Genomic DNA, 72,089 nt, shown 5'->3' with positions numbered 1-72,089 from the left:
GAACCCCGACAACCGGCCGGTCATCGCAGCAGCCCCATCAGTGCATACCCCGACACAAAACGCCCAATCCAGTCTGCTTGCAATGTATTCATTCACCACTCTGAATATTTCGGAGGCGGTGGTAGAGCTTGGAAGTGAAAGACAACAGAGCAAATCTTCCTGCACCTCGTCTTGATGCACATAGCACACATAAACTTATCTAAAGCCAGTTGAGTAGCACTTGAAATGTTTTAGCTCTATGAAACCTGATGTACTTATGTGATTCTGTTTTCTTCAAGTTTGTATTTTGTTGGTCGAACGCACTTATTGTAAGTCGCTTTGGATAAAAGCGTCAGCTAAATGCAATGTATAATGATCTCTTTTATTGGAATAGCCCGCAAAGAAGCGGTTCATGGAAGTTTGCTAAGGTCCACTCATCTCTCTCACCTCTACACTCTCTGACACCAGCACCCTGACAGCGCTGTCCAGTCCGGTCGGGTGCTGGTGTCCGGCATAGTTCGCTTGATGGATCATTAGTTCCAAAAACAGGGGGATGTCTGGTCGTGTGTGTGTGTGTGTGTGTGTGTGTGTGTGTGTGTGTGTGTGTGTGTGTGTCTGTGTGTCTGTGTGTGTGTGTGTGTGTGTGTGTGTGTGTGTGTGTGTGTGTGTGTGTGTGTGTGTGTGTGTGTGTGTGTGTGTGTGTGTGTGTGTGTGTTTGAAACGTAGCAGCCTGCAGGGGTGAACACAGTGAAGGTGGTGCGTATACGCGCTGGTGCTGCACTTCTCAGAGGCAGCCTCCTGATGCTGCAGCCATTTCATGAAGTGAAGGAGGTTTTACAAATAAAAATATATATCTACACCCCTGGCCACAATGTTCTTAAAATAAAATACTGGTTCGAAATATATCTCAAATAATGTATGCACTGCCAATTCCCCACATAAACATAACAGTCTGCGATTTTTTTGTCTCCTGTGTGCTCCAGTTCCTATGGGCGCACCGGTAACTTTCTTGTGCGCACGAGAGGCTGAGACCTTATGCCAACCAATTTTGATTTATTTTGTATGTTTTGGATGAAATAATATGACTGGTATAGGTGCGAAAAATGTGATATACATAATAGTAGGATTATATCTTACTATTCTTTGAGTTTAATCGAGGCACCGCCAATTATATTTACCCATTTAAAAAATAAAAGATTAAAACAGTATATACAGGTAACGCGCCAAAAACCAATGCAAAACAAAAAGTGTTACTGTAAAGTAAAAGTGATGCGTGCACTTACCACTAGTCATCATAGGCTTCATCATGGGATTCATTTGAACACAAACCCCCCTGTTGGTCAAAGTGTGTAAAACAGGCAGATTTGACATCTCAACAGTGTGCTCTCTCATACCGAGTTCCCAATGAGTAAAGCCTTAGAATAACTCTAAACAACGAACATAAAATCATTTTTTCATGTTAAAAATATTGTTTTTACTCCAGTTCAATGATTGCGATTGAAAAGCCTAAGGAGACTGGTAAACATTGCAAAGAAGGATTTGTATTCCTTAATAATATTCGTAAACGTAACCATGTTGTAGCCTGAGAAAGGCTAAACCATATCAAAGAATACATTTATTAACTACTGTTAGTGATTAATTCTGTCTTTTCTAAATATTTAACCTTATTGCCTGTTGACGTTTATCACTAACCCTGATCTGTGACGCCAGCTTTAAGGAATGTGCTCCAGCACTTAGTCTCAGTTTTATGATCATGGTCAACGGTCAATGGTTTATGATATGGTCAACTCTCGGTCACAGAGCCAAAGAGTCAGATAAGTGATTCAGTGTCTCCAGGTGTTAACGTCCCATCCCCCAATATGTGGTTTAACTCTCTGTCAACTAGTTAAATGGTCTATCGAGAGAGATACTGGGCAGAATTGACATGGCAACCCACCCGTGCAGTCAGAACCTTTTGCTGCTGTGACTTGTGATATGAATTCTCCGGCCGTTATACTTGTAATAAACTATCATTGTTTGAGATCAAAGCTCCAACTCTACTCGTGTCTCTCTGAGTCCTGACTCTCCATTGCTGCAGAAGTTTCTCTTACAACTACATTATCTCATTTAGCTGTAGCTTTTATAAACAAAAAAGAAAATACTTATTGACCAGTCGTTGAACCAGGAACCCTGCGGTTGTGAGTCAACTGTTTTCCAGCTGAGCCACGCCCACACGCTGCATTTATCTGAAAACACTGCACCCTATTTATTCCTGTATTTATTTATTCATGTTTTTATTCCTACATCTATTTATGCTTTTATTTATTTATACTTATGACATGTTCCGACCTCTATATAAGTGAGGGTCTGAGCTCTCTTAATTCCATCGTGTCACCGGGCCCGGGTACAGGAGGTGTAATATTGTTCTTATTATACATCCATGGGTATTATGAGCGTTGTGGTTCAACCGATCTAAAGCACTTTCTGAAGCAGTCACGTGGTATCGACAGGCAGCGAGGCTTCGTTTGTCATTGGTGACGTCACTGGCCCAAAATGATACAAGCCTCGATACAAGCTTCACAAAAAGCTTTGGGGATTACTCGACACACGCTCCGAAGCCTCGGCGCAATACGTAACATCACTACTTACCACCATGACTACAGGGGTTAATGTGTGTTTGAGTGACTAAGTTTTGTACTGAGTGTCTTTTTCCCTGCGTGCTATCCGCAAATAGTGACAGTGTCTTCGTCACAAACCACACAACTTTAAATCATTTGGTTGAAGATTTCACAAGACAAACCTTGTTCAGGTGCTGGGTGAAGCTTTTAGACTGAATGTTGATCTAAAATCCAGGTATAATTCAAAGGCTTATGAAACCTGAAACGTCTCATGTATTAATAAACTCATGTTTTTCTAAATGTTTTTTTCTATACACAACAGCAAATATAACAACTTGAATGCATTTGATTTACTCAAATTTTAAGAAGGGACTATACATTTAATTACCGGTTCATCCAGTGCATGCTGGTTGCTGAATATCTATGTTCCCCTCTGCAGTGTGCGAAATACGGGGGGGTCCGGGGGAGCTCGACCCCCCCGTTTAACACCTGAGCCCCCCTGAAAGCCTCAACAGCAACATTTAGGGGGGGTCTGAAATTACAATATGTATTTGTCACTTGCAATGGTCCCTAAAATGTTTTTAAGCCTACTATGTCCAGTATTCATAATTCAAAACATTTATTCACAAATAACTTCTATTTTGGCTGTCAAAAGCAGAGCCAGCCGCGTGACACGGGTACGCTGCGTGACGCGGACACAAATTATGCAAATTAGCCATGCGCGGCAAAGAGGAGAGAAAGACGTTACATTAGAGGACTCAAATGTCTAAGAGAAAGCTTAACCAAAGTGTTTCACTCGCGCACTTTGGGTTCACATCCAAAAAAGTGACACCACGAGAGGACCAAGAGACACCCAGAGATGATGCTGATGACGCAGCAGCTAGCACAGCACTCGCTACCAGAACCGTTTGCGAGTCGGGGGCTCCTGTCCCGCCCAGTCACTCCCCAGAAGGAGGTGAAGTTGAGGCAGAGCGCTCAGAAGACGCAGCAGTTGCGGAGGTAGCTGCTACTGCTGCTAGTGACTTTCCGCCGGGTGGTTGGACAACGAAGCAGGTGGGCGAATGGAAAGACCGCAACCCTTGGCTTGACATTAAGGCTGGAAAGTTAGGATGCTTAGTGTGTAGGAAAGCAAAAACGTTGCTACTCTCAGAAAAGGGACCGGGTTTACACCTCTCGGAAGAATGGATCAATGGTGATGTTACTAGCCCTGATGCAAAACAGCTACGAAAGAAGATATACAAACACAGGGACAGCCAGGCCCACACAAGGTCAGTGGAAATAGTACAGATGAAAGACAAAGAAACCCTCCCAAACTGTTTCATTGATGTACAGTCCGATTTACTCAAGAAAACAACAGTCTCGTTTAGAACAGCTTACACCGTAGCAAAGGAAAGGCTATCTTATAAAAAGCTCAACCCCCTCATGACAATGCAGGAGCTGAATGGAGCCGAAGTTGGGAATATCCATAAATCTGACCATGCATGCGCAGAAATAATAAGTCACATTGCAAAGGAAATGCGCCGCAAGTTCGTCTCTAATGTGAAAGAAATGGATTCAAAGGTATCAATCACAATTGATGAAAGTACCGTTCACGGTCGTCCCTATCTAATCATTTACGTAAGATGTGATGTCAGTGGTAAGGGGGATGTAGATAATGTTTTCCTGGATATAGTGGAACTCACAGATGGGGTCGATGCTGAATCAATTTATAACTCGATGATGGCGAGTCTATATAAAGCTGGAATGGATGATGACTGTTTGAAGACGCACCTAATAAGCATAGCCACCGATGGGGCTGCAGTGCTCACGGGAAAAGCCAGTGGGCTTGTCGTCAGACTCAAAAACAATTTTCCGAACGTGCAGTCTGTACACTGCCTGGCGCACAGACTAGAACTGTCAGTCAAAGATGCTCTTAAAGATGTGGGTGGCACTAATCACTTTGAGATATTTATTTCACATTTATACTCACTCTACAATCAGTCAACCAGGAATTCCAGATTGCTGAAAGAAGCAGCGGCCGAGCTCAACATGGAAATACTGAAAATAGGTCAAATTTTCACCATCAGATGGGTTGCCAGCAGCTTTAAAACAGTAAAAGCTGTATGGAAAGATTTCCCCGCACTAGCACTCCATTTTAAAACATCCAGTGAGAACGCATCACGTAATGATCTTGAGAGGCAAAAATACAAGGGACTTCTCAAGCACCTAACCAACTCAGGATTCGTGGAAGATTTGGCTGTCATGAAAGACATCCTGCGTGAACTCCAGAGCCTGTCTCTCAAGCTGCAGAGAAGAGAAATGACACTTGTGGACTCAAGTGTCCACATCAAACAAACCATCAATGTTTTGACCGCCATGAAGACGACCGGGGGGAGATCAACGAAGAAGGCTGAACAGGGCGTCTCATCGGGCTTTTTTAAGGACGTAGAGCTGACAGAAGGCAGGGGGAAAATAAACAAGCCTCGTTTTTATGAATCGGTGGTTGCTACTCTAACCAAGCGCTTACCGGAGTCAAGCTTGGTCCAGACGCTCAAAGCTCTTGATAAGCGCTTTTGGCCAGGAGAGCGGGAAAACTTGACTTTGTATGGCGAACAAGAAGTACACCGTCTGGCTAAATCGCTCGGAGAACCAGCCGGGGACGCCGTGGGGCAGTTTAGAGACTGGAAATTGCAGGGCACTCCACCGGGCAAAACACTGGAACGGCTATGCATAGCAAGTCGCACTGACCTCCCCACGTCTGCTGAGTGCGAGAGAGGCTTTTCCGCCGTGAATAACACCGACAACCAGAGCCGCAACAGGTTGCGCGAGGAGAGCCTGTCTTCGCTTCTGTTTGTGGACCTAAACGGACCCCCTTTGGACAAATTCGCCCCAGTGCCGTTCGTGAAAAGCTGGATTAAAGCAGGACATCGTCTCTCTTCTTCTTGGAAACCAGGACGGCAACGAGAAGAAGTCGAGCCAAGGCATCTTTGGTCTATTCTCACTTAAGGTAAAAGACTATTTTTTCGATCTTTGCTGTGCATAAAATGAGCGTGTGCGTATGTCCTGTGTGGATTCCGGGGTTAAGAAGAAAAGCATAATTAGCCTTGGCGTTCAAGTTGGTGTGTGTGTGTGTGTGTGTGTGTGTGTGGGTGTGGGTGTGTGCAGGCCTGCCCCTCCCTACACGCAGATCACGCAGACTGTGTGTGTGTGTGTGTGTGTGTGTGTGTGTGTGTGTGTGTGTGTGTGTGTGTGTGTGTGTGTGTGCGCGTCTGAGACCAGCTCTGCTCCCATTTCCTCGCATAGAATCGAAAACAGATGGTTCTTTAACGGTCGCGTATTCATTCATATGAACGTTAGAATATATAATTATTTGACAGCGCCCCGGTTGAGAAACGCTGCTACTACTGATTGTCTTGGATTGCATCCATGAAATATTGTATAGGCCTACTGCATATTGAGAAATCTTCGACCGGTATATTGCGCAATAAACGGGAGATGGGGACCCCCCGATTATTGACGGGTATTTCGCACACTGCCCCTCTGCCTCCATCACCACTAAACTCAGAAAAGATTCACCAATAATCTCGGCCAGTTTCTCATCTAGGGAGGTGAGCTCCTGTACCCCATTTCCCCCTCCCGTGTAGGATTACAGTACAGTAGGTGTTTTAAAGGACGCTATTTCTGTGGCCATGGTATCAGTGATTCTTTTCCAGTAACCAGTTATTAACAAAAAATACGTCAAATCTTATGGTCACAGGGCGCCTACGTCAGCGCCCGGTGCAGTCTGTGAGTTGTTTGGAACCGTATCCAAGGAGACAAAACAGGAAGCTATCCTTAACAGCTAATATGAGAACTCCGTTTTTGACATAAAAATTGAATTATGGATTATCAATAATTTTTTCAAAGTGACAGACACATTGGATTAACCTATGGATTAACCTTCAGCTGCGTTTCTCGTTTTTGATCAGAATAACAGCAAAAGGTGAGCATATCTCCGTGTCGTGTGATGTCTGTATTTGCTTTCCCTGTCGCGAGTTCTGATCGCTCAGTCATGATACTTATATTTCTAGAATTTGTGGAATCTCAGCTTGTTAGTGCATATTGATTGATTTATACCTAGAGTGTGTTAGCTTTTTGTCGCTCAGGGCTCATTTAGCAAAAGGCTAGCTTCTTGTGAGACTTGTGTTTTTTTTTTCGGTAAACATGGTTCATATCATCAGTTAGCTGAGTTTCTTCCCGTTAAATGAGTAGGACACATGAATAGTTCTACATTTTAAGAAGCCCTGAGACACAGTTTTGTGAGAAAAAAAACGGGGGGGAAAAAGCCCCTTAACAGGTTGAATGGGAATTAAATCATGTTAAGTAATTTTGAGTGTTCTCAAAGCCCCGGTGTTCTGCAGTTTCTGTGGGCCTACTGTACTGTTGCTTTAGAAACTATGTCCAGAGGACAAGGTGTTTGGAAGTTTTGGAAGATTCATAGCTAACCACACTGAAGATTACGGAGGTATTGATCAGTCTTCTCATATTTTTAAGCCTCAATTTGTCCCCCCCCCCCCCTCTAACATCACCAGAAGTCATAATTTAAGGGGTCTTTTCTAAAAAAAATGTAGCGGGGGAGCATCCCTCCGCCCCCCCCTAGTATTGTTTGGTCACCATTTCCATAGCCCCACCTAAAATATTTTCCACCAGCCGCCACTGATTGATTGATTGATTGATTGACTGCTGATGGAACAAAATAATTTACTAATTTGGGATAAAAAAAAGTATCTATCTAGCTATCTACCATGTTTGTAACCTCTGACTCCAAGTGCTCAACGTTGCTCTGGGGAGTTTCTGCAGAATCGAATGTTGTTCATCAATGATGTAACTTTTGTAGTTTAAACCTCTATGCTCTGCCTTGAAGTTCCTGTTGTGTTAATATGGAGAGAGTGAAATTAAAGTACTTTACATCGCTTACAGGTGACATTTTGACGCGCAACCAATCAAATGACAGCTGCAGTGTCATTAGCCAGTAGGGGAGGTAACTGTCACAGTCTGCTCCCTCACTCAACTATTTTCTGCATTAGCATTTCTCAGTCACCTTAGCCACCTGGTAGGCATACCCTGTTTCTCTGTTACACACATTATCTCCACTAGTATATAGGCCCCCTTCACTCTCACCTCAGTGCCAGATCGTAATTCGCAGCATGCAGTTCTTTCTAGCATTACCTTCCAGATTGCTCTCCCGGTTTCGACCTTGTCTGCCCCTGGCCAGCATGCCTCACCTGCTCCCTGACCCTGCCTGTACCTGTGTCTCCCTTCTTGCCTACTCCTGGACCTTTCGCCTGTCCCCGACCAGCCCTTTGCCTACTGTATGCCGGTTTGTCTTACAACAGAACTTTTCTGTTGAAACAAGTAATAATAATGCTGGTTACCGACTTTCCCTGGTCTCCCGTGTGTTGCATTTTGGTTCTCAGCTCGTTCGTGACAGTAACCATAGTGTTACGATCAAAATCCGCAACACAATGAGGAGCAAAACACAGGGTGAGAGTGGATAAACTAGATATCTTATTGTTCTTCATCAAAGGAAACTTGGGCACACAAAAACAGGGCCATATGTCATGGTGTGGAGGGGAAGTGGAGGTGGGAGAGGGAGACTGCAGCCTTCAGGCCTTTAAAGCAGGCCTTGATTAGGGGATGGGAATCACCTGCACCTGCAGGGAGACAGTCAGGGGAAGGGGGGAGAGGCACACCAAAGCACACATACTGACACGTAACAATAGAAACAGACCTTAACTAGCCATTTTAAATCATAAGGCTCTGCGTCCAACCTCACGGTGAGCAAAGAGCAAATAGTGTATCACTTGAATGCCAGTGTGAGGAAAGACTCATGAGAAACAGGAAGTGCTACAGGACGCTCTGCACGCGGACATGTGGTTAAACATCGGTTATCCAAAATATGATAAACCAGAGCCCACACCATGTTAGGTTCTACTTTGTCCTTTGTGCTTCTGATGAATGTTCACGCTCAGAGTGATTTCCACTGTAAACACTTTCTCGTCTCATGTCAGGACGGATTTACACATTTTCCTCCAACCTGCATTTATTTCTCTCTAATCGTCTTACCTCACCTACTTTGTATTACCTGTTCCCTGCCCCTCTCTCCTCCCTCCCTCACCTCCCCTGCTCCTCTCGGCTGAGTGACTAGTTCAGATGGACGTAATGAGACAGGTCCATGCAGGGAGGGAGAGGGAGGCAGTGCTATGAAGGAGTGCCGCTGTAAACAAGGTGAAACATAATCAGGTGATGGCGGGCCCTCTGAGGGCCGCAGCACCGTGTAATCAGCTTCTCCTTAGAAACCACTTGTTTTACCTTCAGTCAGCTCTCATTAGCTCTCTCACAGTTCAGCCGTTTTTGTCTCTTCTGATTTAGCACTGCCTCACCTTGTTTCATGTTTGCTCTTAGGCGATTTGATTATTCCTATAAATCATTTCTTACATCTCAGTCTGCGACCTTTGCAAGTGTGAATGTTAGGGATAGCGTTTAAGACAGCAAGGTATGTTTCTGCACTAATTCCTTTTGCATCTTTATGGTACAACATTTAATAGTTAAAGAGGGATTTTGTCTTTTCTGATAATTAGATTCATCTCTCGTTGTTTGAAAATATATATTTAATTTATAATTTTTGGTGCCCGGGTTCCATTCGACCATGGTAGCACTTCAACCTGACGGGCTATCTGTGTTTCATGACTAAATCAAAACCATGGATTGAAATCTCTATCAAGTCTTTTTTCCATCCAATGAAAATAAGAATTATGCCCTATTGTTACAACCCGGCTCCTGGGCTGCAACAAAAAGCAGGGAGTCGAGACAAAGGGTAAGAATAGAAGTGTTTATTCTTAATAAACAATGAATCGAAAAAGAACCAGCCACAGGTCCCCGAGGCTGGCACGTAGAGAGTGCCCAGAGGAGTGCGAGAGTGAGACGTATCCGGCTTGGCTCCTCTTGTTTCTTCCAGCAGGTGCGGCTCATCAGACAGGTGCAGCTTCATCCGGCAGGTGCAGCTCATCAGGCACTGGGACCTGCAATCACCCACAAACACACACACGAACAGACGGCACCCCACGTGGTGTGGAGGGGTCGTCACACTATTAACAACAAATACAAAAACAACAGTACCGACTTTAGAGGTTTCTCAATACTCAAATTTCCCCTCCTCGACTCCTCGGTCCTCCGGTAGTGACCCAGAAATGAATTTCAGCGCGCCATTTTGAAGGACATCTCATTTCTCTAAATGCACTTCGAGGACCGAGCATCGAGCATCGAGGAGGCTCTCTGGAGGAGCTATAACCGAGGATACACTGATGGGTACTCCACGGTCCTCCACGGCTCCTTCGTGGGTGCATTTCCGGGAACGGTGGAGGCGTGACACACGGCCGGACTTATCTCAGCCAATGACGGCTCTGAATGCATCCCCTGGATATTATTTTAGTAACTGCTTTCATCGCGATGCGATGTTTACAGTGAGAACAGCTATGAGGTCCGTGCAGAAAGCAAAGCAGTGTGTAAAATATATATCACTCAGTATAACAGGCCTACATTACTTTCTGTATTTGTATGCTGTAGTTTAGTAGATATCTACAAACAAAGAGTCAATATTTTTCTAAGACCATTTAGTGCTTCACATAATAAAATACACAACGGCTGTAGCCTGATTATGCTTTAGGAGCAGTAGGTGTGTGTGGTACAGTGTGTAGGCGTGTGTGTGGTACAGTGTGTAGGTGTGTGTTGTACAGTGCGTAGATGCGGCGGACAGACGGGTCTCAGTTGGTTTGGTGTCCTATGCTTACTTTTAATACTTGTACAACTTTTGGCCCGTAATTTCAATTCCCCATTTCAGCGACCAGAGAGAGGGGGGGGGGGGGGATATATCCAGTCTCTGATTGTGTTACGTTATCATGAGAGTGCTCTCATACTCAGGGCCGTGGGAAGTAGGGGTGCTGAGGGTGCTGCACTTCCACAATACAAAAAAAACGAATTTTCAGCCTTGATGTAACAACATTCATAATTAAGTAAAGATAACACCCTTTTCACCCCGGTTACATTTTCCATTTGCCCTGTACGATGGGCGCTGTAAGTGATGAAAGTGGGGGATGTTGGCTTAGCAGGCGCCCGCAAGCAAAGTGAGAGAGATAGAGAGAGGGGATACCGCGGTACCGGCGGGGATTGTTGTTAGCTTCTTATGCGCTAACGGATATAAGAAGCTGTTTCTACAATAATGTGGAGGGAGAGTCCTCTCCTGTCAGAATGAGAGGCTCAGTGAGGTAAAGGACTCTGAGTGTTTAGATAGTTCACTTTAGTCTAAGTTATCTCAGTGGGTCTCAAACGTTTTGATCACAATTTATTTAAGCAAATACTTCAAAGGGACACCTTTATAATTATTCGGATAAATAAAAACAGGTTTGAAATCATTCCAATGTATACTATAGGACAGTAAACCAAAAATATCGTTTAAAACTGGAGAGATTTAAAAATATACATAAATAAATAAATGTTAACTGGTAAAATAAGATATGAATGAACAACACAAATAAAATAAGTTACATGTATTTGTTATTGGCTATGGTAGGTTATTGGAAATGTTCACATACAAACCGATCTTTTTCACATGGGTGTTTAGAGTTGTATCCCCTAGATCAGTCTCTAATTGGGCGCTCAAAGTGCACCAAATTGAAGCATTTTACTTTAAAATGTTAAAAAAATCTTCCCGGGGGTGTACCCCCGGACCCCCCTAGAGGATGTGAAGTCCACCCCCCAATTAAAACATGTTATAATACTAAATAAATGTGAAGCCTTGTTATATAAGCTGTCCACCATGTCAATATGTTTCTCTTTTTGTAGTGTATTGGTCTTTTGTAGAGGTTTTTCATTGCCAGCTAAAATCTTGCCTAGGGCAGCAAATTGGTCAGAACCAGCCCTGGTGTCATCCCCACAGCATCCCCCATTTGAAACATGTTCCCACGGCTATGCTCATACTTGTTTGATTCTGAAATTGTAGCCTATATATTTATATAAATATATGTGTGTGTGTATATGTCCGCATCTGTAGCCTGTTATTGTCTCATTATACCGCACTGTCAATGAATTAAAAGTAAATATATATAAGTCATCATGAACACATCTGTCCATCAGAGGGCTGCTGTGCCTCCTGTCATCATTAATGGACGTCTCTTTAAAATGACCGCTCAGAGGAGAGGAGTTCTCATTTCTCTAACCGCCTGCTGCTTCCACTCCTCTCTCCTCGGTTCCCCTCCTCAGTCCTCCCAAGCCCCCAGGAAGTCCGCCGGAGTCTGATGAGAATATTCGTTGTGGCCAAACGGCGGAACTACACTTCCATTTGGTTGCTGGTCGCGGAAACACTTTTTCCCATTGACTTACATTGGGAAAGAGTGGTCTGTAACTCGTTGGATAATTTTTTAAAAACTAAATAAACTACCCAGTATGAACGTTTTTATAGCCCTTATTAAAAACATTCGTTCCTCAAGTTGTAAAAATGTGCTAATAACCAGTGGCGTTTTCTCCTGGAGGCCAAGGGAAGCCAGGCTTCCCCTGTTTTTTCGGATTGTAGTTATAATTTTAATAAATAAATAAAAACACTTCGTTTAGTTTCGAAAATTATTTGTTCTGTGTTGCTGCCGGCCCGTCTCTCCCCCATTCTCATTGAGTATTTTACAAAGAGTGAAACAGCGCCCCTCTAGATGCTATGGTGAAACAGTAGATTGCACTCTCTGTTGCGAGAGGAGGTCAGCCGATGGAGGGCTGTGCCAAGGGAAGCCAGAGGCGGCTGGCTTCCCTTGCCTCACAATCCAATCAAATCGCATCAACTTAGTGGTGCAGTGACGCGTCCCAAAAAGCGGAAGTAAGCTGCGCTCGGTTTCCCTGGACAAAATAGCAATGGGATTTCTCCATAGGATTTTGGAAAATAGCTCGAAAAAAGGTCAGTGGAAAACGAACCTGTTAGGTAAATGCACGTTTTGTTCAGTCGGATAATATCCACATGTCTACCCTACTTTTATGATTTTCAAATCAAAAATCGAATCGATAGAAGATAGATAGCGTCACTGCACCACTCTCACCGCCGTTAGAAAGTAGCAAGCAACTGAAGCAAGTGTAATTATGGAGGGTGGAGATTTGGAGTATTTAATCAAAAATAATTGTACTAAACTTCCGCTGCAGCAGCAACAACAAATACAATCTGATGACAGGCCAATGCCCAAACTGGAGCTGTGTACAGCGAGGAACAAAGGAGCGAACCGGACGTAAAACGTTAAAGGTCTCCTGATTTAGTTTTTGAATGAATGCTTATTAGAGTTTCGGCTGGAGAGTGCGTGCGGACCTGTCGGTCAGATAACAGGCGTGTGTAAGTCCTGCATCTGTATGATACAAATGTGTGTAAAATGATACCGGGCGCTGTAATCACTCATCTGGTTACGTTATTACATTGACCACCACACCCCCTACTTCTCAGGCATGCCGGGTAATCGGTGACGTTTCGCTCTCTCAAAAGTTGGGCCATTTTATCATCATGCGCCAATGAGCAACTCTCATAGGAATGAATGAGGCCCCGCCTCCCACGCTGTATCCAGTTCTTATAGCGAACCGCAGTGACGCGTCGTAAAACCCGGAAGTAAACTTCTTTCGGTTCCTTCTTGAAAAACCAATGCCAATTCTCCATAGGATTTTGGAAAATAGCTCGAAATAAGGTCTGTGGTTGACACACATTTAAGAGAGGGATCACGTTTTGTTCAGCCGGATAATCTCCACATGTCAACCCTACTTTTATAATTTTTGAATCATAAATCTAGTCGCCAAAAGCGAAATGCTAACGTTATGCTATAAACGAACTACAAGCCAGTGCAGCAGCAGGGTCGCACGACTTCAACGTCACGCCAACTTAAGATCGTTTCAACTGACTTGCACTGAAACTGCACTTTGAACACTTTAAATATATTAACATTTTAAACTGCATACCCCGGTTATCTAGGCCCTTTTTGTTTTGTTTAATGTATACCACGTTTATCTTGGCCCTTTTTGTTGTTTTATGTATACATGTCACTGTGGGAAACGATATTTCTGGATGTATAACACATGTAGAATTGTTGACAATAAAGCTGAATTTGACTTTCACGTGCTTGCATATTTTAACAAAGCTTTTCATTTTAGCCACACTGAATTTAACTAGAAGTCATGGCTGTGTCAATTACCAGTCTGATATCGTTTTACGAAGATGACAAGAAGAGTGTAGACAGAGGATATAACCACTACAAGTCAGGACACGTTAAGTGCAGCCTAGATGAAGGTGTGCTTACCGGTGTTGTCAGGGCTAGCATGAGGGACAAGGTTTATAGTGTCGGTGAGTAGTGATAGCAAGAGTACCGTTAACCTAGAGTTAATTTATTCACATTAATTCCCATCAACAAATCAATTGTATGTGTCACATGAAATCTTTATTAGGCAAGGCATGGCAAGTTTATTTATATAGCACTTTTCAACACAAGGCAATTCAAAGTGCTTTACAAAAAATGAAAGACATTAAAACAATGGCATTTAAAATCAGTCATTAAAAAGAAAAGCTAATAAAATAAACATTAAAAGAAAAAATACATGGATAAAAGTTACAGTGCAGTCTAAGATATGAATAGTTCAATTAAGAGCAGCGACAAAAAGAAAAGTCTTCAGCCTGGATTTAAAAGTAGTAAGAGTTGCAGCGGACCTGCAGGTTTCTGGGAGTTTGTTCCAGATATTTGGAGCATAATAACTGAATGCTGCTTCTCCATGTTTAGTTCTGACAGAAAGCTGACCAGTCCCTGAAGACCTGAGAGATCTGGATGGTTCATAATTTAGCAGGAGGTCAGAAATGTATTTTGGGCCTAAACCATTCAGTGCTTTATAAACAGCAGCAGTATTTTGAAATCTATTCTTTGACACACAGTAAGCCAGTGTAAAGACTTCAGAACAGGAGTGATGTGATCCACTTTCTTAGTGTTGGTAAGGACTCGAGCAGCGGTGTTCAGCTGCAGCTTTCTAATAGATTTTTTAGTGAGACCTGTGAAGACACCATTGCAGTCGTCCAGTCTACTGAACATAAAAGCATGGACACGTTTTTCCAAATCCTGCTGTGACATTATTCTTTTAATCCTAGATATGTTCTTTAGGTGATAGCAAGCTGATTTAGTAACTGTTTTAATGTGACTGTTGAAACCAATAACTAATTTAACCCGCTGACAAGAGAGCCCACCTCCGAAGATCGTGACTGGCTGAGGGACAGACTCGGGGGCAGGTTTTCAGGAATTTCTTGGCTTCTCTCCCTCGAGCCAGAAGAGGAACACTACAGCTTGGAAACACTTACTGTTCCTGAAATTATCAAATCTGTTGGGCATCAGGGACCTGAGGAAATTGTGGCAAGCATTGCATTGTCTGAAGAGCAACAGAGGGCAATTCAGGTGGCTACCACTGGTCAGCGAACCAACCCAAACTGGCATTTGTTCAGGAAAGGAAGGTTGACTGCCAGCAACTTTGGAGCTGTCCTGAGGTCAAAGCGTGTGACTGCTTCCCTTATTGCCAGGGTGCTAGGGCAACAACAGGCCCTTGATGGTGTTTTGTCTGTACAGTGGGGGACTATGAAGGAATGTGAGGGCGTCAGGGCATTCACCACTGCAACCCAGATGCAGGTCCATGAGTCAGATTTGTGGCTCTCCCTATCAGGATTGTTGGGGGCATCTCCAGATGGTCTGGTAGGGTCTTCCGCTGTGCTTGAGGTAAAGTGTCCCAACGGAGTCAGGGAAATGACAATTAGTGAAGCATTGCAAATCAAGGGCTTCTGTGTCAGTAAGGAAGGAGAAACATTCAGCCTGCGTGAGGAACATCCTTACTGGCTCCCAGTGCAAGGTCAGCTTCACCTCACTGCAAGGAAGAAGAAATAAAAAAATTGTGAATCGTTTTTAATTTACATTTACTCGCCTTTGCAATTTTGTGGTTGTTAGAGTGTTAAGTTTCCTGTCAGCTCGTCTGTTGGGAAGATATAAAATATTAGTTTCATGGAAGTCACACTGTCACATATACTGTAAGAGCATTAAGACATACAGTACATAGGCTAAAACAAAACATCTAAAGATATAACCTTGCACTTTGATAAGTCTCGTGAACATTTTCACTATTTTGACATTTTTATAGATGAAAATTGAACTAAAGAAAAGAGATTAATCCATATTGAAAATAGGTGTCAGCTGCTACACTAATTATAATAGTTATAAAATATTACTGTATTGATCCCAATTTGGGAAATGTTTGTGTTGCAGCAGCATAACAAGAAAAACAAAATATAAGTTATTATATATACAAAAGTATGTGAGGGATGGAATATTAAATTGAATATAAATATAAAATGTACATGTGATTTTACGTCCAAGAGAAGCTATGGAGCAGAGAGTTCTCTGCCAGCCAGATGTGATTTGTTATTAGTTCAATATGTCAAACTGATTTCCCTGACTACAATCTTTAGTTACATGGTGAAACGTTATGCTGCTTGCACTAATTAGACTTATCATATAAGCCACACAGGTTTTAATAGGATGTATTCATTATCTTTACTTATGTTGCGGTCTTTTCAGCAGCGCCATCTCTTAAAGAGCGATACAGTCACTACCCATCATTTACATTTCACCGTGACATGGACAAAAATGTAACGTCAGCTTACCTCATGGCACAAATCCAGACTCTCCTTTGGAAAACATTGGCCGGGAAACGATAGAACAAGCACGTTTCATGCGAAGACCTGTGGCTGCAACCCGGAGCAAAGCAACAAACCATTGCGTAGCTAACTAGTAGCGCTAGCTTTAGCTAACGTTAGCTAACGAAACGAACTGCCGAGTAAAATTGGAAAACACTGGTAATGAATTATTCTATAATTTGTAAAACTACTGTGTTAAAAACGACAATTTCAAAAATACAGATTCTAATGGTCAGATATAGATATACAGATACTAAAGATATGCAGGTACTTGCTTTCAAGCAGAACACAGGGGAAAACAAACTTAGAGGGAGTGTTTACGTGTTCTGCGTAATGACGTACAACGGCCTCGACAATTTCTGTAGTCCTATTCAGCCACTCGGTAACAACCATCGTTTTTCAGACACGTAAACTCTTCAAAAATCCCCAGTGGGGTCACTGCTGACGTATTTAATGTCCTAGAACAAAACGTGACTTATCTCTTAAATTTGTGTCAACCACAGACCTTATTTCGAGCTATTTTCCAAAACCCTATGGAAAAAATGCATTGCTTTTTGAGGAAGGAACCGGAAGTGCTAAAAATGCTAACTTACTTCCTGGTTTTACGACGCGTCACTGCGGTTCTCTGTTATACATCCATGAGTCCTCCGCTTGCATCTCCTGTGGGCGGCACCAAGTCTCGAGGAGAGGAGTCGAGGGTAGGAGTCGAGGAGGGGAAATTTGAGTATTGAGAAACCTCTATGCTGTTGGTCCCACTGTGAAAACTGAGGGGAACGAGATTAAATGTGGATATTCTAAACTAATTTTGTAATTTGTTCTTAACTGATATGAGCAAAAGAGGAACAAACATGTATCATGTTATAAAAACTCCTTGAAGGTTTCTCAATGCTCTAATTCCCCTCCTCGACTCCCCTCCTCGTGTCTTAGTCCCGCCCTCAGGAGATGCGAGCGGAGGAGTTGAGGAGGGGAACCGAGGAGAGAGGAGGGGAAGCAGCAGGTGTTTACAGAAATGAGAACTCCTCTCCTCTGAGAGGTCATATTAAAGTGACGTCCGTTAATTATTACGTGGCAACAGCTGCATCAGCTGTCGAGTGTTTTGTTATAGCGCTGTATTTTACAATCTGTTAGATCAGATGAACATTGTTACCCCACATATTTACTTTTAATTACATTTGCAACAAGGCATAGTATGTCAAGAATGTACGAATATTTTCAACACATCTAGCATCTCTTTTCTATTGTGCAGCACTAAAACATTAGTATGAAAAGTACCCTACAAATAAAGGGAGACATATACTAGGGATGTCCCGATCACCTTTTTTTGCTCCCGATCCGATTCCGATCATTTGATTTTGACAATTTGCCGATACCGATTTTTCCCGATCCGATCTTTATGCAATGCACTAAGAGAAAAAAAAGCATTCAAGTTGTCCCTTAAGGTTATTTTTTTATTTAAATTGGATATTCTATCCAACATGGATATAGCTTCTTTCTTTCACAGCAGCATTGGATCAGTTCAGTTGTGCAGCATTGGATCAAAACAAAATAAAGCTTATCAGTTCTCGTTAGCTTACTGCTACAATTAGACAAGCGTGTACTGGCTGGCGCACGGTTTGCCATACAGTGTGGTGTCTCGGGCCTTTCAGGTACCCCTCTCTACGGTCCACAGATTGGTCCACCAGGGAGTGGAGGACATCGCTGCTCTGAGGCAATCTGTAATCAGGCTGCCTGCTGGTCCAGAGCTGGAGGAGGTCGGGCAGGGCTTCCAGCAGTTGGCCAACAGCCCGGCATTCCGTGCATCTGTGGGTGCAATTGACGGTTGCCACATAAGGACCAGGGCCCCATCCGGACCCAGTGGCCAGGATTATGTTAATAGTAAGTTTTCTACAAACATTCGTAGGATTTCCGGGCTCTTTAGCCTCCTCCAGGGTGCTTCATTGTGGGCGATGGAGGTGCCTCCTGTCGAAGGCCTTGGAGGTGAACCTTGGCTGCAGTGGAATAGTCCATTTAGCTTAGGAACCTTCCTAACCGAGTGAAATGACCCGGACGTCCCTCAGTGGCAGCCATGATAACTGCCGTTTGAATTCTCTAGATCAGGTGTCTCAGACTCCGCCCGCGAGACAGTTTTCTCATGGCCCCCCCCATGGAAAAGAAAAATCGATGATGACCACAGAACATTTCAGGAGAAGTGGGAGACTGAATATTTTTTTGTTGAGTACAGGGGAAACGCAACGTGCCTTATATGCACAGAGAAAATTGCTGTATACAAGGAGTATAACGTCAAACGTCACTACTCAACTAAACATGCAGAGTATGCAAAATACCTGGGAGATGAGAGAGATAAAAAAGTCACAGAGCTAAAAAAAATTCAATGGAAGCAACAAAATCTCTTCAAGAAAGGAAGCAATGAGGATGATTTAGCAGTCGAAGCTAGCTATGTGGTGAGTGAGATGATTGCTAGGGCGGGAAAGCCGTTTACGGAAGGCGAGTTTGTAAACAAATGCACGTTGCAGGCTGCAAGTATAGTCTGTCCGGAAAAGAAGGGTCAGTTCAACAACATCAGCCTGTCAGCTAACACAGTGGCAGAGCGCATTTCTGACTTATCAAGTGACATATATGATCAGCTGTGCGACAAAGCCAAACTTTTCCGTGCATACTCTGTGGCTCTTGATGAGAGCACAGACATCACTGACACCGCTCAGCTCGCAATGTATGTCCGTGGTGTTGATGACAATTTTGAAGTTACAGAGGAGTTGCTTACAGTGAAACCAATGCATGGCCAGACCACCGCTCAGGAGATATTTCAGCAACTGTGTGATGCCATTGCGGATATCGGTCTGCCATGGAAGAGGTTTGTTGGAATTACGACGGACGGAGCGCCATCAATGACAAGGAGAAAAAACGGGCTGGTGGCACTTGTTCAAAGAAAACTGGAGGAGGAGGGTGTGGAGGAGGCTATTGCTCTGCATTGCATTATCCATCAGCAGGCCCTTTGCAGCAAATGCTTGAAGTTTGACAATGTGATGTCTGTCGTTGTGAAATGCATCAACCATATCAGATCCAGGGGCTTAAAGCACCGCCAGTTCTGTGCTTTTTTGGAGGAAATTGAGTCAGAATATGAGGATGCGCTCTACTTCACAGAGGTACGTTGGCTCAGCAGGGGAAACGTCCTGAAGAGGTTTTTTGAGTTGAGAACAGAACTGAAAGTATTCATGCTGGAGAAGGGTGGGATGGCTGTTCCCGAGCTGAGTGATCCCAAATGGCTCATGGACTTAGCTTTTCTTGTTGACATCACACAGGAGCTGAATGCTCTGAATAAGAAGTTGCAGGGCCAGGGCCAGCTTGTTAGTGCAGCATATGACAATGTCAGAGCATTCTCTACAAAACTGATGTTATGGAAAGCCCAGCTCCCTCAGAAAAACCTCTGCCATTTCCCAGTATGCAAGGCTCTCATGGACAGGGGCACAGCATTCAGTGGTGAGAAGTATATTGATGCCATAGTGAAGCTACAGGAGGAATTCGATCAGCGGTTTGCAGACTTCAAGACACACAGAGCCACTTTCCAAATGTTTGCAGACCCCTTCTCCTTTGATGTGGAAAATGCCCCTGGTGTGCTTCAAATGGAGCTCATCGACCTGCAGTGCAATTCTGAGCTCAAAGCCAAGTTCAGGGAAGTGAATGGGAAAGCAGACAAGCTTGGACAGTTCATGAGAGAATTGCCCCCCTCCTTCCCTGAGATTTCCAGGATGTTCAAGTGGACCATGTGCCTTTTTGGGAGCACATATATGTGTGAACAGCTCTTCTCCACCATGAACTTCAATAAGTCAAAGTACAGGTCCAGACTTACTGATGCACATCTTCAAGCCATACTGAAGGTTTCAACTGCTTCCTCCCTCAAACCAAATGTGGCTCAGCTGTGTGAGAGGAAGCGCTGCCAGGTCTCTACCAGCAAGGAGTAGGCAAGAAAGAGCAACTGTACATAGTTATGTTGTGAAGAACAGTTCATGTTAAGAATATGTTGAAGAACTGTTAATGTTATTTTTTAATAAATGTTTTGCGGAATACTTGAAGCGGCCCAGACTTGCCCAGACTCTACGTCCAGCGGCCCCCAGGTAAATTGAGTCTGAGACCCCTGCTCTAGATGATAGGAAAGGAGGTATCAAACTTCCTTTATAACCTCCTTTAGCTTAGGAACCACTGGACCTCCCTCACCGAGAGGGGAGGAGAAAATGCTGCCCCACAATGCCTTGCGGCCGCGGCATTTAAGGCAAGGGAATATTCGGTCGTTCACGGAAACAACCGATCATGACCGACAAACGAAGATCATGTAAGTCACCGCTGCTCTCTAAAGGTTTCAAATTCTTAAGCCATAACTTGGCAAAATGCTTATATGAAAGGACTGTTGTGAAATTGTCCAGGTAAAGTTAACATCTTACTAAAAACTTTATGATCAGTTTGCATTAGGCTATTTAATTCTTAGTTTCCAGCGTTGTACCATGCAAGCCTAATATGATGCATTTATTTCAGTCACACATGCTGAAACCCTTGCCCTAATTAGTGCAAGGGTTAAGATGGAGCACATGTTCAGTGGGAAACAAAATGCTGCCAAATAAGGCTGGGAGTAAGTACATCTATATTTGTCTGATAAAATGTTTTAATAAATGTGGTGAATTAAGATAATTTGTAACTAAAGGCAGGTTGTTAAAGAGATGGGTCTGGAGGGCCAGGTGACTGTTCCACAGACGGCAAAGAAATGGGACAACTTGAAAACAAAATACAAGGTAAAGCAAATCACATGGCTGGGCACTGTGGTGGGTTAGTGTTTGTAGATATTATGTTACAGACTTAAACTGGCGACCCCAGCCTCCTATATTATAATGTGAATTTGCTTAGTTGTTTACACTTTAACATTTAAGGCGGAAGCAATTATACATTTCGAATTAGTAAAAATGTTCGTTTGCTGTGCATTTATATACTAAGAAAGCACTGGCTTATCTAAAGCCAGTTGAGTAGCACTTGAAATGTTGTAGCTCTATGAAACCTGATGTACTTATATGATTCTGTTTTCTTCAAATTTGTATCTTCTTGGTCGAATGCACTTATTGTAAGTCGCTTTGGATAAAAGCGTCAGCTAAATGCAATGTAATGTCATGTCATGACATTTTCCCCTCACTGCCCTTTAACTAACAATCTGTTATCTGTGTTGTCAATAGGAGTTCAAGAATCCCCCAACTGGGACAGGAACAGACAGGGGAGAGGCCTCAGCAGCTACCTGGCCATGGTTTGAGGCTATCCATGAAGCAATTGGGGGAAGGCCATCAATTCAGCCTCCCACCCTAGTTGCCTCATGCCCATTGGCAAGCCATGGCCAGAATGCTGCTGAGGCCTCCACCTCTGCTGAAGAAGGGCCTTCCCAAGTTTCTCTCAGCAGTGAGGAGGAGCCCGTGCCCTCCACCAGCTCCCAACCACCAACTAAAAGGCCAAGGCGAAGAAGCAGCGTGTTGGCCTTCCTGAAAAAGCAGGCAGAAGAACGAGGCCTGTGATGCAGCGCTCGATGAGCGACTTGTTCATTTAATATCAGAGCTTGTGAAAAATAAAAATAAATAAATGTTTAAGTTTTTGAAAACACTAAAGTTGAGTTCTTCAGTTGATGATTCGGATAACACTCAGAAACAGTGCTTCAATAAACAAGCACTTTACATAAAAGGGAAAATTGCCCAAAAGCACCACATGTCATAGCAGCTTTTTCAAATAAAATACAACAGTTACTTTCAACAATATTTGTGCTTTAAATGCAAAATAATGACTGTTGTGTAATGACAAACACTACATGCAAAATAGCAGACCCACTCCAGTGAAATATATCAGCCAAATGTTTATTTAACAACCAAAAACTTGCCTCAGGGGGCTTTCTAATGTACAGTTTACGACACCCTCTGTCCTTAGACCCTTGCAGTCAATTAGGAACAACTCCCAAAAAAAATAAACCTTTAACAGGGGGAAAACATAGAAGAAACCTCAGGGAGAGCAACAGAGCAGGGATCCCTCTCCCAGGACGGACAGAAGTGCGATAGGTGTCGTATGTACAAATAAACATGACAAAAATACAACATAACGGGGTGAACATCAACGAAAAAGATGGAGCTTAGTTGCTTCCAACTGGAACATGCTGCTGCAGCAGGAGTAGCAACAATCCAAGCTTGGCAACCTGCACCACAAGAGACACAATAACGTGCATTAGTAACATGGGGCAAAGCCTGCGAGCTAGTTCAGGCAGTCAACTCGAGCACTTATGCTGCATTCATACATAACGCCCCCTTGCCACTCTACAACCAACCAAACAGTCTCCTTAATATACCGCTCTATTTAACCTGCCAGATCTCTCTCTATGCATTGCTTGCTGCTGCTATTGCTGCAGCTACCTCTACGTCGCTGCTGCTTTCCTGCCCCACCACCACCACAGCTTCCACGCGTAGGCTCGGGGTTAGTTATTTAATCATCACTCATCGTGCTATGTACAGTATATCTGTGGAGTGATGAGAACCGAGCCTAGTCGACGAACTCAACTATATGCTGCTTCTAATAAACATGTTAAAAAAACACATGAGTTGTCTGACTGAAATGTATTCATGGGGAATGATTGCATACTAAACAAAATGAATGATGTAAGAAAGCCATTAATATACTTACTATATAAGGAAATAATCATGGTCATTTAGGTGTGGAGGACGCTCATGTGGGGCTGACACGTGTGCTGCCAGTCTGTCCCTATAGTGCTGACCAGCATGTTCATCCCTCTGCACAGGTCCCTGTGGAGGTAGCGGCACTGGATCCCCTCCCTCAGTTGGCTCCAGGATGTCTCCAGCAGTGAGGCAGATGTTGTGGAGCACTGCACACACTGCTATCACCTTGGGGAAAAAGGTGTGATGACCTTCCAGGGCCTTGAAGAAGATCCCTCTCCACCGTGTCTTCATCATCCCAAAAGCCCTCTCCACAACCGATCGGGCTCTGGCATGGTGTCGGTTGAAGCGCGCCCCCACTCTACCCCTCATTGGTTCCCGGTACGGTGTGATGAGGTTAAGAGGCTCCCTCAGGCACGGGTAACCTCCATCCCCCACAATGTAATGGCCAGCTGGTGGGCAACAGCCCCTCACAAACACTGGACTGTTCCTGAGCACCCTGGTGTCGTGGACCGAACCAGGGTAGCCAACAAAAATGTCCAGGAATGTGCCATAACTGTCACAGATTCCCTGAAGCTGGACAGAGAAGAACAGTTTCCTGTTCAGGTAATCCTGGGCATGGGGGCTATTGGGAGCCTTGATACGGATGTGGCATCCATCTATAGCTCCCACACATTTGCTGAAGGCTGGGCTGTTGGCAAGGCGATGAAAGCCATTGCCAACTTCAGCACACTGTGCCTGTGTGGGGAAATGGATGACCTTCTCCAACAAACATAATATTGCCTCACACATCCTGTGGACAATATCGAAAACTGTCTTGGGCACATCAAAGACCCTGGAGACAACCTAATAGGACAGCCCATGTGCCAGCCAGTAGACCACCAGGAGGACCTCCACATGCTGAACCCAGCCATGGGTCTTCTCCCTCCTGAGAAGGGTCATCAGGGCCTCTATGGATTCCCTCGACAGGCGGTAGTCAAATCTAAGATCTTTGGACTGATCCATATAGATTTGTACCACAGGGACATGGTGGTTGGGGTTGGCGTACATGTTGATCCTCTCCTGTAGAAGACAAAACAGGTGTAAATAGTAAAAGGTTGAAATACATCACGATTGTGGCTTTCCTTTTTTGATGCATATTTGTTGTGTAAGGCAAGCACATGGAGATAGCATTCAAGTTTGCTATGAATAACCAATACTGGAAATATGTTTGTTGGCTAAACCATAAGACCATTTTCTGTCAGAAAGCCCTCAAACCTAACTTCACCCAGGTACACAGAACATATACAGGAACAATTTCAGCTATACTCTTGGTAGTATGTGCAATGTAAGCATCTGTAATCTATCATTAAAACCAGTATCAGAATCCATTTACCCCTTGTAAACCTACTGCCAGCCTCTGCAGTCGTGCTCTCCTCCTCTGAATATTTGCTTTGTTGTTTTGCAAGAAAGCAGCCATTTCTGCCATCTTGCTCTGAAACTGTGATACTGCCCACCTGCTCTTATATAGAATAGAATAGAATAGAATTGTTTAATGTCATCATACATGTACAATGAGATAATAATAAATGCTTCTCCCTTTCAAGGGTGCCATCAATACAAAAACAAAAACATCACAACATAAGACAACAGAATACACGCAGCATACATACTTAAAAATAAAGGAATAAGGAATAAAGTGCAGTAATTATGTCCAGAGGTATAAAAATAAAATTTGTAATGTAATAAATAATAATAATAATAATAGTGTGTATTTATAATAATAATAATAATAATAATAATAATAATAATAGTAATGATATATATGTATATATGTACAGAGTCACATTGATTCACATGATTTCAGGTGTTAAGAGTAATGATGGCTCTTGGGAAAAAACTCTTTGAGTCTGTTTGTTTTGGATGTTATACACCTGTAGCGCCTGCCGGAGGGCAGCAGGTTGAACAGGTGAAAGCCGGGGTGTGAGCTATAGGACACTAATACAGTAGGGTCATTGAGCAACATACTATTCAGCTGGGTGATTATTGGTTATTCAATGAGTAATTCGATAGTACTATCTTTGGGTAAACAACTATTTTGTCCCATAACACATCAATAAGCCAATACAGCTTCAAATGAAATTGAGACTTTTGGCCATATTTTAATATAACATGTTATAAACTTAAGAATGGTGATATGTACAGCAATAAATGTGTAAGTCTAACACGGTTTCCATCAATTGTTTTGTGAGGGGGGAGCGAGGTGGACATGGCCGGAGAGACAGGCCGTTTCTCAATGTCGAGTACAGCTGTTGCAGAGCCACTATTTCAAGTATACTACGTCATCGAGTGGCGCCGAAGGACTGTTTAAATGCTGTTTAAATTCCCAGCATTCGGCACCACTCGATGACGTAGTATACTTGATATATAGTGGCTCTGCAGCAGCTCTACTCAACATTGAGAAACGGCCAACTGGCAAACCAAATCTCGGCTCCTGACCACAACCCGGTTCAGCTGCACGACCACGATTACTGCTAAGAGGATTTTTATTTATGGGCAGTTTTTATGTTACCCGTTTGTTTTGTTGACAGGTTAAAAATGTATTTACTGGCCAGATGCATAACTCTGTCCTTTTGTATGTGCCATTTATAAGCCTTATTTTTAATTTCACCTTGCTCAAGTTTATTTAGAGCAAAGGACTTTACAGACACATTTATTACAAATTGTATGGGATGTCAAATAGGCCATCACACAATTTCGTCTGAAAGTATCACTTTTAGTGTTGAAATTGAGTCATGTTCAGTGATAAAATATTGGTATGCTTTGAATGAACTTTAAAAGAAAGAAGATACATGTGTTAGTAATTTTACTTATGTAGGTTTTGAGCTATGCAGTAACTTGACTCAATTTGTATTGATATAACATCCCTGATATTGCATTTGGATACTTTATGCGTGGAATGATTTGAGGTGGAGATTTAAAATTCAAAAATTAAAGTGGTCATTATGAGTTTCAGTATGACTATAGACATTTCAGTCAGGCAACTCACGTGTTTCTTTAACATGTTTATTAGAAGCAGCATATAGTTGAGTTTGGCGTCTAGGCTCGGGCCTCATCACTCCATAGATCTACATAGCACGATGAGTGATGATTAAATAACTAACCCCGAGCCTACAGGGGTGGAAGCTGAGGTGGTGGTGGGGCAGGCAAGCAGCAGCGACGTAGAGGTAGCTGCAGCAATAGCAGCAGCAAGCAATGTATAGAGAGAGATCTGGCAGGTTAAATGGAGCGGCATATTAAGGAGACTCTGTTTGGTTGGTTGTTGAGTTGAGTTTAAAAACGTTGAATTGTTTGGAGGTTTCCGCGGTGGCTGCCTGCTGGCGGTTGAAGCGTTTCAATGAAATGCGACTTGCGCTTTTTTTTTACGAGGAGGGGGACCGGCATACAGAAGGTGGATGGCTCAACATCCTCCTGGCTGTCCGAGGCAGACTCGGTGGCCTCCTTATCCTCCACTGTGGCCTGGCTCTGGACAGCCTCAGTGGATGTTGAGCCACTGCCAGAAGCCACAGCAGCCTTGGCGGAGTCCATCAGGTTGGGAGGGTCCATGGATGGCCTCCCACCGATGGCCTCATGCATGGCCGTAAAATACGGCCATGTGGCTGCTGTGGCCTCTCCCCTGTCGGTCCCTGTCCCGGTTGGGGGGTATCTCAACTCCTACAAAAACACAAACGTGAGGTAAAGTTATACAACAGCTGCTATGCTGATCAGACAACCGTGGTTTCACAGGCACACATGAGTAAACTAATAAATAATAACATATTACCTTATATTTTCGTTTCAAATTGTCCCACTTTTTGCCGATCTGCGTGGGGGTTACAGAACTGAATAAGCCAAGGGCCTTTAGAATTTCCCTGAGTGATACAAGAGATTTTTCAAGCTGGTCAGCAATTAATAAGGTCTGCAGCAACAGGTGTCATCTAACAAAGCAATCGATATTTAAACTCACAGGTTCAGCAGACAATATTAAAATACCAATTGTAACCACCAATACGTAAATGCTAAGGATCATATGTTCCCAATCCAGGAAAATGTCACTCACTCCCAGGCTTTCTTGGTAGTGTGCCTCCGGCCTGTAAAAAGCTCGTCTTTTTCTGCCCTCACTTTGATGAGGGTCAGTGTTTCCTCATCTTTCCCTGTGAAAAGTGTAAGAAATTAAAATCAATGTTTATATGGCTTAATTTAGATTAAATATACTCTTTTAATTAAAGCTGTTTTATTCTGAAAAACCGGAAGTTCACATACACTCTTAACCTGAAACTGTTTTATTCTGAAAATTCTTCATTTCCGGTTAGCCTTAGCAATTAATTTAAGATGAAAATTACAAGTAGTGTTGCACACTAAAACACACTGACTTTAACACTACACTTATTGACGCTAAGATGTTATTATGTCTGAATATTAAATAAATGTACTTTATTGAAGGACAACCCCGTCGTTTACATGACGTTACTTCCGGCTTCACGTTATCTATGTTTTCAGCCTTTTAGAATGTATCAAACAAAAAGTCATGAAGGAGAATGAGGAGAAAAGGATTGTGGGGGTATACATTAAACACACAATGGCTAGATCTTCTTATTTATTTTAAAATGATACAGAGGAACGAAGGGGAGGAAGACCCGCCCATCGTCGAAGCAGCCAATGAGAAGAGGAGCCAGGAATCGGATATAGACACACATCACGGGGACTCTTCCTCTTGACACGGTGCTGTGTTTGACTTGCTCTGTTTGTTCCAAAACCAACGATACTTTATTAAATTACTCATTTGAACCTTCAGAGACTCCATTAGTCTCTTTGTGACTCTCTCCTGGCTGCGAATCAAAGAATACATATTCAATAGACAAAGTAGAAGGTGTAGCTTAAATCTGTTGGAAGATTTACAAAGTCTGTGATGAGCAATTGATTCTAGTGTATATATAACAACATACCCCAAATCAAATGATAGTGCTGAATGCTAAATAAAGTTTGTGTTGATTTAATACTCTGAATATAAATAAACTTGTTGCACTTTTAAACATCATGGCATGCTGTAGCAGGATTGGGTGCAGTTAAAATGTGGATAAAAAACATTTCGAATATCAGGTGAAATGTCAATAAGGAATGCGGTTGGAAAGTTCTAACTGCATACAGAGGGGCGGAGTTTGATCGCGCATTTCACTTCTTAAATAACTAATACGACGTATCATTATCAATACATTTGCTCCCGCCATGGTTTTGAAATGATTCCAGCGGTGCGCCACGCCTGTTTTATACTCCACCGTTCCCGGAAATGCATCCGTGGAGGAACCAACAGTGTATCCTCGATTATAGCTCCTCCAAAGAGCCTCCTCGACGCTCGATCCTCGGTCCTCGAAGTGCATTTAGAGAAATGAGATGTTCTTCAACATGGCGCACTGAAATCCATTTCCGGGTCACTACCGGAGGACCGAGGGGTCGAGGAGGGGAAATTAGAGAATTGAGAAACCTTCCTTGTCTCCCTCATGTTGGAGGGCCATGGTTCAGAATTGATGCTTTGATCCATCAGAGAGGCGAGCAGATGCACTCCTGTTCTGCAGTGATGGACGACCTGCCCTCATCGCCCCCGAGTAATAACATAAGCAATTAAAAGTGGCTGGTTGGCAGACTTTAGTTAACCCAGATAAATGTTAAACTGGAGAAATGCCTCTCCGGGGCACTGTGTCCTCCGCACTGTGCAGACTGTGAAGGTGGAGAGCTGTGTACAGAGAGGATCCTCTGATGAGCCTTCAAATTTTGAAGTTCAACTTCTAGCATTTAAATGATCCTTTTTCTCAAATAAAACTCATGGGAACCAAGTTTCTTACCAAACTCATTGAAAACAAACTACAAAGCAAATTATCTCAAAGACACATGAGCATTCTAACCAGCTAGCCCCGGCCCATCCTGTCTTCTAATACCAGTGGTAGTTAGGGGGTGATTAGTGATTGACTGTCAGTCCAACATGAGAGGACTAAGAAGTTATAGTTTTCACTAAGGGTTTAACGGTTCACAGAATTCACGGTTCGGTACGTACCTCGGTTTGGGGGTCACGGTTCGGTAAGGGTTCGGTACAACAAGAAAAAGCAAACTCATGTTGAATAATTAACTGTATTACAATATTAAAAACAAACCACAAACAGTACCACACACACTCAGATGCCCAGATTATATAATGGCTGATGTCAAACAAAAAGGTTCAATAAACTGTAAAACTAAAAAGAATGTCTTGAAAATATTACATCATAAATAATAAGAAAGTGTTTCAAGAGCGCATGGCCGTTGAAATATATGCCAATAGCTTCCGTTATTTCTTTTGGTCTCACAGCTTTCATGTCTATTGGCTTCTTAAAAACAGCGGGGATAAGCTGTTGAACTGCTGTTGTCTTTTGCCGGGCTCCGGTGATTCGCAAATCTGGGTGATGCCTTCTGATATGATTTAGCATGTTTGGCGTGTGTTACCATTAGCATACTGCACCGCTGTCGAACAACGCCGACACACCGTCCTCGTCCGATCCACCACTCGCACTCCATCGTTATCGTAGTCCACAGGGAACCCGAAATGTTCCCACACAGCTGATTTAAAAGAAGCAGGTGGGCTCTAGCTCCTGTGTGTTATCTGAAATCGCCATAGTAACTTTTCTTCTTCTTGTTTTTTGTTTGTTTTGTTGTGTTTTCTTCTTGTTCTTCATTTGTTGTTTAAGGGCGGCTGGCAAACAGCTTTTAGGCGCAATACCGCCCCCTGGATTATAAATAGTGTAAAGGATACTGCCCTGAATGACAGACCTTTTTCCCACTCGTAAAAAAAAGGCGTATTCGTCGTGTGACTGCCTGTGCCGAACCTTGATGTCCGAACCGTGATGGCACGGGACCAATACGGATACCGTTGCACCCCTAGTTTTGGCGAGGCTTTCCAACGCTGGAGACAACTGTGGTTGGAAAACGCCATTATGTAGGACTGTCAATGTTAACACCTTAACACTTGTGATCTGTATCTGGAATCAATAAAATCGCCAAGTTTGCCCCAAAGATGCTCCCGTAATACCTTCGCAGATGTTTACAATGAATCACATGGCCATGACAATGCAACGAATAAGGAAGAATCAGTACAAGCTACATCAGTGAGAACCATCACCACCTCGCTGTCAGAAAACTGCACTCTTCCTTCAGGTGTGGTGAAACAACCCAGTCTCACGGCATTTCTTGTTATAGTCATGACATTTAATCTATTGATTCTTGTTCACCATCACGATTTTCCCCTTTTTTTCGTGTCACAAAGAAAGATTTTAAAAGCAATGTATTTCTATTGGTAGTATGTTTCGTGCCTGCAGCACATTTTTTGTCCGTTAGGGTCTTGGAAGACCGGAAGCTGTGGGGTTCATAAAAACATGTTTTTACTCAATATCAAGCCACGATTATTGTTTTTATTTTAAATCGTATAATGTCTGACTTTTTTTGTCGTCTGTGAGGAAAATAAATGGGGTTCAGAGCCTCAGAATACTGAAATCTATATATTTTTTAAATCTTTTTTTCCTTCTAATTTGTTATTCTTTTCTAAATAACACACAATTATCCTTGTTTTTATTTATTTGTTTAATTCCATAATCTCTGGCTTTTTTGGCGTCCGTCAGGAACTGAATTTCAAAATAAAAATAACCGGAAACAGACGTAGACCTATAAGGGACATTTCGAGCATCATTGCGATTGTCAACATTTCTGAGTTTAGGATGGCCGAAGGCACTACACTACCCATAATCCCCAGCTATCGTTCAGGACTACTGTCCCCGTGATTAATCTTCAAGCTCTGGGATTGGATGTTGGAGTGGCAGTGCGCCAAGGTTACGCCGAGCGTCAAACAGCTGTTTGAAATGGAACGAAACCACGCCAGACTATCCAAAACTGGAATCGAACGCCCCCCCCAGAACTACACATGCTAGATATTGTGTTTCGCAAAATGTTCTATGGGACGTCTCAACTGAAGGTTTTCGTTTTTCCCACAATTAGAAGTTGCCAGTATTAAACACATTGGTGTTATCAAATGTAAAACATATAATTAATAAATGGGTGAAAATCGCTTGTGTCCATAATGCGCAGCATTAATATATACCCACATGACAGCTCATTGTTACTTTGTAATTCTACTCCACTACAATTCAGAGGTTAACCTGGTATTTTTACTCCACTATTTATTTGAGTTACTTTGCAGATTGTGATTAATGATGTGAAATATAAACAACCCTTAAATCAGACTTTAGTTACACCTGAGTAAAATTCAGGGAAGGTATTTGTCAAGTGCACACAATCAGGAGATATATTTGATAGTTGGTGCTTGAGAAGACTTAACATGTATCTGCAATTGACATGAATGGAAACGAGTAATAAGGTATATTCATTACTCGTTATTCTCTACTAATAGTTAATTAAAGACTGTGTAATGGCTATTTTGCACATCCCTTTCAAGATTTATTGACGTATCATATACACAACTATGGTGCAGTTATGCAATGAATGAAAAAATTGGGTTGCAGCTGAGGCTCCTCAACAGTGCATTACAAGACATCTATCAATATGTGTGTATACCTCCACACTTAAACTTTCATATTCTGCACATTTATTATACTATTGTAGTGCCGTGAAAAGGGAGTTGGAGGCGGTGTATTAAGAATGGAGTTCCAATCTTTATTATTCATTAATATCAGAAATATCAGAGAGGTTAACACATGAACTGCTCTGCCTGACGAGCTAGCAGGAATGGCAGCTAAAGCTACAGGTGTTCCCACTAAAGGGTCCGTGTGGCAACACAATAAGCAAGATGAATTATGGTCCCAAATGGTGTCACCACACACATAAGAGTATAATTCATATGTATAATATCAGTTAAAATAAGTGCTTCAACATAGTTGTTCAACATTGCAGGAAAACAATATTGTTCTGGCACCCCGTAGTGGCAAAAGTCGGTACTGTAGCTTTAAGGCCCCAAATAGCGCGACTCTCCTTCTTGTGATTTAGTTTACACTGCAAAGCCATGCAGAGCATATCGTAGCTCAGTTCTATGCCACCGATCATTTTGTTTTAATCCTTGGAGTAGATCTGTCTGTACAGATGTAGCACCTAATTTCAGACTCCAGTTTACAGCTTCCTGCCTACGACCTGCCTAAAACCAGTATAGAGGAATGTTAAGCCCTCCCACTATTTTCCAAGAGGGTGTTGCCAGATTTTCAGGTTTTAACCAGTAGATGGCGCTTCATTCACAAATACAGAAAGACAAGTTTCATGGACTTTCAGTTGTGTTTTGAAGAGCATTTGAACACATCAATATTTTAGATCAACTAAAGTATATCTAGTCTTGTTATTCAATAATAGTCTTTATATATTAAATAATCATAATAATAATGTAAATGTTTACATTACACTTCTTTATGTGTTATGCTCATACTTTTACCTTTACAATCGTTTGCTTTAATATGCAGTATATTTTTTGTATATGTTTGTATTTGCTTCCTCCTGCTCCCTTTCGGACACATACTGTATGATTTATTATTATTATTATTAATATGAAGATATTATTAAGATAAGATAAGATGTTACTTTATTGATTGAACATTTTAGTTTAGAATGTGCTGTCCCACGGTAATTCAGAAGGCTCACAGGTCACATTCCGACCATTATTTAAAACAATAGGAGCTTTCACACCGTCTACAGTTTGATTTGTATAGAGGGAGCTCTGTGGCTGAATGGCCAAATTAGGTGTGGCGCATTTATCATAGGTGATCAGAGCTAACTGCCTGCCGTCAGATTTCATTTAAAAAACAGATCTGATTTTAAAACTATTTCTGCGCTCATAAAGAATGATAAGAATAAGAATAACGCGTATTGAACTGGTTTCATTAATTAGTGAGTTTATTTAACACTAGAACCGCCAATCGGGTCAATTTGTGTGATGTGTGTTGTGTGTGTGCAATGTAACTTTTTTTCAATAAAATATTAAAGTCTCCCAGTCCGTGACTTTTCCTGAAAGTGTGTTATGTAGCACCCTATGTTGTTAAAAATTGCATTCTAATAGCGGGTTTTGACGGGTTTAGGTAGGCCTATACAAAAACCTCTGGCGGTTCTAGTGTTAAGGTAATTAGGTACAGTAGAAGCCCTTTTTTATCAGTAACGAATTTAGCAGTTGAACATAAAAGTCAACTAACTGAGGGTCACTTGCAATGACAGTGTTGTGTCTAACTGTAAGCTTGTCACTAAGAGTAACCTACTGTTAATTTAGCTGCTGGAGAAGAAAGATCAGGGGGGGAGGGGGAGAGAGAGCTGTGGTTGATGGGCCATTAGTTGTGTAAATACACAGCTGAGAGCTGCCGTTTCATTCAGAATGTTTAAAAAACGGTAACAACGGACTACTTTTCTTAGCGGATGCATGTCAATTTAAATCAATACATACAACTATTTTTTAAATCAATAAAAACATTTTCTAAATCCATAAAAGCATTTAAATTGATATTGGGAGTCATGTCGTTACTTTGTTGAGAATGTGGCCATGTAATAAGCGGGATAATTTGCAGCGACTTGTTCCTTATGGGGAAAATAACACCCTGATCAGGATCCCTCCTCTACGCTTTGGGATCCTGATCTGCCGACGAGGCTCCATTAAAATATAAATATTTTTAGTGAATTACTAGTGAATTACTGAGTTTAGGCACGTTAATAACGTTTTAATGAAGTTGAATACAGTATATTCATATGTGTCAGTGATTTCATGTCAATTTGGCGAACATAAACATAAATAATCGTGGTGAAGATGATGAGTAAATTAGGATTAAAAATCGAGAGCCGGGCTGCATTTCCTCCCGTTCGTTTTTTTCGACTAAACAACATTATTTTGTTAAATGGTGATGTTTTGTAAATGATTACATGTCTCTTATTTAGCACAGAGTATGATATCTGTGACATATGGATCTTAACAAAGTTCCGCTGTACATCCAGCGCACTTTATCTGAATTTATTTCACATGAGCTCCAGTGTGGAACCCCACTGCACCCCCTGGTGGATCAATGATCCATTGCAGCTGGCTTCATTATAATTACATTTATCTATCACGGGGGCGGTCTCAAGTAAAGCTGGAGGTTTTCCCTTGAGCGAGGGCAGATCACGTACCAATCACGGCCCTCGCGTTTCAAACTGTCTGAAATGAATCGCTACATCTGTAAGTATACAAAATTACCTGTGTGCCAAGTTATGTGTTTCAAAAATGTGGTTTAATTGATTGTGTGGTTTCAATGTTTAAGATAAGCTAAGCTAACTAGCTGCTAAGCTAACGGACATAGCTCATTCTTAGCATAGGCTGTTATACTGCACTCTATTTGCATTATATTGCACATGTATTATTTCAATTGTGTAACTTGTGTTGTATTTTTCTGTTTATTCTTGCAGTTTTAGAATTTCAAGCCTCAGTAAATGGTCAACTCAACAACTGTCTTCTGAGTCTTGGTTCGCTATCTGTTAAGCTATGCAGTGCGATGCATACGCAAGGGCAGAATAAATATATTAGGCGTTAAGCACTTTGTCAGGCTTAATATTTATCTTTTGATACCCCCAAAGCTTTTTTCTTATTTAAAAGACCTTAATCTAAAGTATTATTTAATGTTTAAATAAAGGTTAATTCGTTTTCCTTTTTTGCACCTCCTCCTATTAATATCTTTGTACATCCTGCACTAAACTGTTTTATTGTAGAGATCACTTATAGTCTCTTCTTGATTTTTTATATTCTATATTTCTATCACGGACCTTCTACTTTCCCCGTATGAAAGTACTCTTAATATTTTTTTCATCAAATATAACCATACTTGCCAACCCTCCCGATTTCATAGCCCTCTCCCGGTTTTCCTCCCGGGGTCATATTTCTCCCGCTTTTCTCCCGATTTCTGAACAAATCAGATGTACACACAACTGTTTCCACTCGGACTTTATTACAGCTACACCATTGTTTGGTTTGCATGGTAGCGCTTCTCTTTAGTAGCGTGCGCAACTACAGTAGATAGCCACAGAAAAACAGAACAAGAATAGACAACTCGACCCTCTGCTCACTTCTTTCCTGGTCCAGCCCACACATGCTCCATAAAGGATGGTGCTACAGGCCGCACGGCATTGCACTCAGAACTACAATAAGCATGTTAATGTTAATCTAGGTCTCAAGCAGTGGCGGCTGGTGGAAATTATTTTAGGTGGGGCTATTGTAATGGTGAATAAACCACACGGGGAACATTTTGAGAAATGTTGCGGGAGCTGCTGCACTAGCTACATTAGCAAAACAAACGCTTATTTCTCTTGCAAATGGTGCGGCGGGCTTCAAACACGTTCCCCTCCACTGGTTTCAACCAAGCACTAAATTAGATGTTTTCCAACCAAATACGGTTGAACTGACACTTCCCCATATTTATTTGTAAGTAGATTCGAAGATACATGAGTTTCTGACTGCCGCAAGCTGAAGCTTGGTTGCTAGGTTACTAGCTGGGTGTTCTCCAATAAGGGGCCGGGGGAAACAAAGTTAGTAATTACTGGTTCCATGTTGATTTAATTCAATACAAATTGTTGGGGGGAACTGAAAGGCTATTACCCTACTGGTTACTTTGCAGCCCTGACATTTCCCCTAAAACACATTTAGACGCTATCGCAACACAGAAGTGCCTTTCAAATCCGATCATTTTTAAGACCTTCTTAATCATATTTAAGACCTTTCTTATTTTTTTGGTCATATTTAAGACCTTTTTAAGGCCTTACATTCAGATTATCAAATGTAAGACTTTTTAAGAGGAGACTAAATACGAACATTATATGAAGACACAGACGTGGTTCAGAAACACAGAAATATTAGAAAACAGACCATTAAGGCAAAACATCTAATTTGATGGATGCTGTCAAAACTCAACTACAATAATGTGTGTGTGTGTGTGTGTGTGTGTGTGTGTGTGTGTGTGTGTGTGTGTGTGTCAGTGTGTGTGTGTGTGTGTGTGTGTGTGTGTGTGTGTGTGTGTGTGTGTGTGAGTGAGTGAGTGAGTGAGTGAGTGAGTGTGTGTGTGTGTGTGTGTGTGTGTGTGTGTGTGTGTGTGTGTGTGTGTGTGTGTGTGTGTGTGTGTGTGTGTGTGTGTGTGTGTGTGTGCGTGCACGTGTGTTTATTTAGCACGGGCACATAGCATCTGTCCCCGGCTGTTTGAAGAGCAAGCATGGGAAACAAAAGACAGTGTTTACCTCTTTGCATCCAGCTAGTCACACACACAGTTACAATCACACTCCCTCTAATTGTCATAATTAATAGATAGTTTAGCTTCTCACCATCATTTGCTGTGGCCCACTGATGTTAACGATCGTAACTGAAAGGCTGCCTGTCAAACGTAAACATTCAGCCACGTGACTCGCAAACTCTCGCGAGAGTTTTACACAAGACGGATCCTTTCTAGCCATAACCCTGCACCGGGCGCTGACATTGGCGCCCGGTGATCATCAGATTTGACGACGCTGATTGGCTGAAATTATGCTTCGGAGCCATAGCTTACAGATAGCAACGGTCAGCTGCTAGGGGCTGCTGCTGCACTGGTTGAGGGCTCCTCTCTTAGCGCCCACACTCTAAGAAAAATCCGTAAAATGATGGCCAATGTGGTGTAAAATTTTACTGTTTAAGTACTGTAATCGACTTTTACATTACTTTTGCCGTTGAAAACAGCGTTGCCAGGTCTGCTTATTATAAGTTTCCCCCAAGATTTTATTTGAAAATAGCAGGTCTACAAGCTCACAACGCGTCGCGTCGCGGCACGTTGTGATCTGCTATTTTCTAATAGTTGCTGTATAGGTTTAAAGTGCTCATGTGGCCCACTTCACTTCTTTTGGGCTTATTTTCTCTAGACCTTGTGGCTTGTTTGTGTCCCTCACAGAATCTGGCAACACTGGTTGCGCATTGCATTGTGGGTGCTTTTGCACGGTAAAAAATATCTGTGGCCGCCATTACAGGAATCCCGCACTGAAAGTGAACCTGAAAGTCTGCTCGGTAGGTTGGTTCATTGTGTTTAATTTGGGAATGGAACCTCATTTCTTAATCAAAAAGGACATTTATGGTAAACATAACATTTGTGTTAATGTTAAATATTTGTTTTATTACGTGTACGTCTGGCAGGTAACTCTCTTCTAACTGGCCCCAGTTAGAATATAGTCCTTAAGCAGTATCCCCCCGTGCAAAAGTTGGCCAGTTCATTGAATTGATAGGTAAAGTTTGTATTTATGGTTAGTTTATTTTCGCAGGTTTGTGTGTTGTTGTTTTATTAGTATCTTTCCAACCTGGCTAACGTTAGCTTCCATTGGCACAGTGTTTTCCCCCCAAACACCGCGGTCAATACAGCTATAATAATATCATATCGACTAATATATATTCGATAGGCTTTGTTGACATTTGAAGGTGTGTGTGTGTTATGTTGTGGTTACATTTGGATTAAAAGTAGTATTGCAAAAGGCCGCGGGCTAACGTTAGCTTCCCGTTAGCTTCCATTGGTACAGTGTTTTCCGCCCAAACACTGCGGTCAATACAGCTATAATAGTATCATATCGACTAATATATATTCGATAGGCTTCGTTGACATTTGAAGGTGTGTGTGTTATGTTGTGGTTACATCTGGATTAAAAGTAGTATTGCAAAAGGACGCGGGCTAACGTTAGCTTCCCGTTAGCTTCCATTGGCACAGTGTTTTCCCCCCAAACACTGCGGTCAATACAGCTGCCAAAATCTGGACAAACTTAATGATTATTATCCACTTTCTTCTTACCAGAGAGGTGCGAGGTTGCTCATTCCTCTTAAACACATGCCAACATGGAGCTTGTGAAAGATGTGGTTAAGAAAGCCATACCATCGCTCAGTAGTGATAAGATGGATGCACTCATGGCTAGACTGGTGGAATTAGGAGTTCAATGTGAAGATGACCTGATCCTTGTGGATGCCCCGGACATTCAGGACACTCTGCCACTCATTCAGTGCAGAAGACTCGTTAAGGCTTTCCAAGGAGGTAAGTTTTTTTATTTGTAACCCTAATCTGCACAGTACTGAGGGGTGGACAACACCGACAAAATCAAATATCACCATTATGTATTTATGACTATGTAATGTTAACAGTTGGGTAAGTTCAGTTCATTCTTTAAAATCAGGAAAACACAACAGGTATCACAATATGATACCCAAAATCCTATTCAATAATCTCATATGATATATCAATATATTGCCCAACCCTGTATACTGTCTGTACAAATTCACAGACCCTTAAGGGTCCATTTGTACCCCTGGTGGTCTCCAACGGACATTGAAAACCAGTGTATTAATTAATTAGTAGCATTGGTGATGTGGTTAATTTATGGGGTATGTCATCCATAGATTCACAAGCTGCACCACAGTTCAGAAGCCCTGGCCCTGGCCCTACATCTACACCTCTGCCACAGAGTGATGATCTGTCCCCAACACCACCTGAAGCACCACCTGCCCATACCCCATCTGCCCAATCCCCATCCTGTGAGCCATATTCCATACCATGGCACAAAATGCCCTCAAAGCTCATGGATGTGTTGGGTGAAAAGAAATGGGTAAAGTCGAAAGAAAGACTACAGATGGTTCGGATCGTTGTTGATGATTACCTCCATAAACACCCTGGAAGACCTGGTAGATCCAAGCTGATGGAAATCGCCAAGAACATTGTAGGACAATATCCTCTGTCTTTCAAACAGACAGAGCCTTTTGGAAATATGCCGTTTGCAAAAGATGGTTGTGGTCCTCTCTTTACCCAGCTAGAAAACAGAGTTGAAAATATTAAGAGAACATCAACCCCAGGAAAGAGGCGAGCAGAGGGTGGAGAGGGTGAAGTTCAGCGGAAGAAAAAGTCAAGAAATTCCGATCGTTATGGATGTGTGGAGTGGGATGTTGCTGTAAAGGGAACTGAGAGTAGAGCAGAACTGCTGTCAAAACGAAATGAATTGAAAAGTGCCTTCAAAACCCATGATCCTCAGGTAGGGCTCCAACCATCCATTATGTTCTTGTGTATGTATGGATTACTTTTTGATTGAGTAATTGAGAGGCTAATATTTGAGTTTGATTTATTTTTGGTATATCAATTCAAATTGGTTTTGTATAACTAACAAAAAATAACTGATCTACAAGTTCACAATGGGACTCGTTGTGCGCTTGTATATCAGCTATTTTCACCCGAAATTGATTTATCTGTATTTATATTGATCATTTGTTTTATTATTGATTGAATTTATTAGTTTGATTAACTGTTGCCTCATATCTTTAGGAGTCATCTGTTTCGAAAACTGATGGCTGAAACATATCCCATCCAGCGTGAAACCATCAACGACGGAACCAATGTAAAGGTCCTAAAGGAAGAGTGGCCATTTCTATTTGAAGCTGCTCACCTGTTTGATCATGCATCTAGACTCCTTGGCTTTTCGTTACAAAACAAGCTGGCACAGGAGCTTTCCAAAAAAGAACCGGGCATCAACAACTTCCTTGACACCAAAGGGATGAAGATGGGTGAAGGTCCAGTACAGCTGATCTGTGGCATTGTGAGATACTTCAAGGAAAACCCTGATCACCTTTTCTGCAAAAATGAGGTACATTTTATGGATTTTAAACCCCACTTTGCGCTGCTGATAATATCGAAATTGGTAAACCATCTCTCCTGGAAACGAAGATAAAAGGAAATCAGTAAAATCCTTGATTTATTTTCCCGACCAGGAGAAAATCCCTCATATAATTATACACTTCCATCCCGGCAGAGCTCCTCTGTCTTGGAGGACCAAATGCTGTCCCCTAATAGAACAAGGTCTTGTAAGGACAGACTTTCCCCCCCTGACCGAAAAGGATTCTGATCCTAACATTAATCGATTATGTTTGTGTAAACAATATTTTTTTATAACTACTATTAACATTATTGTCTATGGTTGCCTCTGATACAGACGCTGGCAGATGGTCTATTTGCCTGCCTGACTGTGTGTTTGCGTACATTGGAAACATAAAATCAACACATTCATATGTGTATCTTTGTTGTTTTATTTTCCGAAAACAGTACTCCGCAGATGCTGAACTCAGCCTCCCCTGTACCCCATGCATCCTAATCAGAGGTTTGTAGTTGAATCATTTTTGCATCCCAGCAAGCTTGGAGATATGTTCTCCATTTGTTCTTAGGTTTACTGATGAGACGATTTGTTGTGATGAAAAGGTATAGAGTTGGTTGATTTTGTTTTGTAAATGGTGCTCAGAACTATGTTGATTAGGGCCAAAATCTTTAAATTTAAGTACACTTGTATGTAAAGTCTGACAAACTAAATGCAGAATACCTTTTCAAAGTATTTGTTGCTTGTTCTTACCATAACCTGTGTTTGGGCTGAGTATGGAAGATTTGGCACGTGTGTACGTTATTATTTTTTTAAATTACTAATACATATTGTTTTTGTGATCTATGTTTAAGGTGACCATCTATTCCAGATTGCTGTTGATCAGGAAGTTGTGAATGACCACATCACCTCCCCCATTGTGGCCCTGAGCTATGCTTTCTGCTTGTTTTATGTCTGCAACATTGAATATCCAAAGGAGATGTCTCTTACCCTGGAATTCATGCAAAGGTAAGCAGCTCATTGTTTTGAAATGTATAAGCTGGGGTATTCAAATTCTGAGACTGAGGGCTTCCCACCAGACAAAGCATGTAAAAAGGTATCCACTCATCGTCCCGTAGATTACTAGCATAGTTGTGCTCAATTCCAGGATGCTTATGGGATCATGATTATTAAATATAATATATATTATATGTTTTGATCCCATTGACACTCTACAATCGAGCCAAGATATTCATTGCTCTTTGACAGGGGTCTTCAATGTTGTTCAGTCCAAGGACCCCTTAGCTGAGAGAGATGAACCAGGGACCCAAATACTGCCTAAAATTGTATTGCAGATTCAACTTTTTCATAGAGTTCATAGACCTGTTTGACAGCACTATCACCAGTGTTGTGTAAAGTTTGTTTGCTTACACATGATCTTTTCTATTGTTTGTTTCATGTTAATGTGTATTATCAAACATATAATCACTTAAACCCTCAATACTTAATAAATGTTCCTATAACACAGGCAGCACATTTTGCAGCTTCCTGTTGAAGGCCCATGCTCTTTCATATAACTTCAGACTACACCAAGTACATAGAAAAGGTCTGTCCTAAGGCATTTGGCATTTATTAGGCTCTGACACTGGGTGATTGGGAAAACATGTACAATATTCCTAACAACTATCTCTGAGCTATCTCTTTAACCAAAGACACACATTTAGGCTATTCTATGTGAGCTGCTTTTGTGACTAATATAACAAAATCCATACCAGGATTCATGCCCCAATGTTAATACTTGTTGTGTAACGTCTACATTTGCACCGAGTGTCACAGTTACCACTCCACTCAACGTTTGACGCCTGTGCTCTTGTTGCAGATGAGCTTAGTGGTTGTGTCACACTTAAGATTGACTGAAATCTGACAAGTAGACTGCGATATTGAAAGTAGCAAATTTAGATGCAGTTTTAATGCAGTGGTTGTATGTGTGAAATCAAAGTTGAGCAACTATGTTATCTATTTTGTGACTAAAATGTATATAGACTGTGTACAATCATAATCGATGCAAATAAATCAACCCTCTTTACCTTGGTTGCCTGTAAAGCTGCTGCAATGAAATCTGGACCTCCGTCTTTGTGCACTGGATCACAACTCGCCTATCGTGATTATGTGAATTGGTCTGCATTATGAGAATACAAACAAACATGATCCACCTATAGTATGTAGCCAATAACCAAAACCATTGTGGATTTAGTAACTCTTCCTGTCAAATTTTCACTTGTGCCTTTAACAAACTATAACACCGCACACTGTCACCTCTAAATTGTATATGTATGTTTAACAAACACACAACTCCACGATAAATGTAGCAAATACCAAGACATTTTACATATAAAATATAGAGGCTGCTACAGTAGGCTGCTGTAGGCTATGTCACAGTGGTGATTATGACAGGAAAAGTCACTAAATACACTATATAGCCTAGTTTGTCAGCACAAAATAATAGTTTTGTTAATTCATATTGTAAAGGTGCATAATGTTTGTATTCTCAAATGCAAACCTATTACCACCACCGAGGAGTGGTGATCCAGAACGGGTTCAGAGGGACCAGAAAGAGGTCCCACTGTCATTGAAACAATCTTCCCGGACAGCACTGTTTACAACAGACTCGCCGGCCATTTTTGACGGCTCATGTAAATTATATATTTTTTTGTCACAAAATAGACCATTACTCATTGTTCATTAATTTTAGACATACATTTCAGATTAAAAGTTTGTTATCAATCGTCACAACTTCTTTCAGCACTCGTGACTACTAGCGACTACTACTAGCTGTGCTACTCATGCACTGAGTTAACGGTGCCCTGAGATCGTTCATTGCACGTACAGTATATCCACACAAGTCACAGGTGCACGGGTTATGCTGAGATTTCCAGTATAGTATGTTGGTGATGAGCAGACTTTAACAGCACGTTGTCTGAGTTGCTCAGCTTACAGGAGCAAAGTGTTATTGTAGTAGTAGTATTTTGCAACATTAGCTGTAGATGGAAACACACACACGGGCATGGTGGAGAAAACAAATGTATGCTATTTTAGACGGCTCCACTCCTGTAGAGCCACACTACAAGTAGTATCTCAGCTTTGTCTGCATGTTACTCTTTAGTTCAGTTTCATTCATTTAGTTGCATGTGCAGCTAAACATATTTCTGTTTCCTTAGAGTTTTCTTTGGAATGAATCCTGACCGAGGGTCCAAGGCTGAGATGAAGGGGAAGAAACAGCATCACATTCCTCCAAAACTGTCGAAGCTCGTGACTGAGCTGAAGGAATTTGACTGGCACATGTGAGCTTTCCTCAAAGCTCAAAACCGAACTTTTTGGACTGGACTTTTGGACTAAACATACCAACACACACACACTTAAAAAAAAAAAAAGTTTACTTTTTTTTTAATTTGTCACTGCATGTTCTCCTACAGGTTGGGGCAGCGACTGTCAGCGGGGAATGTTGAGTGGGAGGTGTAGGACGGAGTTGCTACATCCTCTTGGAGGGGGCTCCTCCTTCCTCACTGACAGGTGAGCCAGTAGGGTGCAACAGCAGTGGCAAACATTGGGAGGAATTTATAACTACTAATTTGATCTTGAGGTGCACATGTACACACAGCCCGACCTCTAACATCATGGTGTTAAGAAAAAGGTTATTGTTGCTGTTATTTTACATACTTGAATGTATGTTCATGTTAGGGTTTTACAATTGTATGGAAATGTCTTAAAAAAAAAACATTTGTATGGCACTCAGGTAGCGAGGGGTAAAATTATTGCCCACCACCACAGATTCTTTGGGTTCAAATCCCCCATGTTCGGGGGGAGGGAAGTTGGGAGGGTGATATTTGTCACTGCATGTTCTCCTACAGGTTGGGGCAGTGCCTGTCAGCGGGGAATGTTGAGTGGGAGGTGTAGGACGGAGTCGCTACATCCTCCTGGAGGGGGCTCCTCCTTCCTCACTGACAGGTGAGCCAGTAGGGTGCAACAGCAGTGGGAGAAAAGTTCAGTTTTTTCATTTCATCATTAAATGCACTTTATACATTAGCAAAAAGGAAATAAATGCACTTTTATGGAAAAAATGGTATACATTTTGTTCAATTTCTATATATTGTGCTTTATTCAGTTTGCTTGAAAGTGTAATGATTGTTATTTATTTAGGATTAGGATATATATATATTTTTTATCCCAAGATTTAAAAAAAAAGATATTGGGATTAACGGAAGTGTCTGTAAATAGTACATACTAAGGACTGTTAAAATACGGAATTGTCCGTATTAGGATTAACAGAAGTGTCCGTAAATATTACGGACAAAGTCTTGTTAATCTACAGAAATATCCGTTATAAGGTTGACAGAAGTGTCCGTATATGGTACAGACAAAGTCTTGTAAATCTACAGAAATATCCGTTAAAGGGTTGACGGAAGTGTCTGTAGAATAACGGACAATGTCCTGGCAGCAAATTACCAGCACTTTGTCCGTTTTTCAACGGATTTTTTTTTTACAGTGCAGACGAGAGAGGGTAATGATACACGGGCAAGGCCAGGCAGGAAACATGTGACTTATCAGTAACTTTAGACATCGTAACACCATTTTAAACTAGATTTTATTGTAGCTTATACATTTTACTGATACCAATTATATAATATTTACCTTGTTCATTAAAAATTCAAATTTAAAAAATATATTTAAAAAAATATATATTTAAAAAAAAATATTTAAAAAAAAAAAATAATAATTTTAATTTGTAATGTGGGAAGAGGTGAGGCGGTGCCCCTAGCGCCCCTATGGGCCGGCCGCCACTGGTCTCAAGGTTGGCAAGTATGAATATAACCAGGGGTGCACATAAGTGGTACGCAGGTACGCATGCGCGGCAACAATCTGAAATGCGTACCGTCACTTGTGTCACAAAGCGCATTTGTGTACCGATGTATATGTGAAGCTTTTCCAGAAGGCGGTTAGATCATCGGACGACGGAGTTGGTCTCCGTGTGCACAGACAGGGCTGCTGTTAACGTTGGCCTGTACAGCAGCACTGCGCTAAAAAAGCTGATCACAACGTTCACACGCTCTGTGGTCACGAAGCTCTGCACTCTACTACTACCCCCCCCCCCCCCCCCGTTGACATTCGCGATACAGAGGGCTTCATCATACTCCACTAGCACCCCCACCCGCTGACATTCGCGATACAGAGGGCTTCATGGGAACTTTGAGGGGAGCTGGAAGTTGGAGTACCAAACACTGACTCCAGGTACTCATCTGAGTACCTCACTGAGAAAGTTGTGTGCACCCCTGAATATAACACATAAAAATAATAATTCAATAACGTGCTTTAACCACTAGGCGGTGCACACAAGGTACGAACAGCCATAATAACTTTGTATTATTAGTGTAGGACACTTATGTATGTACAACATCTGAATATGTGTAGTTTTATTCATGTTTTCACATAATTTTATAGCATATTGCTATATTATTTCAGTATTTACATTCTTATATTCAAAGAAAATCAATAATATCTTTAAAAACTAGTCCTTTTATATCAGCTGTGCACCGATATGGTGTAAATATAACCTATCTACGAATAAAATCAAATGTAAAAGTCAGCCGAATTAGTGTTGATACTGCAAGGAGACGTATTGTGTGAAAAGAAATTGAAGATGTTGTTTAATTGTTGATATATTTATGATCCACGTCAAGTATTCAGTTTCGGCGGCATTTCTTCCAGTTTTTCCAAAGTTCTTCTCATCAGGGCTCTATAAATAAAGAACTACGGCAGATCTGTAATATGTAATGTAGCCGAACCGTATATTACAATGCCATTATGTGATGACTTTCAAAGAGAAAAGCAAGAACACTCGGAATTAAGTATTATTTAATTTTTTTTAAGTGTTTTTCCGATTTCATATCATATAAACACCAAATCCCAACATGCATTGCAGCTAAAAAATACAATCAGCGAGCTTAAACCATAGCTGAGGATCTTGGGTAATCGCTCGAAATGCCTACCTCTGTTTCCGGTTATTTTAATTTTGAAATTCAGTTCCTGACGGACGCCAAACAAGCCGGAAATTATGAAATGAAACAAATAAATAAAAACAAGGATAATTGTGTATTATTGGTGAGTAAATAACAGTGTGTTATTGACAAAAGAATAACAAATTAGAAGGAAAAAAAGATTTTTTAAAAATACAGATTTCAGTATTCTGAGGCTCTGAGCCCCATTTCTTTTCCTCACAGACGAAAAAAATAATAATCGTGGCTTGATTTTGAGTAAAACATGTTTTTATGAACCCCACAGCTTCCGGTCTTCCAAGACCCGAACGGACAAAAAGACGTGCTGCAGGCACGAAACATACTACCAATAGAAATACATTGCTTTTAAAATTCTTCTGTGTGACACGAAAAAAAGGGGAAAATCGTGTTGGTGAACACGAATCAATAGATTAAATGTCGTGACTATAACACGAAATGCCATGAGACTGGGTTGGGTGAAAGCAGGGGAAGGCATTTCACTGAACCATGCTCCAGTTTCTTGAAGTTTCACAATAGTAATAATAATAGTAATTTCGATTTTTATAGTACCTTTCAAGAAACCCAAGGACGCTTTACAATGGGAGATAAAAATAACAAAACAAAAAATAATAATAATCACACAGACAGACAGGTTGAGAAACAGGTTGCTGGGTGCTGCAACTTTATCCGGGGCCGAAGGCCTGAGTGAACAGATGGTGTTTGAGTTTTTGTTTGAAAGTGTCCAGAGAGTCAGCATTCCTGATAGCAGAGGGGAGAGAATTCCAGAGGGTGGGGGCTGCGACACTGAAGGCTCTGTCGCCAAAGGATTTCAGCTTGGAGCGCTGGATGGAGAGCAGCCCAGTGTCGGAGGACCACAGCTGACAAGAGGGGGTGTAGGGCTGAAGGAGGTCAGCATTGTATGCAGGGGCTAGGGAGTGGAGAGATTTGTAGGTTAGCAGGAGGAGTTTGTACTCGATGCGTGACTTGACCAGGAACCAGTGAAGGTGGATGAGGGTGAAATAGTGGACCGGGTCTCCACAGTAGGAACAGATAGAGCTGCAGTATGATGGCAGCAGAGAGAATATGCTCTGTAGCACACATTACGTAGAGGGCAATCACAGCGGCTCTGTGACAGCATGCAGAAGTCCATGCTTTAGAAAAGTGTAGGAAAATTGTCAGACTTCATCGCAATAATTCAGAAATCACGTTATAATTAAAATCCTTTAAATCACCACTTTGTCATGCTTTTCTTTATGACAACATGTGGAGTCTATTTTTATATAACATTACAAGATTCTTATTATTACATTATTTGCTTATTGTGCTCATTGTATGTGCTGTGACTTAGGAATAAATGGCCAGACACAAGTAAATGCTAGAATGTTAAGCGTGATTAATCACAGATTACTATTGTGATTATTCACATTAGTATTAAGATAATAGGAGCTTACTTGCATTACCATCTGTACAGTAAACTAAGTATTTTTAAATGTATCTGGCTGGTTTATTGGTTTTAATAAAGGCATAATATTCAAATATACTTATAAAGCCTTTCGGAAAGAGAAAACCAGAATGTCCTAAACATTTGGTGTGTTCAGACTCAGTGTGACTCATCATTTCACTCATCATACAAAAAAGTTTTAGTTGCACTTGAGAAGTAACGGTCTTATGTGCTGCAGTAATGGTACACATGTAACAGTTTCTTGCTTACCACTTTACCTCTGCCACATCATAGACTATATGCATTACATTAATGCACACAATGTCATAATCCTTTCTGCACATATTCTGATTTCACATTTCATAGTTTATATGCAAACATTCATTCATATCATTTTATTTCCATGTAAATTACTGCTTTATTTAATTTTTATTTGATTGCTATTTAACTGTATTTTATTATGGTGTAAAAGATTTTGTGTTTTATATTAGATTTCTTGTTTTTTATATTTTATGTATGCACCATGACATCTAGTCAAATGCCTAGTATGTGCGAACCTGCACGGCAATAAACCTGTTTCTGGTTCTGATTCTTGCCTTTTCAGCATCTAAATTAAGTGTCTGAGTTTCTTCCTGTCGGAGTAATCTGAGTAATGTGGTCAGCTGTGACTGCCACTGTGCAACACTTTAGCCAGGCTGAAGGTAAGCCCCCCGACCGGTGGCCTCGATCATTCCGCCCCGCTGCTACAGTGCTGTTTTTCTCTGGACTCCTGCTGTAATCAAGGTTGCAGAGGCTTGAATCGATCCGGTCGTCAAGTTCTGCTGTAAAACCATTTATTGAAACATCAAGTACTCTGCCCTGCTGGATGTGCCCAGTGATTACCTTTGCAAATCAATTAAGCCACCGAGTAATTGATTGGATACGAGTCCGCTGCGACAGAATCTGGTGCTTTCGGAGCGAGTGAAGGTTAGTACTGTCGTACCAGCTTTTCTTTGGATTCCTCTCTTTTATTGAAGGAAGTAGACTTAACATGGTGAGTTGAATCAATAGAGAAGGGATTGGTTTTATGTTTTAGGGTCTCTGTGAGTAAAGGAATAGATTGTGATGCTGTAAACAGTAATCACACTTTAAACATTCCTGCACAGATTAACATCGCAGTGAGTTTTCTGGACTGAGAACATGTCATTCAATATTATGCTGTTAAAAAAAACAAAAGAGCAGCTTGTTCTGTCTTACCCAACAGCCATCTGAGTCAAACTAAAAATCGGAGTTTGTGAAATATTTACACAGGGATAGAAGCATAATTATGAGAACTTTTTAAAAAAAATTGTTTTTGGAAAGTTTGACCTAACTTTGTAATACCTGCCATGCACATGATAAAACTCATCCATATGATCTATAGTAAAGCTTCTTATAGAGAGCTCAAGGCAGACATTCATGAAATATGCCAAAGCTTGACTATACCATCTGGCTGGGAACTCTTAACAACTCACTGGTGTCAAGGCTGGAGAGCAGAGTAGATGGGACCAAGTGCAGAAGACAGTTTTACTCTAAATACAATTCCTTTATTGTCGATTGACACAGATCTCCCAGAGCTGGGCAAAACACCAAAACTTTCTCTAAATAAACTTTCAACATCAATAATCTGACCTCAATTTAAAGAAAAACCAGAGGCCTGTACTACGAATCCAGTTCAACATACCCTGGATATGTTTGAGTTATCTGGCTTAACTAACCCTAACAAACCCGCTCTTGCTAAGCGGTCCTATGATGCTGGTTATCAACACGGTAACTCAAGCCAGGCTGAGTGCGCGTTCACATGAAAGGGGCGGGGTTAGCAATATTTGACCAATCACAAACATGGGCAAGTGTACTGACAGCGCAGCGTCATACTTCCTGAATGAAAGTAAACTATAATATTCGACATACGAAGAAGTTAAACTTTAAACATCCATGACTTCTCCAGGATAAAAGCCACATTTACCTACAAGGTAAATACAGCTGGCAAAAGAAAAAGTGTTTGAATGCGTGCATCAACAGGTTTATGATATCACTGCCCCGTCTAAGACACGAGTGGATCTGACTTTAATTACATTTGACTTGAGTGTTTCGTCAACTTAATGTGTTGCTTAAAATAATACTTCTGCATACAGTATGTGACACTGAGTGTTGCACGGCCAGATACGGCTCAAGAAACTGACTCAGATAAGGAAATATAGCCTATGGTACATTATGATCTCTCCATTCTCACAAGCCTATCGTTGCACCCGTTAATCCCTTTATATCTACTCTTCCCTCCTGTCAGCTGTCATTCCAGGTGACAATACGCAAATGGTAGTACACTAATACTCCTCTTCCGTTAAACACTCAGGAATATATAACCTCAAGATGTCTAATTCAGACTTTTCCGACAACTAACCTTTTTCGAAGGATCTCGATCCCGGCTCCGACGTACCTCCAGAAGTAGCTTCCAACTCCTCAAGCCACCGGCGCATAAGCGCCCGTCTGGCTTCCCATTCCCTTCGACATTTATCTCGTCAGCCTTATTTTGCCTTCCCCGGAGTACGACAAGTCCATTGCCACTGGAGGAAGCATCACTGCCGTCTTCCAGTCTTCAGACCCCCGGCTCCTCAAAGACCTCAGCATTGGGCAATTTCTGGTTGCTTTTGGCATCTTTCGGGACGTTTTCTGTTCAGTTTACCCCTAAAGAAGGATCTAATTAGATGCTTATCTCGCCATGATCGGCGATCTTCACCTTCAATAAGGAAGATCCGTTTTCTACTTTTACCATAAAAGTTTTTCAAGCAAAGCAGCGCTTCACTTAGCCCATCACAACGTTCGCCTGGATTGATCCGTGCTGGACACTGAGCTGCTTGTGATGGCTACTGGCGGCCATCAAGTCGCTACGTGCAACAGCTGCGGGGCGCAGGGCCACACCTCCCCTTTCTGCCCTTCAGTGCCTCTCTCCGGGCCTAGAGTCTTCCCCACGCTGTTTTCCGGGAATAATAGTCAAAGCCGTCAGGTGCAGCATAGGCAAGACGAGAAGAACTGTCATAACTTTAACGAAAACGTTTGCACCCACCGACATTGTACATTTCTCCACATCTGCAGTTTCTGCAAGGATGCTCATCCGAGGTCTGTATGCCCCAGGCGCAACCGCAGCTTTGCCACTACCTCGCGCCAGGAACCACGTGGCAGATAATCCTTCCAACTCACTCAGACACTCAATGAGGCTTCTTTTTTTTTTTCATTCACGGATGCTGCCCCATCCGTGGTTTTGGTGGGTTTCTTCATGGAGAAAGAGAAGTTCATGTAAGATGATAGAAGACAGTCTAATCACCCAACTCAGTACATCAGCATCTATGTCTCACCGTGGCTTAATTAAACTGCTAACTAAGCTAGTCCGATATCATGTTTCAGTATTTACCTAAGCAAACATTATTTTATGCTGCTCATATTGCACTTCATATATTTGGTTTCATGCTCATATGGCTTATGTTAAGCAGGGTATGATATTCATGCATCATTGTACTCAAGCTAACAGCTGCATTACATTGTCTACATCTCCCTCTTCGCCGGGCATCGGCTCGTGCCGGCTATCTAAGATCTCTCCAGTTTACCTATAGTAAGCATGCAAATAACTGGTGGTTGTGTCTTAAGAGCATTTCAGGGCTCGTTCAGGATAGGTGCAGCAAACCTGCCGCAATCAAGGTAATTATTCCTCTTCCCTACAACAACCGGACGGTGGTCCTCCTCTGCCTTCACGTCCTACATTCGCCCGGACATCAGCGCTGCGCAGCCATCCCAAGATCTCCCTAACCTGGTATTTATGCATTTTAGTGGTAGTGTTCATCTGTGTAATGTTTAACCCTGCATCACAGGTCATCGACCATCGTGTCGGCAATCTTTAGTGGTAGTGTTCACGTAAGCCCGGCACTGATTCCGGCCATCGACCTCCGGGTCAGCATCTTATGATGTACAGTAAGCCCGGCAGTGATTCCGGCCGTTCGTTTAGTGGTAGTGTTCACGTAAGCCCGGTGCTGATTCCGGCCGTCGACCTCCGGGTCAGCATCTTATGATGTACAGTAAGCCCTGCAGCAATTCCGGCCTTTGTTTAGTGGTAGTACGTAAGCCCGGCGCTGATTCCGGCCGTCAACTCTCAGGTCAAGCATCTTATGATGTACAGTAAGCCCGGCAGCGATTCCGGCCGTTGTTTAGTGGTAGTAAGTAAGCCCGGCACTGATTCCGGCCGTCGGCCCTCGGGTCAAGCATCTTACGATGTACAGTAAGCCCGGCAGTGATTCCGGCCGTTGTTTAGTTGTAGTGTTCTCGTAAGTCCGGCGCTGATTCCGGCCGTCGACCTTTGGGCCAGCATCTTATGATGTACAGTAAGCCCGGCAGTGATTCCGGCCGATTGTTTAATCCACATGTTAATCTCTCATTTCATCCATAGATCACCGCAGTCAGCCCACAAGGTAAGAAACTCAATACAGCTCAGTATGTCTTACTTCACTTCTTTGGGGGTTTCTTCGAAGCGGTTCTTCCCCTCCTGAATGATAATCCTGCAAACAGGGGCCTAATCGCCGAACACCATCCCACTCTCCTGTCTCAATTCTGGCAATCATTATTTCATTCATATGACGTGTCCCAGTAATAAATATGTATTTCATATATCAACGTCTCTCCTGATTGAAATGTTATAATAGTCAGATTGCTCAGAAGATGGGAGGAGATATTCTATTAATTTTCACGTTCACACAGTCAGAGATCTTTGCCGGCCGTCTTTCCTGCAACGGCAGTTTTTCTGTATTTCCTTTCTCCTGTAATATGAATTGATAGCTTTAAACTCTGCACACTGAGCTCTGATTGGTCAGCAGGCGATGCTTTCACTGAGTTGATCTCTTAGCCTGGAACCTAACCTGCTCCGGAGCAGGCTTGTCGTTCAGCATAAGTAGTCTACCGGCCGCTAAGAAGTGACCCAGCGTTGTAGGACCGGAAACCCAGAGTTAACCCTGAAGTTACCTCGCTAGGGGGTGGCTACTTGGGCTCAAGCCCCGGATGTTTTCTGAAAAGCCCCGGATGTTTCACTTAAAAAAAATAAGTGAAGTTTTTTTTTTTTAAATGTCTCGGGAGTAATGTGCAGTACCAGAGTCCACCAGAGAGGCAGCTGCTGCGCGACATTAACCTGCGTACTGCGTAGCCTTCCCTTCCCTGAAGAAGAAGTGATCCTTCCTAGAGCCTGACAAGTTTTAAGCTAATAGCCTATAAAGTTATGGATATTAGAAAGTTATTTTCATTGAAGCAGGTGCCACAAGCTGCAGCAGCAGCAGTATCAGCAGCTAATATGAACCACTAGCTTTTGTTCATAGTTGGTTGGCATATTACACTGAACAATCCATTGACTCAGTGCTAACTGGGCTAACGAAGTAGCTAGCGTTTCCATATATCAACTACAATGTCAGCAGATGGCCTTACATGTTTCTCATAGCAGGAGAATGTCTGCATTCACACACGAAATACTCACAGACAGTATACTCCGGTTGATTTACCGTACGGTCAGTACAGTTGGCGTTCCTAGCGTGTATGCTACCGAGCTACCATTCATAGCGTGTAGCTACCGAGCTAAAAAAGAAGGCTACCTAGAGCTAGAAATGAGTTTGCTAGGGAAAACATTGTTTTCATGCCAACTACAATGAATGACCGAACGTAGCAAACTACTACCCGTATAAGATTGCAATTGTAAACATGTTCTTGCAAGACTAGCTGTTGTAACGGTTCACAAACATTTCGGTTCTTAGGTCATGGTTCGGTACTTTTTCGATACAACAGAAAAAATGATCACAAAACATAAAATATATACATACATTTTTTAATTATTATTAAACTGTGAATAATGTATTCACTCAAATAAATACAAAATAAAATAAAGATTAAGGTGCAGCATTTCGATGAACTGAAATAATCTGTATTTGAACTTTACTGTAGGCCTACTAGTACTCACAAAATATAAATTATTTTTGGGTTTTTAATTATTATTAATGCGAGACACCCCAGGTGAATAGGGTACTTTTTTTAACTTAAAGGAATCAGCTAGAAACTTCTCCAGTTAACTACTTACAATAAGGCAAATAGTTTTTTGTATTACAGGTTTTCTGAAATAGCATGTTTAAATATGCAAATTAGCCATTATCTCATTAAATATGTGCATATTTGAACACATTTCAGGAATCGAAATCTGAACTTTGGATAAAGCCAGGTTCAAAATTCTTGTTTCATTTTGTAGTCATATTAGTATCTAAGGCTTTTACAGAAGGGATATTGGATATCTCTTTTTATCACTCCATAAATCAGAAAATACTGTCAACAGCCCTAAAATATCAATTTTCGCCACGTTTTTAGGTATACAATGTTGTATAATTCAGGCTATGAATGATATATGAACAAACCCTTCTGTAAAAGCCTTCATAATATTGATAGGAATATAACTGGAAGGCTTGGTGTATCTACGTGCTACTGAAGTTGAAATTTCGAACTCAGAGTAGGAGAAAAAACTCATTTTGAGAAAACGACCTTTAAAGATTGCAGTGAGGCGCTAGCTAAACCCTCATGTTCTTTGGATGACAGCTTGCGCATCGACGCACTCCGTGAAGGTATTTCATGTTTGGGGTCATTTCTTTTTTGTATAACCTTGCTTCGTGCAAGTGACAATTGTTGTCACCTTCTCTGTAAACGTTTTTTTCGCCGTTCTTTTGTCATTTTGAGATTTAAATTTCTAGTGGAAAGCTAACCAGGAAGTGTTTTAGCACACCACGTGACGCATCTGAACGAATCACGTTGTCAGAAATTGACACCAGCCAATGAGATTTTGTTTCAAGACCCCTTTGTACTTTCACGATTGGTTGCTGATACAAAGGAAACGACCATATTTGGATTCGATGAGATTGTGCAGGAGAGACTGTTAGAAATTAAAATCAATGTTTTGATGGCATAATTTAGTAAGAACATACCGTCATTTAAATGCTATTTTATTCTGGAAAAAAACGGAAGTTCCCAATACCAAGCTTTTATTCTGAAAATCCTTCATGACGACTTCCGGGACTACCGTCCATTAGTATCATTAAAGTGGCTATTGACGCCGTTAACATGTATTAAATATAAAGTTATGAAAGTGATAAGGAGGAGAAAAGGCATGTGGAAGTAAACAATGAATGTAAAATGTCGGAATCCTCCGTATAACGCAATATCAGACTCAGAAGAACGAGGGGGAAACCCCCTACGTCACTACAGCTCCCAGAGAGGAGGAGCAAACAGCCAGCAAGCGGGAAGGACAGAGGCTTGTGAGCACTTCTTGACGGCCGCCGTTGCAAGAGGGAGCTGCAGCTCTCCTCTCCTCACCTGAACAATATCCTGCTTGTAACGGCCTGTCCACACTACAGCTTCAAAAAAAGCTTGCCGGTGGGCGTGTCTGAAGCTCGACCAACAACCAATCACATGAATCTCCCGCCCCTAACACACAAGCAGCGGTTTGATTGGCTAGAGCTTGTACTGGCATATGATTTGATTGGCTGACGCTTCCACCGAAAGCTTCAGAAGCTTCAAAAGTTGAACATTGCTAAACTTTTGCAGCCTGAAACGCCAGGAAAGCTCCGCTCTGCTACCCACAATTCAGTTCGGCGAAAAGCGAGACAACGTGACGTCACCCCATTCAAAGTGAATGGGCAGACGCGTTGGAAACCGTTTTTGAAGCTGTCGAAGCTGTAGTGTGGACGGGCCGTAACACTCCCACACCTTTTTGCTTTAATTAAAGTACCCAATTAAATCTTCTCAGAGACTCCATTTAGTCTCATTTTTAAAGCTTGTCTCCTGGACGTGAGAATAACGATCACAGTTTACAAGACACAGCTTTCCAACGATATCTCTGATGATGACATGGTGCACACAGCGGTCGCGGTACTTTATGTTACGTTAGAATGCTAACTTTTGGTGAATTTAGGAGAAATCTACTGACGCAAATAGACAAACTATAGTAAAATAAACACTTAAATGTGTATTTTGTACGTTTTCCTTCCAAAAGCCTGAAAGAAAACATGTTATAGAATCAAAATAGCACAAAATCTCAAAATTGGCAGATCTGCTGGCACTAACAATGTCTCCTGCTGTTGAAAACACCCTCTCGCTAGGGACAGAGGTAGCAGATACAGCCAGACAGCGCTTTGCTAACATTGCAACATAAGGATATTTGGCGTTTGTAATAGCTTTGGCTCGGTCTGAACTTTTTGCGAGTGGTGGAGGGTTAAATGCTAGTGGGAGTTGGGTTTGCACTTCAGTATTTTTTATTTTGGTACCGGTGATATTCACGTTTGGGTGATGCCTTTTCAAATGAGTGTGCAAGTTTGATGTATTGCCAGCCGCGTAACCAATTTTAGTTGAACAATGCCGACAAACAACATTTGGTTCGGTCCACCTGTCTTTGTCCGTCATCCTTGTACGTAACTGTGAAACCAAAATGTTCCCAAACCGGAGACTTCAATGATGCTGGAAGGTTTTCGAGCTCAACTTTATCTGCGTTCGCCATTTCGACAGTTCCTCAAATTACTGACTAAATTTGAACGCATCCCTGTGACCAGCTCTCATAGTATGCCTCTCGTCCAATGAAATGACTTGGTCGCTCTATGACGCGTTGAACCCAATGTAAGCAAATTACTCTGAATGCTGCGACGCAGCACCTGAGATTACTTCCAAAAAGTTGTTCACGTTCTCAATTTTTTACATTTAACGTTATATTCGTTCGGTACACTTCGGTACACATGTGTACCGAACCAAAGGGCCCGTACCGAGTAATTTCGGTACGGGTACGTATACCGTTACACCCCTAGTAGGTTGGCATATTAGCTGGCACGCTAACTGTGTTGATTAGATAGATTAAATAGATACACACTCCTACCACAACTACTACTAACGAATCTAAAACAACTAAGTTTCTCTAATATATTTTGATTTGCATTTGATTTACTCCTGGCGTATCTGGCGGACAACACATGACGGGATGACCACTCTGATGCCTTGTCCTAAAAAGCCCAGGCAGCAGCTTACAAAGCAGGGATACGCAAGATGCCGAAAACGCCTATAAGGGGAGGAATGGATGATATACAGTGTATATATGTATATTTACACATGTTCATTTTGTACATTTCTAAAAATAAAGTTTGATGGAAATACTTAGAAGCCTTTCTTCCCTGAATTATTTGCTCCTATAACATATCATTCATATATAGCAAACCATGATTTAATTTTTCATCAAACAGTAGTAGGCTAGTTTATTACAGGTAAAAATAACTTCCTCTTCTATAACAACAGTTGTAGGTACAATTTGGTTAGTTAGCGTATAACATATACGGCTGTACCGAGGCCATTGTCAGACTGATGTTCCGCTCAGAACGAGCCGAAAAAAGCACTGATAGACGGAGCCTCTCTGGCGGTTGACTAATCAGAACAGACTGGCCGAGCTGACCAATCGGAGCACATTGGGCTCACAGGGAGGGGGGGGGCAAGAACTCAAACGAGGTGTTTAGGACAGAGAGTGAATACCGGTGAATACACATACTTTACAGAGATGCTGTATGAGAAACCAATGTGAATTTGGAAAATTGCACAGTATACTATCTATTTTAGTATACCTCAACAATGGAATTATGATCAGTGGAAATGGCCATGACATGGGACCTTTAAACAAAGCATTGCTTTAAGCAGTTACTGTTGTGATCAGAGTATACAATACAGATGTCTTTGCTGCTTGAAGTACACAGGGGTATACAGTACAAAGACAGAGGGATCCCAGGATACATGAAAGCTTAAGAAAATACATCATGTTGAAATTATGTCTAGTAGTGACTCAAAAAGTAATCAAAGTAATACTTATCAATCAATGAGAGGCGACATATGGAGTTAAAAACAAGTGTTTCCTTTTATAATGAACTCACATACTTAGATTTGACTTGTTTACATTTCAGACAAAGTACATTTCCACAGTCTCTGTCAATCCACGTTTTCAGTGCTTGCCATTGTTTGATTAAGAGGAGTTGTGCAACACACTCCGGCTGGATGGAGGAACCCTCCGCTTGGATTCGTTGGTTTTGAGAGCCTGCGTGGGCGGAGGAGAGGAGATAGGCCTGCCAGAGAAACGTACAGCACTCCTCCAACACTGCACGCCCGAGGGAGTAAAGGCAAAGAATTCCTTCTGGATTTCTCTTTCGTTGTCTTGCTCTCTCGCTGTCTTGTCAGCCCCCCCCCCCTCCCTGTCCCTCTCCTTCTCATTTGGTTGGGATAATTCATCATGGAATATCAAAGCCATTCAAAGCTCCAGTATATAATTGGTTTGCATGAAGTGCTACCATCTCTTTTGAACCCTCTTGACTTTCTGTCCCTAGCACAAGTATGATAAGGAGAAAAGAGCCCCCCTGCAGACACAGAGATCATGACGACTCCGAGAGGACATGGAAGCCAACACTCACTGAATTACAAGCTTTTCATTTGCTCTCATCCCTTCAATTGTTTTAGAAACATGAATTCACACGTCATCCTTTTGAACACAGCAGAGGAGATTCAATCTGAAAGGGGCTCTTCTGATCAGCCTATATTTTCAGAACTGTGAATAAAATATTGCACCTTACATTATGAATAATCCCCATCAACTCCAGAGAAAAACCCTCCTCACAGATCAATTATCTGCCCCCCCCCCCCCCCCCCACCTCTCTTAAAGTAAGAGAGAAAGTCCCCAAAAATGCATAAAAAGACAAAATCAGTATCTTATTGAACCCTTAGTTAATTGGATCGGCTCAACTGAGTTTGGAAACTTTTTGCAAAGGAGACCTTGCTACGACTGCAGTATAAAAAGTTTGTGTGTGTGTACTTTTAATCACAATAAAGACTCTTTAGAGTTTCTTGATCTTCGGCGATTGCAAAGCACCCCTGGCTCCGAACACCATCTGTGGCTTTGGCCAGACACTTCATGTTGCCTGGCACCCTCACACAGCTGACACACACAGCACCGCTGCAGACACACATCCAGTTGAGATCCGACAGTCATCTCCAGCCAGCAGCGGCCCCTTCCTTCCTCCCTCAGAGTGCAGAGGAGGGGGAGACTGAGCCTGCCTTCAGGTTTAACAGAGCTGTGGAGATGAGAGAGGCTCTCAATGTACCGTGGCATCTGCTCCTTCAGACAGCACCATCAGAGCATCCTCTCCTCTCATTCTGACAGACAGGTGCCCATCAGCGACCATTAGGACTGTACTCTGAACCAACTTGACCTGCCGTATTCACTTTTTATACAAATATTATTACTTTAATGTTCTTTAATTACCTTCTTCTTATTGGCAAGGACAAGATGGTGAAGACATGGTAAATATATAGTTAAGTTATAATTAGATACAAACATGAAGAGTTAAATAAAGAATAAAACATATTTAAAAAACAGAAAAGATGAGACAGTTATTGACTGCACCTGCCCTACAGCCTGAAGGACTGAAGGTAACTTATAAATGACAACCACAGGTTTTAATTGAAAATACTAGAATAGGTACTATTCTTTGACTCAGTTTAAACTAAAATGCCCAGACTTTCAGTCCACCAAAACTAAGAACAAGGTCAACTTTGACATAAATAAGTGCTGTCAATTTAATACAACATTAAGGTTATTAATGACATTGTATTGTACAAATCAGGAAATAACTGCAAATTAAAAAATAAGTATATCAGAATCAGAAGCTAAAGAATGGTCATATATCAGCATAAAGTGGTTTTTAGATTTGCATTGAAATTGAGAGGCTAATTTAAAAACAAATCAACTGTATTCACAAAGGTGCAATAAAGACTTTACAACAGTTTCAAGTCACAAGCAGCTCTGTGAAGCAGGCAGTTTGAGCTAAATACTAACATGCTCACAAGGACGACGATTTGTTTACCAAGTTCACGTCTTGGTTCTGCTTGCTTGGAAGGCTTGGAAGAAAAGCACCTTACCAACTGAAATACATTGCTAGACTGCTACTGAGTAAATGTTAAATAAATCTCTGTTGGATTTTGGTGGGCTACCTAGAGCGCACCTGAGCAAATTTGTTCTAGAGTATTTGACTAATTAAGATTTTGATCTTATGACTAACTGAAGGATCACCAGAGATATAACGGTTCATCTTGGAACACGACCATGCATGTCTTATACAACTACCTGGAAATACAGCTAACAGCTGTGGTGGAAATTCCACTCTTAATCACCTTCTGGTAAAAAAAAAACAAATATACAAGCTTAAACCAAAGTTGTATTATTTAACAAAGAGTTATAGCATTTAACAGAATCAATCTTATTTCCAGTTGGAAAGGGCAGAGTCCTGCTCTAGCAAATAGTACCAAGATCTGAACAAGTTACACAGAAAAGCAATGACTTTATACAGGAAAGAGACGCAGGAAGAGGATTCATCCAGCTAGGTAATTTACATTACAGTCTTAAGGTCCCCTATTATACTGTTTTTCATCAATATATAGGTCTCAGATATATACAGAACATGTCTCTGATTGGCTGAAACACCAAACAGATCATTGCAGCATCCCATAATCCCCTCTGTTTCAGCCCTATTTCAAAAGTGCTGATTCTCTGTCTGTTACTTAAAGTTACTTAAAAAACTTTTAGTTTTTGTATGCTTCTAGCCTTGTAGTTACTCCACAGGTGAGCCGTGTACAATGGTGTACAGAAAGCTTTAAAAATTGATACCTTGACATCTACAGAGCACTTGTGAAATTTCCGCATTAATATGTTTGCCTGGTGTTGGAGATTTGGAGGATGTTTAAAACCAACCTCGTCTCCGCGTGTCGTTTGATAAGCTGGGTAAATTCGTAAAAAAGGAAGGGATTAAGAAACACCAGAATGCAAGTGAAACAATAATCTTGTTTTAATGATACAAGGTAACAATACAAATACAAAGGAATCACGAAGCACTCTGCAGAGTACTCCGGGCTCAGGTTCTACCACGTGTGAGACAGGTCTCAGGAACGGCCGGTCAAAAACAAGAGCGCGAACCAAAGGAAAACACAGGCTTTCTTACTAAAACACAGGAGGAGGTGTGTGCGTGCTTTCCCCCAGAGGTCATCTTATTGGCAGAGACCAACACATGGCCTGTCACACCCAATCAGTGCGACACAGCAGAAGAAACCCGGAAACAAAAAGTCTCTTTCAGTTTGACGAAGACCAGATACCTTTTGGTGTCTGGTACGAACCTGCTCTCAACAACAAGTTTCCTTATCTTATTTCACATCTTGTAGCCAGCACACACACATCCCCTTTATGGCCCTTTGTCCCTGAGTCCATCTTCCCGCCTCAGGCTGCCACACACAAGTTAAAAGTATGTTTTAAGATATAGTTGTTATAGTTGGCTAACTATACGTAATACATGTAAATCACTTTCATATCAATAATAACGAGGAACACATTACCTGTGCTCTTAAGCAGTATTAGAGATGCTTTTCAAATAGTCAAACTTCACACAGGCCTAATATAGAGAACACACTCATTTGTCCTACCGCCTTTCCATTTGTTTGAGCAATCGTTCACATCTTTACTTCAAATAAAAGGTTTCACATTGTATATTTCCAGCTTCCTTTACACATACTGTTATTATTAATACAAAGTAACTAACCACACACATCTATTGAAAACAAGTAGATTTCCCTGATAATTGACATGCTGAAAAATGCTCTCTCGTCCCTATCATAAAAGCTGCTTCCATTTCATATAGAGTAATAAAACATGTTTAAGCTAATTTTTCCACAATGTTTGTAGCCATTTAGTACCCACACATGAAAGAATAAGAACAGAGGTATAGTTGAACAGTAATCATGCAGCACATATATTTACTGCAATGAAAACACACACATTTGCCCCAAGCATGTGTAACGCACACTCTTCTTTTATGAGGGAAACATTCCAGAGTTTTGGAGCTATCCCCAAATTAGGATGTCTCCTGCTCGCATCCCTCTCTAAACACAAAGACTTCACCTCAATATATTGGGGAGGGAAAATATACTTTGTCCCTTCAAATTTAACACACATGAATATATATAAGGTGACATTAAAATGAATATACCAGATTTAACTTTCCTGCCATAACACGTTACTTTAATACTTCAAATCATTCAAATAATCCTTCACTGGGCATACAGTTTGCAGCGTTGTCTATGGATTTCTTTGTCATCTGTGAGATCATCAGAAATATAATGACCAAGGTACTTCATCTCATTGCACACAAGAAGAATGTTGCTACTGAGAATAAAATGAGGAAATACAGCCTTTTTATCCTCTTTACTTTGCACAATCATGATGCTACTCTTCTTGGCGTTATACGTAATATTAAAATCAATGCCATACTGGGAAAAAGTCCTCAGAAGCTGTTGTAAACCAGCACTGCATGGGGAGAAGATGATTAAATCATCAGCATACTCATGCTCATTGACAACAGTAGCACCGATGACACAGACAGTTTTACACAAGTTCAGTTTCCTAGACAGATCATCCATGTACAGATTAAACAACAAAGGAGATACAATCCCACCTTGCTTGACCCCATCACCAACACACAAATTATCAGACACAGTATTGCTCCACTTCACCTGCATAGCCTGATGTGCATACCAAAAGGCTAAGATCCTTATTATGTACTTGGGTACCCCTCTCTGGCACATTTTTGTGACAGTTTACTTATTTAGGTTCTTTGGGGTGCCAGTCAGGTCTCTCTCCTGACGTTTCATATTTGGCTAGTCAGTCAGTTTTAGTAAGTCTGCACAAAGGTGTATAAATCTCACTGCAAACACCCAACATTGAATGACATTAGAAAATATAAGAAAGGACATAACTCAAAATTATAATCACAAATAGCAAGTGTATTTTTGAATACCCCACAAACAATCAAACAATTCGTCTTTCCACAGTTCAATTTTAAATCCAAAACGTTCCACTTCGGGTTTTCTTCAAAATAAATAAAACAGTCAATTTACCACGGGAGAATGTCAGTCATTTTTAGCAATCCAGTCGGTTTTGAAAATCCAGTCCTGGTTTTTAAGGTGGTTGGGAGATGACCGGCTCCTTTCAGTTTTGTAAACAATAATCCGGGAACGTGAAGCGACAGAAGGGTATGATGACGGTGGACGGTGGATCAGACAAACGGTGACACAGAGTTTAAACGACCTAACTGCTGAGGCAGGCAGAAAGTTTGATACAGCGTATTTCTGGTATATTCATTTTAATGTCACCTTATATATTCATGTGTGTTAAATTTGAAGGGACAAAGTACATGTTTTTCTCTTAAATATAGAAGAGTTTTTTTATATATTCCTGAAACAATGTCCCATTTTTAGTATAACCTGTGACTTCTGCCTTAAGTGAAAAGATTACCCAGTGATGAGTATTTTTCAGAAAGTCTTGTTGTAGTTAGAGGCTCTGAGTCTTTTTGGTAATCATCAATAGTCTTTGCAAATAACAGGGGAATTCCCAGAGACATTTTCCTCAGATAATGCAGTTAAAGTCTTGTTAAAGTTAATGATTTATTTCCTACAAGGCTCATACAGAGGCCTGGAGACCAGGGTCCTCTTTTTCTCATCAATAAATATATTCTTTCCAGTAAAACGGACTTCGAGGTGAAAGGAAGTTCGAATATGGCCTTAAGCTACAAGAACAATTAACTTCTGTTAGTTGACTAACTCTATGGATGTCATGAGACCAGGACTTAAGACATATGAATTGTAGCTTTTCATAAAGAAAGACATGGGAAATTCATGTGGTGCTGCAGGATAAAGATGTTTAAGGAAGAAGTGTGTGTCTATTGCAGTAAATATAGGTGATTATTGCTGAACTGTACCTGTGTTTGTATTTTATATTGATTTCTCTCTGTTTTATTCTTTCATGTTGTGAGGACTGAATTGCTACAAACATTGTGGAGTAGTTAGTTTCAACGTGTTTAATTACTCTGTAGGAGAAAGAGCAGTTTTGCTTGGCAGGAGACTAGAGAGCGGGGGGAGGGGACATTCTTCTCAAAGATCTCCAGCATGTCAAAATATCAGAGGAGTCTACATATCTTTAATATGTGTGTTTAAGTACTCTGTATCAATAATAGCAGTCTGTGTAACAAGAAGTTGGAAATATAATAAGTTAAATAATTGTATTTGGGTGTATTTATGATCTTTGTAAGCGAGGGAATATTCTTATTTCGAAAACAGCTCAAGTCTCTGGAATGCTGTAGGGGAATGTGTGTGCGGTAAACCTGCTGTGAAGTTCTACTATTTGAGAAACTTTATGTAGGACTGCTTTAGAGCAGAGATAATGTTTTCCTCGGTATTATTGATATGAAGGTAATTTACATGTATTACTTGTATTTAGCCAACTATAACAACTATATCTTAAACATATTTTAAACTTGTGTGTAGTAACCTGATGGGGGAAGGGGGCCACAGAGAGGGAACTCTATAGAAGAATGTGTGTGTGCTGGCTGCAAGATGTAAGATAAGATAAACAAAATTGTTATTCGGAGCAGGTTTGTGCCGGACACCGAATGTATCTGTTTTGCCTCAAATCTAAGAGACTCTTGTTTCTCTTGTTTGCTGATTGGCTGCGACGAGGCCATCGTATTTGACCTACCAATGAAAAACCCCCTTCTTGAATCTCTCTGCATAACTCCTCCCACGGGAACTCCAATATGTCTCTGTGAAGTCCTATTTTCTCTCTCTCTCTTCCCCCTGCTGTTAAGATGGTAAGTCCTCCCAGGGGGGGAACCAGAGCCGGAGTAATACTTTGTGATTGATGTTGTATTATTGTATTTTACCATTAAAACTGATTATCGTTTAAACCATTATTCTGGTGCTTTGAGTTTTCCTTCTTTTAAGACAATTCACAAAAGGACACGCGGAGCAGAAGGGGGGCCTCCGAGCCCCCGCCAGAGTGTGACCTCTGCCCCAACACTGCTGGTTTCTAAACAGATGAGCGTGTTGCTCCGACGATCCCTCTTGCTGCACACACACTTCCCCTTCCTGCTCCGTCTAACTAAATAGGGGGAAATGGAGGCGCCAACCAACAGCGAATCACTGGGCGTTACTGTGAGTGACTACCGGTGTTTATGTGACCGGTTGTTACAATGTTTTCAAATAATTTGAAATGATTCAGTCTATCAAATGCCTTGGAGGCATCAATAAAACACAGAAACATGGTGGAATTATGGCTTCTATATTTTTGCTATAATGTCTATTAAAGCAAAAATACACATATATGTGCCATGTTTTCTTTTAAAACCAAACTGGTTGTCAGCTGTGGTAATATACCTTTCCAGCCTGTCCAACAGAATTTTCTCCAACACTTTGGAGAGAATGCCATAGCAATGGGTCTGTAATTATCAATGCCATTAATCCTCGCAGCTTTATCCTTGATGACTGGCACAACATAACAGCTGTTGAACTATTTTCTGCATAAAAGTGGTGGACTGACAGACTGACTGACTGACTGACTGACCAACCTTGCCATCCCTAGAGCATGGAAGGACTGAAAACACCTTTATTCATAAAATGAAGAAGCACGGCAACACACAAACAAGCACCATCATTTACCTTAATTTGCAAATGAAGTTAGCAATTGGAATAAAAATGGTCCAATTTGTTACATAATAGTACTATAATGGGAAAGGTGACGCATGTTTGCCAGGTATATTGAAACCTACTTCCTTTAAGAAGTCAACTGGAGTGGAGTGCACCAGCTGGGCGTAAAAAAGTAGGGCTTAACTCTAACGTTGGGCTATAGCTACGTCCGACTTAGTGATTTGAATTTACACCGAGTGCACCAAGCCTGAGTAGTCTGGGGCGTAGCTGCGCCTGGTCTTAAGATTCGCGTCCACGTGAATACACGCGAAACAGTAATTGTTGCCAAGCAACACACGTCTATATAATTTAACACTCGAACTCCTCCATTCAGAGCAAGCTAAGAATTGAATAACGAATATGGATAACGGAAACCAAAAGAAGAGTAAAAACAATTTTACTGATAGAGAGATTAGGACTATGCAGAGCATAAAAACTCGCTAACTGCCAAATTTAACAATACCATGACAAACAAACACAAACTTGCAACCTGGAAGTCGATCACTGGTGCGATAAATGACTTGGGTGATGGAGGGATAGGCCTATGGACGGTTGAAGAGTGTAGAAAAAAGTGGAAGGACCTACTAGAGCCAAAAAAGATGCATCGGTTCTCAAAAACCCTCCGACCGGCGGAGGCCCTGCACCCAAAACCTCTCCATAAAGCGATATCATTATTGCTATTTTTGGAGAGGATTCCCCCACTTTCACCGGGTTGAATAGAGAACTGCAGTGACGCCTCCTAAAACCCGGAAGTAAACTTCTCCCGGTTCCTTTGTCAAAAACCAATGCAAATTCTCCATAGGATTTTGGAAAATAGCTCGAAATAAGGTCTGTGGTTGACACACATAAATCATAAATTTATGATTTATGAATCATAAATCTAGTCGCCAGAAGCAAAATGTTAACGTTATGCTTTAAACCAGGGGTTTTCAAAGTGTGGGCAGGTGAGCCTCCCCTCAGAGAACATAAGAACAGCCGCGCCCCCCCTCCCAATTATTATTGCTGTTATTATTATTATTATTATTATTATTGTTGTTGTTGCTATAATGCAGGGGTATTCAATTGCATTTCAAAGAGGTCCAGTAAGAGAACATTTAATTAAATGCTCTGTTTTCGCTGTCTACCTTCCGCCATTTGAAATTACTCCGACTGTTTCTCTCCTCTTGTCGTGTCTCTGTGTGTGTTTGAATCTATCGTGCTGACTGCACCGATTTGATTGGCCTAGTAGCGTCACCTCCTTAAAACATTAAACAATAACTTTTTAAAACCTTTTTATTTTTATGTTTTAAACATATTGTATAAAACTCCCCCACTACTTGGACTATTCCTTGCACCCCTCTAGAATAAGCCTGAATGGTCTCAACCATATTGCACCAGTAATGTGCACTTGTTATTATAACAAGATCGCAAGGACACTGGTAGCGATCGGAAAATTGAGTGTTGTTCAGTTTGTGTGTTGTGGAACATGCGTGTCCGTGCATGAAAATATACCACACACCCAATTACAATTGCATGTTCAATTCACTACCCTGGAAGTTAATACAGTTGTTAAAGTTGGAACAGCCTGTGGACAGCCGTTCTTCCTTGCATGTCAGTCGCCGACACCTTCTTACAGAGGACAGGCACATCTAGCTGCAGCACGACCCGTATATTTCCGCACGCCGTGTTCTCAAGATATATATTTTTTAACATTTTCAACATGGTGGATAAATCCTTATATGCTCCCGGTAACACACTGAACGTCAACTTTGCGTCCTTATTATACTCACCCCTACTTTAGTGGGAACAATGAGTCTGCGTCTTTGATGCACACAGGAATAAACGCAGATCATACTCTGGCTGCAGCCTTGACCGGTACTTGCTTTTGATCAAAGTCAATGCGGAAAACCTGCACTCACACAGGTAGGTGGAGGTGAAGGGAATGAGCACTTTTACAGCCTTTTTGGCGAGGTGGGGGAACTCGGTCCCCACAGACAGCCACAAGTGGGCAAGTGTCACTTTACTCGTCTTTTTCTCGTTCTTTTGTGTCTCACGCTGCGCCTCCCCTGAAGCTCTCTGGCGCCCCCCAGGGGAGGCGCGCCTCACACTTTGAAAACCGCTGCTATAAACGAACTACAAGCTATACAGCAGCAGGGTCGAGATTTCTGGATGTATAACACATGTAGAACAAAAAGCTGACTTTGACTTTCGCGCGCTTGCATATTTTAACAAAGCTTTTCATTTTAGCCACACTGAATTTAACTAGAAGTCATGGCTGTGTCAATTACCAGTCTGATATCATTTTACAAAAATGACAAGAAGAGTGTAGATAGAGGAGAGAACCACTACAAGTCAGGACACGTAAAACAGTGCAGCCTAGATGAAGGTGTGCTTACCGGTGTTGTCAGGGCTAGCATGAGGGACAAGGTTTATAGTGTCGGTGAGTAGTGATAGCAAGAGTACCGTTAACCTAGAGTTAATTTATTCACATTAGTGACATTAATTCCCATCAACAAATCCATTTTATGTGTCACATAAAATCTTTATTACAAATATTACACACCAGAAAACAGATATATCCATGAAATAAACATACAGTAGGCTATAAACAATTAAAGGGATAATTGGGAAGGCATTACAAATGTAAATATATTTTAAATAATAAAACAATCCCCCCACCACAGGTATCTACAGGAGAAGAGGGAATTCTCTCCAGAAAATGTGAATGCCCACATGGAGAATGGAAATGCAGTCATGCGGCTGCATTAGCCATCTTTGCCATTCACAATTTCAGCTGCACTAACACCCACTGTCAGTGGAAGAAGCCAAAGGCAGCTAAACGTACGCATTCAGTGGAGGAGCTATTTCCTCCAATCAATAACTAATTCAACCCGCTGACAAGAGAGCCCACCTCCAAAGATCGTGACTGGCTGAGGGACAGACTCGGAGGCCGGTTCTCAGGAATTTCTTGGCTTCTCTCCCCCGAGCCAGAAGAGGAACACTACAGCTTGGAAACACTTACTGTTCCTGAAATTATCAAATCTGTTGGGCATCAGGCAATTGTGGCAAGCATGGCATTGTCTGAGGAGCAACAGAGGGCAATTCAGGTGACTACCACTGGTCAGCAAACCAACCCAAACTGGCATTTGTTCAGGAAAGGAAGGTTGACTGCCAGCAACTTTGGAGCTGTCCTGAGGTCAAAGCGTGTGACTGCTTCCCTTATTGCCAGGGTGCTGGTGTTTTGTCTGTACAGTGGGGGACTTTGAATGAATGTGAGGGCGTCAGGGCATTCACCACTGCAACCCAGATGCAGGTCCATGAGTCAGATTTGTGGCTCTCCCTATCAGGATTTTTTGGGGCATCTCCAGATGGTCTGGTAGGGTCTTACGCTGTGCTGGAGGTAAAGTGTCCCTACGTAGCCAGGGAAATGACAATTAGTGAAGCATTGCAAATCAAGGGCTTCTGTGTCAGTAAGGAAGGAGAAACATTCAGCCTGCGTGAGGAACATCCTTACTGGCACCAAGTGCAAGGTCAGCTTCACCTCACTGCAAGAAAGAAGAAGACATTTTGAATCATTTTTAATTTACATTTACTCGCCTTTGCAATGTTGTGGTTGTTAGAGTGTTAGGTTTCCTGTCAGCTCGTCTGTTGGGAAGATATAAAATATTAGTTTCATGGAAGTCACACCGTCAAATATACTGTAAGAGCATTAAGACATACAATACATAGGTTAAAACAAAACATCTAAAGATATAACCTTGCACTTTGATAAGTCTCGTGAACATTTTCACTATTTTGACATTTTTATAGATGAAAATTGAACTAAAGAAATAAATGGTGGATTAATCCATATTGAAAATAGGTGTCAGCTGCTACACTAATTATAATAGTTATATTTCTTAATTAATTAAGATAAGATATTACTGTATTGATCCCAATTTGGGAAATGTTTATGTTGCAGCAGCATAACAAGAAAAACTAAATATAAGTTATTATATATACAAAAGTATGTGAGGGATGGAATATTAAATTGAATATAAATGTAAAATGTACATGTGATTTTACATCCAAGAGAAGCTATGGAGCAGAGAGTTCTCTGCCAGCCAGAGGTGATTTGTAATTATTTCAATATGTCAAACTGATTTCCCTGACTACAATCTTTAGTTACATGGTGAAACTTTATGCTGCTTGTACTAATTAGACTTATCATATTAGCCACACAGGTTTTAAAAAGATGTATTCATTATCTTTACTTATGTTGCGGTCTTTTCAGCAGCGCCATCTCTAAAACGGCGATACAGTCACTACCCATCATTTAAATTTCACCGTGACATGGACAAAAGTGTAACGTCAGCTTGACTCATGGCACGAATCCAGACTCTCCTTTGGAAAGCATTGGCCGGGAAACGATAGAACGAGCACGTTTCAGACCTGTGGCTGCAACCCGGAGGAAAGCGACAAACCATTGCGTAGCTAACTATTAAAGCTAGCTTTAGCTAACGATAGCTAATGAAACAAACTGCTGAGTAAAATTGGAAAACACTGGTAATTAATTATTCTATAATTTGTAAAACAATTTAAAAAAAACTGATTCTAATGGTCAGATATAGATATACACAGTGCTTGAATTGGGCCGGTACTCACCGGTACGCAGTACCGGCACTTCTGATTTTTACCCATGTGGTACCGGCACTTCTTACTGAGTACCGGCAAGGTGCCGGTACTCAGTAAAATGCCGGTACTCAGCCGCCGGCAATATACGTATATATTGTAAACGCAACGCAGCGCAAATGTGGGTCTGACTCTGCCTCACAGAGGGTGACTGGCTGTCTACATGACGTGGCCTGCCGACATTGACACTTTCACACAGATCATACTAATGCCCTCCATTGGTCTCTGTGTGTCATTCAAGCTCGGGAGGGTGTGTGTTGGTGTATGTGTGGCGCGAGCGAGCGAGAAAGCGCGCGCACCGGTTACGTGTATTGTTGTTAGCATCTGGTGCTAGCTAGCTGCGCTAACGGATATAAGGAGCTGTTTCAACAACAAGGTGGAGGGAAAGTCCTTTGCTGTCAGACTGAGAGGCTGATAACTACAGCTCTGGTGAGGTAAATTACTCTCTGAGTCTTTAGATAGTTAACTTAGTTTAAGTTATCTCAGTGGGTCTCAAACGGTTCGGTCACCATTTATGTAAACACATATTTCCATTTGAGGGGGTAGTGATTCGTAAAATATGCATGAATAATACAAACAAAATGTAGGTGAAAAAAGGTAAGATAAACTTGTTGAGAGCTAAAACTAGTCTTTGCTGTTGCCTCAAAGAGGAGCAGGGGGGAGAGGAGGGAGACAGGAGAGGCCGATTCAGGAGCCCAGACACACTCACAACTATAAATGAACCAAAAACAAATAAATAAACAAGTTTCAATGTTTTTTCATATTGGATATTGTATGTTATTGGTTATGGCCATGTACTTATGATTTTATGATTATTTAAATGTATACATTTTTGTTTCATATGGGTTTAGTTTCTTTATTTCCCCCTCAAAATGCACCAGATTGATGCATTTAAGTCCAACATTTAAAAAAAAATCTCACCGGGGGAGCATGCCCCCGGACCCCCCAATAGGATTTGAGGCCCGGCCCCATTGTTCCCAAATAGATTTGCAATTTTTTTTAAATAGTAACCCATCTCCATATGTTTCTTTTTGGGTAGTAGATTTAAACTAGAGGGCTATCACTTTGTGCAGCAACGCTATTGACAAATAAATCCAGCAAAATGGCACAAAAAACTGGTAGTGGCCTCAGGGACGAGGAGTCATTTAACCAGCCAGTAGGAGTCAAGCTTTACTTTCTTTTATATCCATAAAGAAAAAGTAAATCTGTTTACAGTTGTTTCATTATGGATGTTGAGAGGTATCCATATATCTCTTCATTTTGTTCTCAAAGTGCACCAGATTGATGCATCTAACTTCAATATTTAAAAAAAATATGTTCCCGGGGGAGCATGCCCCCGGACCCCCCTAGACTAGAGGGTGTCAGGTCCACTCCCCACTTATAAAAATAGCACTTTACCACTGCACCCCCTCTAATCTCAGATGCACTCTGAGTCATTTTGTTTAAGTACAGTGAGCCTTTCTAAAATATACAGTAAAGAGACAAACCCACCAGCATTATAGGATATACTATGACTTTGTGCCAAATACTTGTTGCTGATTTAGAGTACTGGCACCTTTTTTATTCCAATTCAAGCACTGGATATACAGATACTAAAGATACTACAGATAGGCAGGTACTTGCTTTCAAGCAGAACACGGGGGAAAACAACCTTAGCGGGAGTGTTTACGTGTTCGGCGTAATGACGTACAACGGCCTCGACAATTTCTGTAGTCCTATTCAGCCACTGTTGGAGCACCACCCAATCGAGTGGTGGGAAGGTTCACCTCTGCTCCGCACGTCCCTTGATGACTGATGAGCTGGTCAAATTGTAACAGAAGGAATTCAAAGCACCAGAATAAAAGTTAAACAACAATCTGTTTTAATGGTAAAAAACAACAATACAATTCAAAGGGGTACCCCTGCTCTGGTCCTCCTGCTGGTAGATCTTACTATCTTGGCAGCATGAGAAAAAAGAGACCGGACCAAGGACACAACAGGGATGCATGCAATTCCAACGGGAGGAGTTGTGTCGGGTGCTCCTCCCAGAGGGGTCATCTATTGGGAGATACAAAAACGATGGCCTGTCGTAGCGAATCAGCGCGAGCCAGCCGAGGCGACCCGGAAACAAGAGTCTCTTAAGTTTGAGGCAAAACAAACACATCTGGTGTTTGTTGTATCGCATTCTTGCAGTCTGCACACACACACATTTTTGCATATACTTCTCTCCGGCCCCCTCCCCCATCAGTTTAATACACATACAGTTTCACATACTTTTGGCATTTTTAAGATATGTTTAAGATATAGTTATTTATAGTTGGCTAATACAAGTAATACATGTGAGTTACCTTAGTATCACACACATATTTTAGACATGTAGCCTTCCAGATACTGGGATCCAGATGATCCAGATGCTGTGTCTAAATAAGGATGTCTCCTCTCCCACATCTGTAGTCTACTGTCATGCAAACTGCTCCTATTTCATACAGAGTAATTAAGCACACATATACTGTATGTTTAAGCCAACTACTCCACAATGTTGTGGCAATTTAGAACTCACAACATGAAAGAATAAAACAGAGAAATCAATAAAACATAAACACAGGTATAGTTGAGCAGTAATCATACAGTACATATAGCCACTGCAATGAACACACACAC

At 41.6% G+C, this 72,089-nt stretch overlaps 3 protein-coding genes across 4 annotated transcripts; 2 read left to right on the top strand and 1 right to left on the bottom strand.

Moving 5' to 3' along the window:
- Positions 1-18,643: 18,643 nt before the first annotated feature.
- LOC307023392 (general transcription factor II-I repeat domain-containing protein 2A-like) lies at positions 18,644-21,637 on the top strand. Its single transcript, XM_079656616.1, has 2 exons — positions 18,644-21,104; positions 21,537-21,637. Exon 1 carries the CDS (start codon positions 18,774-18,776, stop codon positions 20,280-20,282), a length of 1,509 nt encoding a protein of 502 aa, XP_079512742.1. The 5' UTR covers positions 18,644-18,773; the 3' UTR covers positions 20,283-21,104; positions 21,537-21,637.
- Positions 21,638-22,180: 543 nt separating this feature from the next.
- On the bottom strand, positions 22,181-29,982 carry LOC307022038 (uncharacterized protein; the record flags this gene model as incomplete). Its single annotated transcript, XM_079654613.1, has 8 exons — positions 22,181-22,531; positions 23,014-24,065; positions 24,379-24,499; positions 26,032-26,696; positions 26,806-26,893; positions 27,082-27,175; positions 29,496-29,634; positions 29,890-29,982. 5 exons carry the CDS (start codon positions 29,980-29,982, stop codon positions 26,316-26,318), a joined length of 795 nt encoding a protein of 264 aa, XP_079510739.1. The 3' UTR covers positions 22,181-22,531; positions 23,014-24,065; positions 24,379-24,499; positions 26,032-26,315.
- Positions 29,983-36,662: 6,680 nt separating this feature from the next.
- On the top strand, positions 36,663-43,768 carry LOC307021618 (uncharacterized protein). Of its 2 annotated transcripts, XR_013803210.1 has the most exons (7): positions 36,663-37,068; positions 37,841-38,074; positions 38,437-39,062; positions 39,350-39,668; positions 40,124-40,178; positions 40,526-40,679; positions 42,869-43,768. XR_013803210.1 is itself a non-coding variant. In XM_079653875.1 (6 exons), exons 2-6 carry the CDS (start codon positions 39,052-39,054, stop codon positions 42,993-42,995), a joined length of 666 nt encoding a protein of 221 aa, XP_079510001.1. In that variant the 5' UTR covers positions 36,673-38,074; positions 38,437-39,051; the 3' UTR covers positions 42,996-43,473. The 2 variants fall into 2 exon arrangements, 1 of the variants encoding a protein (XP_079510001.1); XM_079653875.1 differs by having other exon boundaries at positions 36,673-38,074; positions 42,869-43,473.
- The last annotated feature ends 28,321 nt before the right edge of the window (positions 43,769-72,089 follow it).

The sequence above is a fragment of the Notothenia rossii genome (genome assembly GCF_949606895.1).
Source record: "Notothenia rossii genome assembly, chromosome: 10".
In the NCBI taxonomy this organism is placed as follows: Eukaryota; Metazoa; Chordata; class Actinopteri; order Perciformes; family Nototheniidae; genus Notothenia; species Notothenia rossii.
The sequence above is the reverse complement of the archived record's forward strand: the minus strand, read 5'-3'. Positions and strand labels throughout refer to the sequence as shown.

What these genes read in the sequence shown, in the direction of transcription:
- LOC307023392 (XM_079656616.1), top strand. Translation starts at nt 18,774, where the DNA reads ATGATTGCTAGGGCGGGAAAGCCGTTTACGGAAGGCGAGTTTGTAAAC.
- LOC307021618 (XM_079653875.1), top strand. An exon ending in CCCATGCATCCTAATCAGAG is followed by an intron (nt 40,179 to 40,525) that starts GTTTGTAGTTGA and finishes TCTATGTTTAAG; the next exon opens with GTGACCATCTATTCCAGATT. An exon ending in ACCCTGGAATTCATGCAAAG is followed by an intron (nt 40,680 to 42,868) that starts GTAAGCAGCTCA and finishes CTGTTTCCTTAG; the next exon opens with AGTTTTCTTTGGAATGAATC.